This window comes from Magnolia sinica, chromosome 3 (assembly GCF_029962835.1).
Source record: "Magnolia sinica isolate HGM2019 chromosome 3, MsV1, whole genome shotgun sequence".
Taxonomy (NCBI): domain Eukaryota; kingdom Viridiplantae; phylum Streptophyta; class Magnoliopsida; order Magnoliales; family Magnoliaceae; genus Magnolia; species Magnolia sinica.
The window spans coordinates 99,815,319-99,887,407 of record NC_080575.1 but is presented as its reverse complement, the minus strand read 5'-3'; the positions used below and the strand labels follow the sequence as shown (position 1 = coordinate 99,887,407).

At 39.0% G+C, this 72,089-nt stretch overlaps 3 protein-coding genes across 6 annotated transcripts; 2 read left to right on the top strand and 1 right to left on the bottom strand.

Annotated features, from left to right (window-relative positions):
- Window positions 1-13,447: 13,447 nt before the first annotated feature.
- LOC131240393 (NAC domain-containing protein 21/22-like) lies at window positions 13,448-21,374 on the top strand. 2 transcript variants are annotated; one of them, XM_058238589.1, is made up of 3 exons: window positions 13,448-13,751; window positions 19,501-19,766; window positions 20,816-21,371. In XM_058238589.1, the coding sequence occupies exons 1-3, from the start codon at window positions 13,583-13,585 to the stop codon at window positions 21,251-21,253; spliced, it is 873 nt and encodes a 290-aa protein (XP_058094572.1). In that variant the 5' UTR covers window positions 13,448-13,582; the 3' UTR covers window positions 21,254-21,371. The 2 variants fall into 2 exon arrangements, with proteins under 2 accessions (XP_058094572.1, XP_058094573.1); XM_058238590.1 differs by lacking the exon at window positions 13,448-13,751 and adding an exon at window positions 14,036-14,400 and having other exon boundaries at window positions 20,816-21,374.
- A 12,421-nt stretch (window positions 21,375-33,795) lies between these two features.
- On the top strand, window positions 33,796-48,115 carry LOC131240392 (putative lysine-specific demethylase JMJ16). 3 transcript variants are annotated; one of them, XM_058238588.1, is made up of 13 exons: window positions 33,796-33,892; window positions 36,727-36,866; window positions 37,025-37,312; window positions 37,851-37,922; window positions 38,118-38,195; window positions 38,340-38,867; window positions 38,963-39,190; window positions 39,981-40,142; window positions 40,823-41,191; window positions 41,279-42,887; window positions 43,049-43,152; window positions 44,608-44,805; window positions 47,504-48,115. In XM_058238588.1, the coding sequence occupies exons 3-13, from the start codon at window positions 37,139-37,141 to the stop codon at window positions 47,819-47,821; spliced, it is 3,840 nt and encodes a 1,279-aa protein (XP_058094571.1). In that variant the 5' UTR covers window positions 33,796-33,892; window positions 36,727-36,866; window positions 37,025-37,138; the 3' UTR covers window positions 47,822-48,115. The 3 variants fall into 3 exon arrangements, with proteins under 3 accessions (XP_058094571.1, XP_058094569.1, XP_058094570.1); XM_058238586.1 differs by lacking the exon at window positions 33,796-33,892 and adding an exon at window positions 33,901-34,053; XM_058238587.1 differs by lacking the exon at window positions 33,796-33,892 and adding an exon at window positions 34,238-34,606.
- A 2,970-nt stretch (window positions 48,116-51,085) lies between these two features.
- LOC131240391 (probable arabinose 5-phosphate isomerase) lies at window positions 51,086-55,253 on the bottom strand. The gene is made up of 3 exons (XM_058238585.1): window positions 54,478-55,253; window positions 52,213-52,436; window positions 51,086-51,400 (listed from the first exon to the last, which is right to left on the bottom strand). Exons 1-3 carry the CDS (start codon window positions 55,186-55,188, stop codon window positions 51,244-51,246), a joined length of 1,092 nt encoding a protein of 363 aa, XP_058094568.1. The 5' UTR covers window positions 55,189-55,253; the 3' UTR covers window positions 51,086-51,243.
- Between the last annotated feature and the right edge of the window lie 16,836 nt (window positions 55,254-72,089).

The window sequence follows — 72,089 nt, the reverse complement described above, 5'->3', positions numbered from 1 at the left end:
TTGGCTCGAATTGGTCCGATCTGCTGACCGAGTCGAGTCGAGCTGGACATGATGGCTCGATCACCGAGCCGAGTCAAACATGAGCTCAGTGTGCCTACTGACCAAGCCGAGTTGAGCTGAGGCCAGCTCGACTTGGTTTGACTCGGTGTACACCCCTACATATAAGTGTAACCACTGGTTGATATGAATGAAAAACTATCTAATTAGCCAAAATTTAAGAAGAATGGTCAAATTATACCAATGTGAAATAGACGATATAGTTCCACTGATATTAAAGAAGAATGATGCATACAAATTGAAAATGAATCAAAAATCTATTTAGGCCAATGTCAAAGATGAAAAGTCATGATTATTGTCAATTAAATATCAATCATCAACCAATCAAGTTATTATTTTATTATGATTATTTTTATTTAAATCATTTAAAGTGTGATCTATTATATAAATGGTTACGTTGAGTTACACATTAGCCATGTATACAATTTTTTTAGTGCATGTACACAATCCATAATGTTCTCTTCAAGTACAAAGCTTTGCCATGAATTGTTCTCTGTTTGGCATCTATATATATATATATATATATATAACAAAGCTACTTTGGATCCAACCTCTGGAAATCAACGAATGTGACCACAGCGATGGAATTGATGTATCCTATAGCTACATGTCATGATGTAGTTTAGCATGCCTATTCAAATTATCCCTATATTTTTAATTTCTGCGCATGTGTGTATAAGGATTCCCAAATATGCACCTCCATGTGTGGTGGTATGCAATATAGTTACAAGATTCATGGTTCGAAATGCGAGTGCATGCCCCATAAATTAGATGAGTCCACTTATGAAGAGGTGGACGGTTTATGAGTTTTCTTCTATCCATAGTAAGGAAGTTAGCATGCACACGAAGCCTACATATATTTGTAATATTTATTTAAGCTCATCTCTACTATATATTAACAAGAATAGTATTGGACCAATTTCTCCCATAGACTTATAATTTTAAAAGGAAAATGAAATGTGTCAAGGACAACTTATTCTTTCAATTTATTCATTTAAGTAGCAATCTGCAATATCTACTCTCTTTCTTTCTTTCTTTCTTTCTTTTTTTTTTTTTTTCCCGCACACACTCGTACTATATTGGTTTTTCACCAAAATACGTACTTGATCCGATGACCTCATGTTGAAACTCTTGTGAGTCTGCCACCAAGGCATGAGTAAGAGCCCCCGCATCTCCTCTTTGCATGTAGCTTATGTCAATGACGCCATGGTATTAACGACCCTATGCAACAAAAAAATTTATGTATTCCAAGTAATGATTGTGTGACATTCATTCCATTCATATGTTGTACGTTGGCTCATGATAAGATAACAACTTAGATAATTAGAAATAAATCTACAACTCAAGTGGACCATAACACCAAAAAAAAGAGAGTAGAGATAAGTTTCACACCACATACATACGCACTTCTCTTTTGCTCTCTTTACATGTATCATGCACCTTATATGATTTCACACTTTATAACTCATCTTTCCTTCTTATCTATCTCTAACTTTCACATACATTGCATCTATTTGAAAGGAGAGAAATCACAGTAACCAGAGGTAAACACACCATTATGGCTTTGACAAGGCGTTTGAAAGAGAGTGTAATACCCCTAGGGAACACACCATCATGACTTTGACAATGCGTTTGAAAGAGAATGTTGCTGTCTATATTTTCAGGCTTTTTTCCTAACACCGTCTCATCCATCTACAAAAGGCCTGAAAATTGAATGGATAGGATCGCGAAGATGAGATTTGTGGAAATCCATGATGGGTCCAAATAGACCAACGGTCTAGATTAGAAAACCATGGGGCCCAATTGCACAAACTAAAAATTGGAGCATATTGTTTCAATCCTCTGTGAGGATTATTTATATAATTAGAGTAGACAAGTAAAAAAAATTCATAATGATTATGTTTTTACATCATTTTTCATGTATTTCACTAATTCTATCTGTATTAATTGATTATCGACATTGATGGGTATAAATAGTTTCTTCCTTTAATAATTAGAAATTAAGCAGGATTTGGAACTTGATCTTTACCTACTTCCGGAAGAGACTTTATTAAGTTTGGTTACAATGACAGTTCATGCCTAGGTGAACTATGTACCCAATATCATTTTTGGCATTTTTGCCTAAATCATTGTAGTTATTATTATTATTATCAATTTATATATGATATGATGGTCGATTGGGTCATATGATATTAAGTTAATTTCATGTAGGAGATGACCACCGCTGTAATTTGTAGGGGGAGGTGGTTTGGCTAGCGACCCCAACATCAGCTAGCTAGCTAGTGTCAAAGCTATGTGGGCCCCGTTATGATGTGTTTGTTTTATCCATGCCGTCCACGTATTTTTCCAGCTCATTTTGGGGCATTAGCTCAAAAATGAGTCAGATCCAAATCTTAGGGGGACCACACCAAAGGAAACAGTGGGGATTGAATGGTTACTGTTAAAAGCATTTTAGGGGCCACATGAGTTTTATATCAAATTCATGTTTGTGTTTTCCTTTCATTCAGGCATGTATGACTTTATCAATAGGTTGGATGGAAACTAAGATATGGATTGGGTCCTACCTTGCCCATCTCTAGCCGTGAATGTGGAATTTTGTAAGTAGGCTCACCATAATATATCTATCTATTTATGCACGCGGTCAATCCCTTCTATCATGTCATTTTAAGATATGCTCAAGTGAATCACATCAAAGATGACTTACATTTAATGCTTTGTGAATTTAATGTAACAGTGTGGTAGGCTTGAGCATTAGATCCACCTTTTTTATGAAGATACCTTAAGGGCGTGTTTGGATAGGCCCATCCCACGGGATTAGATTGTAATAGGGTGGATTGCATTCAATGATGGCTGTGTCAGTGGATTGCAGGCAATCCCATGGGATTGCTAAATCCAAGGAATCTACCACCAAGTATGTTTGGCCCGCCTGGTCAATCCCAGGATTACGCCCAGCCAATCCCTTCCAATTTGTTCATCCAAACATGTCCCAGGTAAAAATCACGGGATTAGGTGGGATTAGGAGGGATTGGGTGGATTTCAAGGTAATGATGGTGATGTCAGTGGATTGCTGGCAATCCCATGGGATTGCTCCAATCCAGGCAGAATTTCATCGTTCTTGTTTGGCATGCCCGGCCAATCCCGGGATTACTCCTTCCAATCCCTTCTAATACAATCTAATCCAATCCAGCCTGCCCGGCCAAACAGGCCCTAAAATGATACGAGAAAAGTGGTATGATACGAGGGAAGTGATGGACGACGATAGACCGATACATCACGGTAGGCCTGCTCACATATCTGCCCATTCATGGCACAATCCATGTCCCATTTAGCATGGTTTTCTGTGGTGTGGTTCACGTGAGATTTGGATCCACCTCATGCCTTAAAATGAGCTGAAAAAATGGGTGGACGGCTGGATAGATACACCTTCGTGGGCCCATAGGGCTAGCTGGCTGGTGTGGGGTTCACCAGCCAAATCGCTTCCCTCGTAAGCAACCGTCCGACGTCCCCCATTTGTCGCACTATTGTCTATTGCATGGGCCCAGTGCACCCCTTTTGAAAAAAGGTGAGGAGTGTAGCCATGTGGAAGGCTATAGCCTATATATATATATTATGGTCATAATCGATGGTGGTCCTCACTGAATGTTCCATGGCCCATTAATCACATCCCCACCAACTTTGCAATAAGTAGACTTTGGATTATTGGACGTCACCTAATTAATTCTCTTCACTTCTCTTCATGAAATGAGAGGAATGTATTTTATTTATTTTTATTACGGAGGTGTTCTTTTTTATTTTAGCGACATGGGTTTCATGTCATCCTTGTGGTCCCCAGCATGGATGTGTAGGTTACACGTGCAACGCTGGTTGTGTATTAGGGTTTCTGTTACACGTGTGGGGCCTTGTTCCCACCGTTGGATGAGATACATTTAGAGATCTTGGTCGTTCATTTATGATCTGGGCAAAAAAAATGATGGTCCACTGATGAGAAGATCACTCTCTTGTGAGAAAATAGACCATTGACTAACCGTCCAAGTTCAATGCAGATGTGTGGGGCAGTTGACGAATATGCTACCTTGATTTTTCGTCTATGGCATCTTCACAGTGTGTACACCTAATGAATGGTCCAGATCGTCATAGGCATGAAATCGTAGGGTAGGGACCAGACCTCTCACGGTAGCTGTGAAACTGGCCCCACTTTCTATGGATATCAACGAGCCTGTGATATGCAGTTTACTCCGATTTTCAGTTTGGGCAAGTGGGGCCTCGATCTGGTGATCCAGACCGTCGACGTGAGGGGCTGCATGCTGCTTGGACCATTAATCATGGAAGAGAAATGCTGATATGGTCTGCATCCAACCGAATAAAGGCCGAATGAAAATGATGGCTAGGATTCTTTAATCAGGGAGACTTTTGGGGCATTGACGGATTGTCCACAGACAGTGGGGGCTAGCAGAGCAATGGTCTGGATTATACAACTGAGGAAATGCACATATACCCTCGTTTTCAATTTCTACGAAGGGGCCCATATTTCAGTGATCCAGACCGTTGGTTTTGTTCGAACCACCGTAGATGGATAACTCTGGAAAAAAGCTTCTCCATGGGACATTCTAGCGTGAAATTTGGAGACCAGCACGTAAGCTGTGAAGGATGAGAATATATCAAAGGTCCAGATTAAAATATTCCAAGATAGGTAGCTAGAATTGTTTCATCTTGGAGGCTCAACTGCATGATCCATCGACAGTGGGTCTCATCATATCAACGGTCAGTGATCTGTCTCATCATATCAACGGTCTAGATCACTGAAAAATGGGCCCAATCGCATAAAATAAAAACCTGAGGATAGTAATTATATCATCACTGTTTCTCCTAGCATGGCCTACCTGAGATTTGGATCTACTTTATTTTTTATCTAATGCTGTAAAATGATCTGAAAAAATGGATGAACGGCGTGGATATATAATATATACATAAGGTGGGCCCCATGGTAAGGGACGCACCGCATTGGGTGAGGCCGGGGCCGCACCTAATCGCTTCCTACTTTTACGAAGTCATTTATACTCTTGCAGCTTATGACGCTTGATACGCTAGCGCTCAGACATTGTTCACATGCCATACATTAAATAAAATTAAACTAACTAAATTGTGAAATCCAATGTAGCAAAGTTACAATCCAAAAAGTCCAAAAATGATATTACTCAAACAATTTTAATATCGGGTTAGTTAATATTTGTTTGTTGAAATGAGACACATTTGGATATTTTTCAATCTTAACAGTCCAATTAGTATCTACCAATCCAATAGTCAGCTAAAAATAAATAAATAATTTTGACTCTTAATACAGCTAAACTGGGACTCATAATTTGAAAAGTTAAATTTGAAGGAATCCTAATACGGTAGTTGGTGTCTTACGTGAAGCGATTTGATTGGACCACATATCGCTGTCAAATATAATTGAGATTTGATTGGACTATGTGTCACTGTCTAATATGGCCATTCGAGCAGGACCTAACAATTTTTGCTTTGCGTGGGATCCATCTCTAACAATGGTATGTGGCCGAATCAAATTTAGCCACGTCACAACATCGATTAGTTTTATTGCTTTGGGGTTGTCAAGCAATCCATGTCAGCATGTAAATTAACTTATATGCCAGGTATGCTGCTTCTAAGAGCTTGCACATCAAAATTGACCAAGATTGGATGGCTGGGATCTTCTACTGAGAGAGGGTTTTTTGTAATCATCACCACATTAATGGCCAAGATAGAAATGATTAGAGATGATTCCTTTAACCCTGCTGCGGACCAATCAAAACATTGCATCGGCTGGAGGGATGAAACCCAGAATGAAAAAAAGTCAAAATTCGTACATGCAAATCTCGTGAGTGGCTAATAAGGTCATGTGGGTATAGGCATGTTTTCATTGGGCCGTGTTGGGAGTTAGAGGTAATTCTCCTCCTTTTTTCCCCGTAGCTTTGACTAATCAAGCAGTTGGTGCGGTCAGCAAGTGGAATTTTAGGACATGGTAGCACATCAACAGTTCGGATCATAGAAACATTCCCGCCCCCCTTCTCTCTCTCTCTCTCTCTCTCTCTCTCTCTCTCTCTCTGGATCATAGAAACATTCCCCCCCTTCTTCTCTCTCTCTCTCTCTCTCTCTCTCTCTCTCTATATATATATATATATATATATATTTATTTATTTATTTATTCTTGGATATGGATAACCTGCATCTGGAGGCTGTAGAGGATTTTTTTTACAGCCCTAAGCTCTGTGGGGTCCACCTAGTTCTAAGTGCCGTGTTCATCTCCATCCATTTTGCCAGCTCATTGAAAGATAGAGCCCAAACACATGGCATATCCAAAGCTCAAGTGGACCATACCAAAAAATAAAATAAAATAAAATAGGGATGTCCATCATTGAAACCTTTCCTAAGTCCTACCATGATGTTTATATGCCATCCAACCCGTTAAGAAGGTGACTCCAGCCTCAATGTTGGAGAGAAAAAAAAACAATTATTTGCTTAATCTTATTGAAAACTTTAACGGTCCCAAACAAGTTTTTTATAATGTTATTTCAATCCTCATTCTTTCCTATATTGTGATTAATTTACTTGGACTTTATATCTGCCTCATACTTTAAAATGAGATGATATAGCATATAGAAATAGAGAATAAAACACATACATAACAGTGGGGCGTATAAAGCTTATGGCTGCAGGCAATCCACGACCTATTAACCCCCGAACTTGCCACGTTAGCAATGTCCCGAAAGCTTTAAAGTGACACGTAGCACAACTAATCATTGATGGGTCCATTCAATCAAATCTCCCCAGTATGACCACAGACAATAATTAATCCAGACAATCCATCTAATCACATTGATGGGGCCAGACCATGGTTTAAATTCAAATAATTTAATGAATGTAAAATTTACGGGTTTTGGTTCCTTGGCTTTGATGTGTATGGAATGTCATGTATGAGTAAGACAATGCTTGTGGACAACCAATTCCTGATTTTTCAAGGCATCAGCCCAACCCTACTGAGCTTCTTTAGATCCAAATTCCACATCGTACACAATCATCGCCCGTGGGCCATGGGAATGAGATGGCATGAGAGTGACGGCTCATGATTCACCGTCTATGTCATTGTCTAAATGACTAAAATGCCCTTCCCATTCTAATTGAAAAGAAAATCTTTGATACTTTGCAGAGTATGATTGACGATACACATGCGCTTAAAAATTAAGTAGAAATTGCCCGCATCGAATGCTAGAAACTCAAATTAAGCTGTCCAAATTATGGGTCCTAGTTTAAATATTTCACAAGTAGAAATTTACCCTTATTTGATTATCTAGCCATTAGATTGGTAGACATTTATTGGATGGTTAAAAATAAAAAATAAAAAATAAAAATCCATTGGTCCTATGAATCAGCGGGTAGGATTGCTCATCAAATCTGATTTTGGTACCATTAAGTTATATTTATGTATAGCTTCTTTCGAGAAATAAAACTGACTAATTCTAAGGCAAAGGGTCGAGAAACTCAATGCTACTTTTCTGGAACACATTGGAACTGGGCCTTTTTTTTTGGACTAAGATGGACGATCCACAATCTAGTTGGCTTAAATTTGGATTAATATATGCCACGTACATGAGTATCCAATAACTCTCCTTAATGGAATTGTTCTTTTATTACTATTCCCCAACTTCTAAGGAAAAGGTGGTTTGGTGGTAGTCTTTGTCACTTTCTACCTTTTAACTTACCAGTAACCTGCTTTTTCGTACATGTGAATGTGGAACCAATCATCAAGTGGGCCACACACCTTGGGTGGGCCGCATCATAAAAGTAACAAAAATTTGACTACTCCAGACCAATCTATGGGAGGACTTTCTCCTCCAATCCAAGGGTAGGAGTATGCACTCGATGAGAATTTGTGATATGGCCCACCTAAGCTACGACCCACTGATGATTGGTTCAGATAGGCACACGCTTCCCATTGATAGTTAAGGAAGTCACTGAGAGTTAAGACATAAGAAAGTGATGAGCTTTCCAAGTTTTAATTATAGAAAGTTCTCAGAGTATATGATTACGTGTGTATAACCGGTTGACTATCCAAACCGTTTATCTGTTAGCCATGGATGGATCATACTAAGAAATCATGCCAATCTGACAATCCTAGCCAAATATTTAATGGGTTTTGATGATTGAAAAAAAATAAATAAATTAAATCCATCCAACGGTTGACAATTTCCCATCAACCTTGAAAGTGGGCCATGCATGTAGAGATATGTATATCCTTTAAAAACAGGCTATTGGTTGGTCCACTTGTAAGGTGGGCCACAATTACCAGAACAAAGATTTGGTTATATCAACTTATTTTTAATATCACGTCACACTTATTGAGTAGACCACCTTTATGCTTGGGCAATGATATCTAGCTCGTGAGTTCCACCTAATGGATGGCTTGGATTTGGATATTTCTCTGGTCTGTTACACTGGCCTATGTGATGGCGTTTGCATCAGCTGACTTGCAAAAGCGTGTGGACTTACCAAAGCTCTCCTTTACCTTATATGGTAAGTCTAATAAAATGAAAGTTCTTCTCCATGCATGCAATTCCACCACCTTGTAATCTTATATTACAAAAGAAATAAAAGGAATGAGTTATCTACAACTGACAGCGAACTTCCCGTTGTGCATGTTATGTATGGATTATATCTCGGAAATATATCAGATCAGAAGATCCCAGCCGTCCAATCTTTGGCTCTTTTCCCCTTGAATATGGGTTTGATGCATTTCATCTGCACTGTACATATTTTCATCCCAACAAACAAATCGCTAGTCGGGTGAGAAGATTTTTTGGGTGTGGTCCATTAGTGATGAGAAACAAGTTCAATGGCTTGGATCACCAAACAATGGGTCCCATAAATAAGAACTGCATGCACAATTGGAAAATTTTGGATTATTGCTAAGTTGGATTAGTAAGTTCGTAAAACTTTTGCCAAACAAACATAAAATCTATTTTAGTAAAAATGATCAAAATGATTTAAGAAGAGAGCAATTATTCAGAAAAGGCTAAAAGAAGGTTACGATGAATAACGGATGAAGTTCTAAAAAATAATGAATGAGCTTGAATAGCTAAATTTGTTTTTCATGCTTGATGATGACGATTGGACGACTAAGATAGCTCTTGATGTGATTTTTTATTCTGTCGCATGTCTGCTAGAAATAGAACCTGTGTCACGATTGATTAGAATTCACGCGTGCATCTAGTGTAGGGTCCACACTATGTGGATATGATGCACGACACAGATGTGAGTGTATTGTTGGCATTGGAGGCGGTTTGGCTGGTGACCCTAATGCTAGCCAGATAGCTGGTGTCAAAGTTCCATGGGCCCCCACCTTGATGTATGTGTTTTTTTTCAACAATCCATTTTGATAGCTCATTTTAGAGAATGAGCTTAAAATTGAGGTAGATCTAAGGGGTCATTTGGCCAGGTGGATTTGAGGGGATTTTGAATCCCCTTGTTGTTTGGCACCGTAAGGTCATTGGGTTTCAAATCTAGGGGTTTCAAATCCCCTCTAAGAGGAAGTTCGAAATCCATAGTGAGAACTTGGATTACATCTAAAATCCTTCTAAGAGTTGCATGTGTAACATGTATGTCACTGGACTATTATTTTATTGGACACATGACCTACTAATAATGTCCCAAAACAATTAGGTTATCAATTGAATCATTATAATTACTTTAATGTGATAATCAGCACCTCCCAAACATTGTCTATGTAAATCAATGGTTAAAAATCATTGGTTAGTCACTTGGACATGATTTTTTGCTTGTGGCCCACAGAAGACTTGAAATTTCATTTTTTTCGGGCAAAACATATATTTCAACGGGCTTATTACAACTATTGTGTTAAACATTATATACGCTCACTAATTAGAGATATTAAAATTGATTTAGTAATTAAATTCAAGCCTAGTAAATATACCATGCATAGTTACTTTTGGATTAAAGTTGATTCCCAATCTAGGTTGGGAAACACAATAGGAGAATTCCAAATCCAGACTCTCAAACAGGCCCTAAAGTTCAAGTGGACAACACGGAAAAAAGTGATGTTTGAGTGATGATATTTGTGTTTTCTCTTTATCCACGTCCATGTAACCTGGTGAACAGTTTGGATGACAAATAAACATTATTGTAGGCCCTGTAAAGGTTTCAATGATAAATGCTACCATTCCCATTAGTTTTTAAAGTGTGGTCCACTTGAGCTTTGGATATGCTTCAATTTTGGGTTTATGGTTTATAATGAGTTAGCAAAATATAAAAAAACACACATCATAGTACGGCTTATATAGCTTTGACACCAGCTAGCTAGCTGGTGTTGAGGTCACCACCCAAACCATCCGTCGACATTAACCTTTAAAGTGGGACTCCGTACATGGTGGATATGGACGGTCTATACGAATTGTAGATGAAGACAGCTTGGATAAATTGCTTGATCATCTGGTGTGGCCCACTCAGATGGAATTTGAAATGGGTCATTAGAAAAAGAAAACAATAAGGGTACATTGATTGGTGGAAGTAACTTGAAATGGGTGTATGGAGCCGTGACTCTTCCCACAATGGGCCACCTAACATTATCCCCCACACAACAAAAAAAAAAACCCCAATATTTCACAATCAAAGATTGCAATAATTGGAGTTTTTAGCTCTTTTTTGGACAGCCATGATTTGGTGCCAGGTCCCGCAAATACACACCAATACAAGGGTTTTTGGCCCACCTCATCTAGGGTGACAAAGGATACGTTCTCTCATACCTACATTGCCAAAACTAACCTTTGTGATTTTGTTTTCAAGCTGATAGTTTCTCAACCAAGATGTGTATTTTCGTCTTTTCGATACCAGACAAAAGGGTCGCTTTTCAGCTTGCCTTGTCGCCGGTAAAAACGGTGAACCGTTGAAATTATGGTAATATGACGAAAATATCCCCATTTACTTGAAAAGAATATCAGTTGGTATTTGTCAATTTTAGAACTTACAAGGTTGATTTTGTCTTTTACCTTTGGGGTGAAGTTTAGTTCATGTCAACCTCAAGGTGAGATCGAAGCTCCATTATTACAGATATTTGCTCCATTACGTCCTGACGTGTTTTTATATGATACGTCGTCTGACCTATAATTATCAGATTCAGGGCCAGGTTCGTAGATCCAAACCATTGGTATGTTAAAAAAGAGATCTGATGCTGGTTTCTTTAAAAAAAAAAATCAATAATGAAATATAAAAACTTCTGAAGCATGGCCCACAAAACAACCGCTAAGAAGATTGTTCATTATCTATATTCAAAATATTAAATAATAAAAGTATGGAATTCCCATATTTGTGGTGAGGTCCATCATTTAAACGGTTTGGATCATTGCAAAATAACCTGAATCCAATAGTTTTTTTTTGAGATATACAATTACAATACATCCCGACTGATTGCAGCAAACATCAACATTGTAACGGTCTTTCATATCGTTATCTGATATTCATGCACCAAGAGACAATAATTATTGCATTCATCTTAATATGCTTCAAAGAGTATTTATTTCTTGTGTTTATCATAAAATTCATGTGAATCCAAAGGCAATCACACGTGCAAATCTAGAACACATGTCCAAGATCAGATCTTTCCATCAGGTGGGGTACATTGTTAAGATCTTCTGTCCTAAAAATCAGTCCATTCCACACCTTGAACAATCCACATACAGAAAAGAAAAAAAAATGCACAAATGGATTATGTACATTTTACATTGTGGCCCACATGATGGGTGAAATGTTTGGATTACCTGAGTGGGAAGATCTAATCAATACATCCAATCAGATGGAAAGCTCAGATCTTGTGCTGGCACGTGTGTTTGCATGTGGATGGTCATAGCTCCATACACATGTGGAAATAGAAACCTTCTATTAATCAAAAACCTACTAATGATGGTTCTTATTTTCTTCCACATAATTCAAATTTTCTCCTCATTCCTGTCTTCCCTTCCTTCTCTTACCCCATTATTTCTCTGACTCTAATGACCGTTTAAACACAAACTCTGATAGCATTCACATTTACATGCAGTGGCTGCACTTGTGCCGACGTGCCACATGATTACTGCTTCTGAGCTGTCCGAAATGTGGACCCCACCATGAAGATCACATTCCTCGTGTGGATGTGTACATACAGAGAAAGTCTCAAGTCCAATCGATCGGACCATAAGTTGTGGTCCACCAGAGGATAACTTCTAAAATATTGAGTGAATATGACATCCAAACCTTCTAATTGGTTAGGCCCACCATTTGGAACATATATTACAAAAATCAGCCACATCCGATTATTATATGGGCCATACCAAAGAAAAAAAAAAATATATCCATTAATAAACAACAAAATATAAGTGTGGTCCAGTCAATAAGTAGATGCGGACGATTTTTGCTCAGATATACTCACCGTGGATCTGATTTATTGGATGTATTAGATGTTTCAACCACATGAAAGATTGGAGGCTGGACCGAAAGTTGTGGTCCAACAAGTTGGACTTGAGACCTCAATGTATCCACCAATCAGCGGTTAGTATTGTTCAATCAATCCGATTTACGACTGTGATCCAACGATGGTGGGTTCCACAATTTAGTATGTTTTACGCAATTTATTGAATGACACGTGTAAAGTTTTTGATCGACTGTCATTGGCTGGATGAGTTCGTACTTCGTATAATTCCTACGCGTGTAAAAGCCGAGGAGATCTCAAGACAAGCTGATTGGAGCACCAGCTACAGTCCACCTAGAGAATAAATATCAAAATATTAGTAAATTCAGAGATCCAATCCGTCTAATAGGTTAGGGACACCATATTGATTATAATTATACAAAAATAAGTCATATCGACCCATATATAGACCACACTTGTACTTTATGTTAATCAATGGGTATAATTTTTTTAATGGTGTGGCCCATCAGATGAGCAGATAATGATGATTTTTTCACTTGTTAATCCTTATGGTGGAACCAACCTAGTTTCCATATTACACGAACATAACGGATTTGAAATTATTAACTACGTGGACCTTAAATTGTGGTCCAACCAGTTGGACGGACGTGAGAGCTTCTCTTAACTTTTGGCGCTTCTGAAATGAATTTTACGAGTAGCTTTCTTGTGACCAAAGGCTTCTGATTACATAAGCATAAGCTCCTCATATCTATCTTGCCACATAATATGACCCGTTCACCTAACATATTGTGTTCAAAATACCAAAGGGGGCCCCACATAACCTTATAATCTGACCCGTACACCCGAAATATTGGGATTCAACAGTAAGCAGGCACCAATCACAACCTAACTAGGAACCCCTTCTATATATAATATTCCAACTTTCAAACCCCAACATGAGAATTTAAGCCTTAAAGCAAACTGTTTTATATCCTTAAAATCCAACAATCCAACAATTCTTTCAAAACTCAAACTCCAACTTCCATTTCTCTTCTCCCACCCAAAAAAGAATACATGGGTTTGAGAGGCATAGAGGCTACACTTCCACCAGGGTTTAGGTTCTATCCTAGTGATGAAGAGTTGGTTTGCCACTATTTATATAAAAAGGTTGCTAATGAGAGGCTCTCTCATGGGACCTTGGTGGAGGTAGACTTGCATACATGTGAGCCATGGCAGCTACCAGGTGAGTGTCCTATCTTCACATGCTTATATGTGTATGTTCATGCACATGTATATCTTGTATGCATGTATGTATGTTTATGTGTCAGTCCGCATGTGCATTTGTATGTACAATACATACATATCTTCTTCTTCTTCTTCTTTAATTAGGAATAAATTCTTAATTTTAATTGCGTTTTAATTTATTTATAAAAATAAATATTCTTTCCGCGATATTAAGTTGTAAGTTGTAAGGCATGCGTGCCCCTTACATATTAGGCTGGTTAGGGTTTTTTTTTTTTTTGTCTTAAAATATAAACTATGCTTAATTTGTCAAGGAATGAATTAGGTATGTGCTGGTGTTCCAAAATTCTATCTTGTTGTATTATTTCATTTGATTTTGTTTCGTTTGTTGCTATAATGTGGTCTGCTCGCATTAATTGCTCTCCAACTCTAGAAATTGGTACACCTGCCTTTACCGACTTCATAGTGTGTTTTGGAATGTATGAGGAACTCTCTCATGTTGTCGTAGTAGAGAAATTCCAAGGTAGTACTTGAAAGGAAGAAAGCTTTGATTAGGGTTGAAGGATCTTGAAAGAGGAAGAGAGCATGACTCAAGAAAGACTTCATGAGGGATCCAAAGATTTGTCCACTTACAGATGGTAGGGCCTTCGGTAAAAATCATGATTTGCAAAACTTAATTAAGTAAAAAGCATCGGCAAAAATGATTGGTAAATCTGACTAAAAAACCACAGGACAAGGCTTCAATGATGACCATGACAATGACAATGACGACACGACAATGACCATGACTATGACAATATGGTTTACTTTTTTCATAAGGTAGTAATTTTGTATTTAATAGCATTTACTAAAGATTGTTATTTTCAAGTTGAGATAGATCTTGATATGATATCTAGTTTTTTTTTTTTTTAAAAGCTCATATATCAAGAAAGTAGGTCTTTGATGGGAGAATCATGATAAGATACTCTAGCAGGGTGATGAATGGCATGTAGGCACTCACTAATTACTTAGAAATTGTGTACGTGGCATAAAAGTAGTGTTGGGTATATTGGTATCATTTCATGTATCAATGATATAGGATACGAAAACATGCATTGATATCGCTAATATTGTCATTAATATCTAAAAAATATTATTTAGGGAAGGAAACATAGATAAAAATGTAAGTAATTTCAATGAAACTTTAAGGGATATTAAAAGGCACGTGTTTATATATTTAAGAATCAAAATATTATAAAAAGAAATTATACATGATAATTAAGTTTTCATTCATGTGCACATACATACATGCATACATTAATTATGATATGCATAAATGTATGTTTCATGCGTACATACATACATCATTCATCATCCACCTATTCAACCATCTCATCCATCAATCCATCTATATATGTACATACATAGATACATTATCCATTATGCATACATATTAATTACATGCATGTTTAAATGCATTTATACACATTTATCAATGTACACATCCACAATACATACATACATACATACATACATACATACATACATACATACATACATACATACATACATACATACATACATACATACATACATACATACATATATATATATATATATATATATATATATATATATATATATATATATATATATAGCTCATGGATTTATTTATACATGCATACATAATTATGAGATGACATAAATTTTTTAAAAAGTAAATAATTTTTTTTAAATTTTCATAATTTTTAAATCATTGAAAAGTACTTTTTTTAAAAAATACTAAGAATGCAATAAATAACTAATTAACATCCATTCATAAATACTTTTTAAGAACTTCACGAAACAATATTAATAATTTTTAAATAAAATAGTTTTTTAGCATATTTTCATAATTTTAAATAGTTGAAATTTCTTTCAAAATATGGAAAATCTTCAGGTGAATTGATAAATCGAGCACCTCTCATCAATGTATAAATATTTTACTTTTTAAATACCAACTTTAGAGAAGAAAATGGAGAAAATTAGAATTTTCTTAACTTTTTCAATTTTTACCTTCTCAATGTTAAAATGTTTAACTCAAATGCATGTTAATGCATGAAAATCCTGCATAGACATGAATTTGTAGTAAAATCCATACTAAGATATAAGAATAAAAATGTTTATTTCAAAATTTTATCACCTTTTGAGTTCTAGCCAACTCTCCTTTTGAGCACCAATTATTTTTCTCAAATCTAAGATTTGGTACACCAAAAATGTAGAAAAGTAGTCAAAATCTACCTCATATTCAAATCTCCCAAAAATTTTGACATATATATTTTTTCTATTTTTTCTTTTCTGTCCTCTATTTCACATGAATTTCAATGATTTTTTTCTCAAACCTAACTGTATCAGTGTCAATAATGCCAATATCACCGACACCTGATAATATATGTGTTGGATATGTGGTGATAATATGGATGATGATGATATTTCGCCGATATTTCGATAATATGGTGACATTTCAATGATACATTATCAATATTTGAAATTTTTCGATGTTATCGCCACTCTTATGATACTGATATTATTGTCATTTGTACCAATAATATCTGCTTTAATTGGGAATACTACGTATAGGTAATTCAAATTAAACTGTCCAAATTATAGGTTCTAATTATATGATATATACCAATATTATTGTAGATTGTATCGATCAATAATATCGGCTTTAATTGGAACACTGGCGGTGTATGTAATTCAAATTAAACTGTCCAATTATTGGGTTCTAATTTAGATTATCATAAATAAAATTACACTTATTGAATTTTCTGACTATCCTAATTGTGGATATTTATTAGACGGTCAAAAATGAAAAATATCCCACTATCCAATCTTAATTAATGAACGTATCAGAGGTTAGGATTGTTCAACCAATCCCATTTTGGGACAGTGAGTAAGCAACATTATGTTTTAGAATTTAGTCGGTCTAACTTCAATTAATGAATGCCACGTGTACAACTTCAGAGTGGCTGTCTATCAAGTGCTGTACACTGCCTGAGTATCATATAACTAGTTTAAGTATTAAATAATCAACTGTCCAGTATAAATACCTAAATCCACTTCTTTTAATTAAAAGAATGAGCTTCGCTAATCCCACACGTGCATCCGCACGTGGCTACACCTTCCAGAGTCTTGCATCTGGTGGGCCCCTCTGTGTGAATTACCTGACCAAAATAATCCGACGACGGTTGCGTGGTGACCCTGCCACCATGGAGAGCTGAGGTGGCAGGACTCTGTAGGGCCCACCTTGATGTATGTGTTTTATCCATTTTGTCAGCTCATTACAGGTATGAGCCCAAAATTGAAGTATATCCAAACCTCAAGTGGACCACACCACAAGAAAATGTGGGGATTGATCGCCTACCGTTGAAAAATTCTTAGGGGCCACAGAAATTTCGGATCAAGCTGATGTTCTTGTTTTGCCTTCATCCAGGACTGTGTGACCTTATGAAAAGGTTGGATGGTAAATAAACATTACTGTGGGCCCTACAAAGGTTTCAACGGTGGATGTTATTATCCTCACCGTTTCCTATGGTGTGGTCCACTTGAGCTTTGGAGATGCTTCAATTATGGGATCATGCCTTAAAATGAGCTGTCAAAACAGATAAACGGCTGGACAAAACACATACATCACGGTGGGCCCCACAATAATGAGGACGAGCAATTCATTAGGTGCGGACAATTGCACGGCGGAAGTTGACGGTTAGGAAATAGAAGGAGCAGGCAATTATATATGCTTGCACGATGAGAATATCAGAAGGTTTTCTTATTCGGGACATAAGCATGGTGGGCCACGGATGTATAGTTTAGATGTTCCACACGTGCAAGTTTGACACGTGTGGCTGCATGAGGGCTTAGCAAAACTCTCCAAGGATGATATTGTCCTAGTTATTCTGAAATATGTTTGATACTCAGACGGAGCAGTTGATACTCAGGCACTGAGATACTATACATGTCGCAAACGATAACTCAAACTAAACCATCCATACTGTGGGTCCTACTATAGATAGGCCATCGTTCCGAATTCAGATCGGTTTATCCTAATAACTGATTACCGGCCATTTGTTTGTTGCATTGGACGGTTAGTTTACTGTTTCTTGATGATGCAGTTAGAAATCAAATCATTTTTTATATTTTATTTTTGGTTTATGAACCATGTAAGTTAGCTCCACAATTTGGACAGTTTAATTTGAGTTACTTTCATGCCACATGTACAATTTCTTAAGACCTGTATATCAACTATTGTAGTCTTTCAGAGTATCAATGTTTTTCCGGACGCATGCATGCATCTTGCTTGGTAAAAATAAGACGTGATTCCAAACAACATGACTTGAAAATTGTCTCTATGCCCCTACTAGTTTGTGATTAAGATCCATGTGTGCCCCATCTTGAATAGGGGATGGCCAGAAAATACTCAAGATTGATTTTGTCAATTACCTACGTATGTATGGTTAAAAAAATAAAATAAATAGCCAAATATTGAATTGCCAGGAACTTATATTCAGATCCTAGTCAGCCCAACTAAGGCCACCTGGTTCAAGTTGGGTTGCACCAAGGCTCTTCCAAAATTATAAGAACCCATGTGATGTGATGAACCGTGGCCTTTTGTGGGAAAAATTCGTTTTTTTAATCATTGAGCTACTTAGGCTTTGTATGGTTGCCACCTAAAAATAAATTCATCTCATTTTAATAAATAATAATCATGTATTAGAGATTTTAGTAAGAAATAAAAATAATATTCTTGTTAACCGATAATTTATATACTTTCCAAGCCTTCAATCAATATCATGAAAAACAGACAACCATGATTAAGCAGAGAAACAAAATAATTTTGATTATCATCTTGAAACATTTACTATATAATCTCATTTCATATTGTTTATATTCTAAGAAAGCACTTTGGTTTGATGATTTTAACCATGTAATCTATTGTTTATAAACAACCAAGGGCTGCGGTTGGATATCGGCATGATTTTTGCACCATAGCTTGATTTAATTAGTACTACTTAATGAACTGTCCAGATCAATGATTGACCATCCCTCATGTCATTCAAAAGGCTGGGGATGTTGGAGCTGTCTCATAAAAGTGTGGATGTTAACAAAACATTATATATAATTACAAGCTAAAATGAGATAAAATCATTTTTAGGTGGCATCCAAATAGTGCCTTAAAATCTATATTTACTTTGTTCCTAAAATAATATATATTTTTAATTTAATTTTTCAAAAACAAAAAAATCTCAATAAAATTCATCCCTACCTCATATCCCTCCTTTTTCTCTTGGATGAAAGGCATTGAAAAATCTAATTGGCAACAAGACCTAATAAGTGAATGATTATATACATTGACAATAAATCCATCCTATAATCCAATCGTTGAGATTGGCTGTCTCCTTACCAAGATAGGGTGGGGCCTGACCCTTGAAGAAGTAAATAGGCCTCATCATTCCTTTAAACACTAGCCATGTTCCCACATTGACTCAGCAGAGTCAGCTATGGAATTTGGATACTTTAGGTGTTCAATGACTCATGTCATGAGTCATTAAACTGTGAAAACAAGGGAGGAATAAGCCATGCATTGATGTAACCAATATATATATATATATATATATATATATATATATATATATATATATATATATATATATATATAAGAAACCAGTTTTACTTTTTTTGTTGTTTTGAATCTTTATATGGTAATGAAATAATTTGACTCGGCATGGGATCAGATGTGGCTAAGCTTGGTGCCAATGAGTGGTACTTCTTCAGTTTTCGGGACCGGAAATACGCTACTGGCATGCGTGCAAATCGAGCAACTATCTCTGGTTATTGGAAAGCTACAGGAAAAGATCGCCCGATTTTCAACCCCAACACGCAAGTGATCATAGGCATGAGGAAGACTTTAGTTTTCTATCGCGAAAGAGCTCCGAACGGGATAAAGACGGGTTGGGTCATGCACGAATTTCGTATAGAGAGCAACCAAACTGCTCCTAAGGTTTGTACTACTACTTTCATCTCCTTAAATGCATGACGCTTCTTCAAACATGTGAGCTCATGGTGCACGCCACCGAGAGTCCGCGGGCACACATGTCCCATGATTTAAATATGGTGGTCTTTATCTCAACATGTTTTCAAAATTCTATAAAAATGTTTTGAATTTACCATCTATGGACGGAGGAAATTTGTGTGCACCAAAATTAGGCTTCTATGGACATAACTTTGGTTCGTTAATAGAGAAATGATCACATACAATTGTTGTTTATGAACTTTTGCATACAAACATTTATTTACTACCAACATGTCATGTGTAAAATTCAACTCATGCAGAAGGTGACCCACACCACGATGATCATCTGGTATGAAAATCACGTCGATGCATTCCAATTTCTGCTCCAATTTTCTTCAAGTACAGATAGGTTCCATAGTTCATAACTTTCTGTGGCCAGTCCCAGATATAGATCTATAGTGGATTGAACCAAGACAATAATAACTGAAGCTTGTGACAGGTCACACCAATGCAATGAGTCATGACATCTACTAGCCATTACGTGCTGGCCCACCTTTTGCATTGATTGGATATTCTATACATGTGGCACATTATTAATGAAGGAGAATGATTGAATGTGAGAGTTCATGCATGCTACGTGGTAGAGTGTTGGCCCACCTTTTTTGTTTTTTGTAGTTTAAAGAATTAGCCTTGGAAATTGATTGTTATGATTATGTTTTTCTTATAAAATGAGTATGTTAATCTCTGTTAAAAAACTAATTCATGATTATTTTCATGAAAAACGAGACGTCTTTTCTTGAAAATCAACCTTAAATGAGATTATTAGATGTAAGACTAAATGTGGAATAACGGATCGTCTATAATAAAGTTCATGTCCAATTGAAATACATGAATGCATAATAGAGTCTAAGCACACCACTCTATTACGTATCTGAATTGATCATAACTATAGTGGGGCCCACCTGTATGCTCAATCTAAATATTCTAACCCTAAAATAGCTAGTCTTTGACTTTTCAAACTTTTGTTTCATTGACAGGAGGATTGGGTTTTATGTAGAGTTTTCCACAAGAACAAAGGAGGGCCATCCACCAAATTTAGACTTGAATTTGAGCAAGACAACATTGGCAGCTCTTCTCCAAATTTGGGGACATCTCTTCCAAATACTATTCAGCAAAGCATGCAAAATGGGTATGATCAAATGATCTCATTCTCCAATATCCCTTCCCAAGAGGTAGACAACAGCCCTCCAAATACAATGCTAAATTTGGCTTTGTGGCGCTATAATTTTCTTGGGTTCCCACAAGATGTGGACAACACACCTATAGTTAGCAGCATGAATACTAATGGTGGAGATGATGAGTATGGATTTTTATTGGATATGGCATTGGAGGGCCATGGTTTGGGGATTGGTGGGCCTCTAAACCTAGATCAAAGGAGGTTGGAGGATGAAAAGAAAAAGGATCGTCTTCTTTAGATTGGCTTTTGGATGTGTCATTGTGATGTGTAATTTGGAAATTGTGATTTTTTTTTTTTTTGGGGGGTTTTGGGATTAGATAAAAAATGTCTTTATTTGTTGGGATGATATTTTTTAATATATGTATATAGATATAATGTATAAATATCACAAACTACTATGAAGTTTAAATATTCTTTCTTTAGAGTATATGTGTAGTGCCCCATTACTGGGGCCCATGGTTAGGTGATCCAATGGATGGACCATGCCTTGAAGCCTTCCGATTGCGGCGATCCTAAACCTTTGATCAGTGTCCTGAAACTAGATGATCGGTGATGATCCACATGCAATGGTGGAAGGGCCAAGGATAGGACTTGGGATTTTCCTAACTTGGGAAATTTTGGGCATGGTTCATTTGGTGGGCCCATCAGGTCAATGGTTTAAAGACTGATTGATGGGCCTTGTATGTAGAAACCAACGGCCCAATTTTATCCATATCCATGAGCCTGAGATCATGCAATTCCTTCTTCATGCACACATCAACGTACCACATGCATGGGGATGGCATCTTGGGGGGTCAGCCCAACAGGTTTCGGGTCCGGGCCCGGGTCCATCTCGGATCTGATTGACTGAGAGAGAGTATAGAGCCAGGACATTTATGCCTTTAAATGGTAGGCTTGGGCCTGAAATTGAAGGCCTGGGCCCAGGCTTGATTTTCATGACATTCCTGGTACATGTGCCAGCATTCCACAAGCGTATGAGATCTGGGCCACTCGTTAGTTGGGGCCCACAATGAAGTTGCCCATGATTAATAGTAATGTTGGTACGTTTGTCGGGCCCTTTTCAAACATCTTGCACAATGACGGGTCTACGGTTTAGTAATCCGGAGACTTGCCCGTTGCATCCAGCTGTGGATGGTTTGTGCCTGAAAATCTCCCATATTAGATCTTAGCCATTGATCTTCTTGCAAAATTTTCAGTTGAATGTGGTCTGTTGCTTAATTTCTTTTCTCAACCGCCCATTTATGAGGCACAAATCCAAAGGTTGGGATCGTTTCTATTTATACTTGATCTGACTGTGATAGATCTTACAGCCAGTAAGCCAACACGTGGTGGCAACTCTATATAAACGATCAAGATTAAATTCTTACGGCTGATGCAATCAATAAGAGGAGATAGTGAAGTACAAGAAAAGTTGTTGCCACGAGAAACATTAGTAAAAGCTGTTACATTACATATGTCAAAATGAGAGATATGATTGGCATTGCGCATTTAAATGTAAGTTGATAATGTGAAGATCACCAAGTATCTTTCAAAATAGAAATATAATCAACTATGCCTATTAAACAATTAATTGAGTAGAGTAAGATTTTGTAATCTAATCTTTAGTTAAAAGTATAAACTGGCCATCTAAGGTCACTCTTTTTTAGCTCATCGGCCGACGATTATCTTATGGCCATCCTATCACAAATTGCTTCATTATGTGCAATCGTTAGTTAAATAATCAGCCGGTTTTATCAGATCTGGTCTTAATTTATCTATTTAGCTCTTGGATTTACAAAGCTTTCAGTTTCATTAAAGCCACAATTAGCTCTAGAATAAACGACACATGCGTTCTGATCAAGCAAACAGTCTCATCAACAATATCTTTGCGATATTGATGATTAAACTAAAACTTACTATTTATAGTAAAAATGGAATTAAAATAGGGAAACAACCGCTGATTGGATGGTATTTTGAAAATCCAGCTTGCACAACCTCGCATATCAGGGTTGGGTGGCTAAAGTAGCTTGTCCTCCCCAAAATCATATATTTTAGGTTCGATAACTCATTTGGTTTGCGTGACACGTCTGTTTGAAGTTCTAACAGTCCGGATCATCTCCGTCTGTGATCAGGCCTTTTCTAGTTCATCTTGGCCATGAAATTATCTGCAACCCACTCTACATCATGCTTGGATGTCTTGACCCGTTGAATGTTGGTCATTGTTGCTATTTACAAGTAATAGAGAGGATGGTTAGTTTCATCTGATCAGTGTTCCTTAAGCATCACTGTAGTCAAAAGTGGCCCATCAAATAGACGTTTGAAGTTGATGGTTGGACCTATTTTTTTCTACTTGATCTTGACCATTGTTGCCTGCTGATGGTGGTATGGAATGAATGGATGTTCCAGATTGGTAATTGGATTGTGCCACGTATCACATGCAGCTAGTTGTATCACAGACATACCATACAACAAGTTGTATTAGATCCTTTGCCAATCAACAGTTATGGGATTCTGTGCCCTAGGCACAGAGATATTCCTGTGCTCCTAAACCTGTGTGGGACCCACAGAGCTGCCCTTGACAAATCCACTCCGTCTATTAGTTTTTAAGACCACAATAGGATATGAACCTAAAAATCAGGCAGAACGAGACTATGGGAATGGAAATGTCTGTTGTTGAAACCTTCCTAGAATTGACCATGATATTTATATACCATCCAAACCGTTTGTAGGGATACTACCACTCAGATAAATTGTAGGAAAAAATATCATTACGATACAAAACTTCCGTGGCCTCCACAAAGTTTCCAATTATGGGCGTTCAATTCTGACTCTTTTGTGTGGTATGGCCAACATGAGTTTTGGATCTATCTAATTTTTAGTCCCTGTCCTATTGTAGTCTTGCCAAACTCTGATGGACGGAGTAGATTTGTCACGGGCATCTATGGGAGCATGGGGCATAGACTAGAGCTGTACACAAACCAAGTAACTCATTTAACTTGCTTGGTTTGGCTTGGATAAGCTAAACTCAGCTGGATTCGAAGCTGTGTTTGAGGTGAGTGGAGTTGAATTTTTGAGCTTGAAAGGATTTCGAGTCAGGTTCAAGCTAACCTATGTTTGAGTCGACATTACCTGAAGCTTGGCTTGACTTGGTTCAGCGTGACTCAACTAGAGTTATAACTTAATTATATAATTATGTAATATATATAATGAAAAGAAGGCATGTTCGGGAAAAAAAATGCTCGACTAAAAAGTTTGAATTTGAACTTGGCTCAAAAGCTTGAGCTTAATCAAATTGTTGACTGGACCAAGCTGAGCTAGCTAGTTAAGACCGAGGACCAAGCTAAACGGAACTCGAGCTGGGATAATATGCTAGTCAAACTAAGCTGAGTTGTGCAAAGCTTGACTCAATTTGGCTCGTGTACAACTCTAGCACTAGCAAACTGCATCCCTAGACAAGGATCGAAGACCTGTCTTAGTCAGTTGAGACTCGTCCTCAATGACTTGACTCGCTCATACACACCGCAGTGGATTAGGTGAGACCCTGGATCGACCAAGGTGGGTGGAACCCCTGACTGTGGGGATCAGATGTATGTGTCTTAAATCCAAACCATCCAACCATTTTGAAAGCTCATTTTACATCATGATACAAAAAATGAAGCTGACTTAAATTTAGGTGGACCATACCAGAGGAAACAGTCGTGTTTGAATCCCCACCATTAAAAACTTCATGGATTACACCGGAACATTCATTTGCCATCCAACCTATTGATAAGGTCACAAACACCTAAATGAAGAGACCACATAAATATCATCTTGATCCAAAGCTTTTGTGGCCCACAAGAGGTTTAAAATGATCAGTCATCATTGTTTGCCGTACTAAGGTCCATCCGGTATATGGAAGTGCTTCATTTTTTGGATCATGCCCTAAAAATGACTTCTCAATACAGATGGACAATGTAGTCACTTACGTCAAAGTGGGCCCTATAGTCAAGGGTCCTACTCACCTCAATGGATTCAGGGCCTCACCTACACATGACATGCTTGCACATGTGGGTAAGGTGGCAAATGGTGCGGCCCTAGTGGGCACATGTCCGTCCATCCCATGAACTAAGGGCCGGAGCTTAGGCCCAGAGCAGCGCATGAATGTAGGAATCAAGTCAAGGTGGGCCAGGCCTACAAAAAAACAAATGCTAACACCACCAATGGGGTCAGCTCATGTGGGGAGCGATTAGTAATGGGCCATAAAATGAAGGGCTGGATTAAACTAGGCCAATCCAAACTGGCAAACAAATTGGTTGACTTGGGCCACATTGTACAAGCCCAGCTCCATTAACACAGCGTAAGCATCTTGGGCATATTTAGATTTCACATGGTGAGGGCTGTCAACCGATTGGGCCTTAGATCGGCTTCGGCCTAGGGCTGAAAGTCAAGCAGGTTCAACCCGACCGACCTGTGACCTACTTGATGCTGGGTTGGGCTTGCGCAAAATATATCGGTAGGGGTGTACATCGAGTCGAACTGAGTTGAGCTGGCATCGGCTCGAATTGACTCAGCCACTAGTTGACCTCAGCTCGAACTCAGCTCGGCCCAGTCCTCGAGCCTGACTGGCTAGCTTGGCTCGATTCGGTCAGCAGCTCGGGCCAGTTCAAGCTAAGATCGAGAAGAGTTCGCCATTGTAGCATTTTCACAAACACCTTGACTGCACCTTCAAAATCTTATTGTATTTGAGAGAACGACAATTGTTTTACAGGTATTTTATCAAACACCTTCTAAGCAACATAAAAATCAAGAAAAAAAGGATGTTGGTTTCATATACATACCTTCCTTGCCACCAACCACACTTCTTTAAGTCATTTCATCAAACACTTAGTGAGCAACATCAATATCAAAGTAACCAAGTCACCGAATTGGTTTGATGTGAGTTCGAGTCGAGTTGGGTTCGATCCGAGTCGAGTCGAGCTGGGGCCAGCTTGAACTCTGCTCGAACTCATTTTCGAGCTAAAAAAATCAGCTCGCCTCGGCTTCAAACTGAGTGGAATCGAGATTTTTCGAGTTGAGTCGAGCGAGCTAACCGAGCTAGCTCGATTCGTGTACACTTCTATATATCAAGTTTAATTTCGGGCTTGGGCTATACAAAGACCAAGCTAATAAAACTTAGGTTGGACTCGGGTTGCTTGACCCAACTCGAATCCGAACCCGATCGATATATAAGTTACTTATAAATTACAATTGAGTGTGGATCGTCCATATAGAAGGCACAAAAAATTCCAGTGCTGCCAAGTCTCATTGGTCCACGTCATTTCTGATGACTCAAGCTAACAAGACATGTCAGACTTGTCTTTCCCAAATAAATTGTGTGCTACTCAACATGACTTTTAAAGTACTTGTCCAATATCTTTGCAATATTGATAATTAAACTAAAACTTACTATTTATAGCAAAAATGAAATTAAAATAGGGAAACAACCGCTGATCGGATGGTATTTCGCAAATCCAGCTTGCACAACCTCACATATTAGGGTTGGATGGTTAAAGTAGCTCATCCTCCCTAAAATCATATATTTTACGTTCGATAACTCATTCCGGTTTGCGAGATATGTTTGTTTGAAGTTCTAATAGTTCGGATCATCTCCGACTGCAATCAGGCCTTTTCTGTTCTATCTTGGCCATGAAATTATTTGCGACCCACTCTACATCATGCTTGGATGTCTTGACCCGTTGAATGTTGGTCATTGTTGCTATTTACAAGTAATAGAGAGGATGGTTAGTTTCATCTGATCAATGTTTCTTAAGCATCACTGTAGTCAAAAGTGGCCCATCAAATAGACGTTTGAAGTTGATGATTGGACCTATTTTTTTCTACTTGATCTTGACCATTGTTGCCTGCTGATGGTGGTATGGAATGAATGGACGTTCTAGATTGGTAATTAGATTGTCCCACATATCACATGCAGCTAGTTGCATCACAAACATACTATACAACAAGTTGTATTAGATCCTTTGCCAATCAACAGTTATGGGATTCTATGCCCTAGGCATAGAGATATTCCTGTGCTCCTAAACCTGTGTTGGGCCCATAGAGCTGCCCTTGACAAATCCACTCCGTCTATCAGTTTTTAAGACCACAATAGGATATGAACCTAAAAATGAGGCAGAACGAGACTATGGGAATGGAAATGTCTGTTGTCGAAACCTTCCTAGAATTGACCATGATATTTATATACCATCCAAACCATTTGTAGGGTTAATACCACTCAGATAAATTGTAGGAAAAAATATCATTATGATACAAAACTTCCGTGGCCTCCACAAAGTTTCCAATTATGGGCGTTCAATTCTGACTCTTTTGTGTGGTATGGCCAACATGAGTTTTGGATCTATCTAATTTTTAGTCCCCATCCTATTGTAGTCTTGCAAAACTCTGGTGGATGGAGTGGATTTGTCACGGGCAACTTTGAGAGGCTCAAACAACTTTTGACAACAGGAGGCATAGACTAGAGTTGTACACAAACCAAGTAACTCAGTTAACTTGCTTGGTTTGGCTTGGATAAGCTAAACTCAGCTGGATTCGAAGCTGTGTTTGAGGTGAGTGGAGTTGAATTTTTGAGCTTGAAAGGATTTCGAGTCAGGCTCAAGCTAACCTATGTTTGAGTCGACATTACCTGAAGCTTGCTTGACTTGGCTCGGCGCGACTCAACTAGAGTTATAACTTAATTATATAATTATATAATATATATAATGAAAAGAAGGCATGTTCGAAAAAAAATAAAAAAAAATGCTTGACTGGAAAGTTTGAATTTGAACTTGACTCGAAAGCTTGAGCTTAACCAAATTACTGGCCGAACCGAGCTGAGCTAGCTAGTTAAGACCGAGGACCAAGCTAAACCGAACTCGAGCTGGGATAATATGCTGGTCAAACTAAGCTGAGTTGTGCAAAGCTTGACTCGATTTGGCTTGTGTACAACTCTAACACAAGCAAACTGCGTCCCTAGACAAGGATCAAAGACCTGTCTTAGTTAGCTGAGACTCGTCCTCAATGACTTGACTTGCTCATACACACTACAATGGATTAGGTGAGACCCTGGATCGACTAAGGTGGGTGGAACCCCTGATTGTGGGGATCCGATGTATGTGTCTTAAATCCAAACCATCCAACCATTTTGAAAGCTCATTTTATAGTAGGATCCAAAAAATGAGGCTGACTCAAATCTAGGTGGACCATACCAGAGGTCTAGGTGGACCATACCAGAGGAAATAGTCGTGATTAAATCCCTACCATTAAAAACTTCATGGATTACACCAGAACATTCATTTGCCATCCAACCTATTGACAAGGTCACAAACACCTAAATGAAGAGACCACATAAATATCATCTTGATCGAGAGCTTTTGTGGCCCACAAGAGGTTTAAAATGATCAGTCACCATTGTTTGCCGTGCTAAGGTCCATCCGGTACATGGAGGTGCTTCATTTTTTGGGTCATGCCCTAAAAATGAGCTTTCAATATTGATGGACAATGTAGTCACATACATCCAAGTGGGCCCTACAGTCAAGGGTCCTACTCACCTCAGTGATCCGGGGCCTCACCTACGCATGACATGTTGGCACATGTGGGTAAGGTGGCAAATGGTGCGGCCCTAGTGGGCGCATGTCCGTCCAGCCCATGAACTAAGGGTTGGAGCTTAGGCCTAGAGCAGCGCATGAGTGTAGGAATCAAGTCAAGGTGGGCCAGGCCTACAAAAAAAACAAATGCTAACATTACCAATGGGGTCAGCTCATGTGGGGAGCGATTAGTAATGGGCCATAAAATGAAGGGCTGGATTAAACTATGCCAATCCAAACTGGCAAACAAATTGGTTGGCTTGGGCCACATTGTACAAGCCCAGCTCCGTTGACACAGCTTAAGCATCTTGGGCATATTTTAGATTTCACATGGTGAGGGTTGTCAACCAACTGGGCCTTAGATCGGCTTCGGCCTAGGGCTGAAAGTCAGGCGGGTTCAACCCGACCGACCTGTGACCTACTTGATATTGGGTTGGGCTTGGGCAGAATATATCGGTAGGGGTGTACATCGAGTCGAACCGAGTTGAGCTGGCATTAGCTTGACTTGACTCAACCACTAGCTGACCTCAACTCGAACTCAGCTCGGCCTAGTCCTCGAGCCTGATTGGCCAGCTCGGCTCGGTTCGGTCAGCAGCTAGGGCCAGTTCGAGCCGAGTTCGCCATTACAACATTTATGCAAACACCTTGACTGCACCTTCAAAATCTCATTGTATTTGAGAGAACAACAATGGTTTTACAGGTATTTTATCAAACACCTTCTAAGCAACATAAAAATCAAGAAAAAAGAATGTTGGTTTCATATACATACCTTTCTGCCACCAGCCACACTTCTTTGAGTCATTTCATCAAACACTTGGTGAGCAACATCAATATCAAAAGTAACCAAGTCACCGAACTGGTTCAATCCGAGTTCAAGTCGAGTTGGGTTCGATCTGAGTCGAGTCGAGCTGGGGCCAGCTCAAACTCGACTCGAATTCATTTTCGAGCTCAAAAAATCAGCTCGACTCGGCTTCAAACCGAGTGGAATCGAACTTTTTCGAGTCGAGTCGAGTGAGCTAACTGAGCTAGCTCGGTTCGTGTACACTTCTATATATCAGGCTTAATTTCGGGCTTGGGCTATACAAACACCAAGCTGATAAAACTTAGGTTGGGGTTGGGTTGCCCGATCCAGCCTGAATCTGAACCCGATCGATATATAAGTTACGTATAAATTACAATTGAGTGTGGATCGTCCATATTGAAGGCACGGAAAATTCCAGTGTTACTAGGTTTCATTGGTCTACATCATTTATGATGACTCAAGCTAACAAGACATGTCACATTTGTCTTTCCCAAATAAATTGTGTGCTACTCAACATGGCTTTTAAAGTAGTTGTCCTGTATCTTAGCTTGTTTATTTATGAAAAATGAAAATCTTTACCATAAATAATTTCATGTATAATTAATAAAATCATATATATATATATATATATATATATATATATATATATATATATATATAAAAGACGTTAATAGACTAATGTACTAATGAAAATATTATCTTGTATCCACCCGGCTAACCTGGCCGAGCTCGCTTGGGTTGATAATTTCCAACCTGAGGTTGGGTTGGGGTTAAGGTACAGGAAACTTGGGTTAAGCTGGGGATGAGCACCAACCTAAACCCCACCTGCCCAGCCTGCAGATTTTGAGCTACTTGGTTCTGGGCCTGTTGGGTCGAGGTTATTAGAATTGTGATTTTCTGGGCCCGGCCGCCCATTCCCAGCCTTTTGATATGAAGGCCGGCCGTGCTTCGGGAGTTATTTCATACTCTGCGGGGTCTGATGCTTGATACGCAGGCACTTGGAAATAGTATACTTGGCAAATACTATCTCATTCTGAGCCGACTAAACTGTGGGACCTATAGTCAGAAAGTTACACTCCAAAAATATGATTGGCTGAACAATTTTAACCTCTGATTCGTGGACACTTGTCTCTTGAAATAAGACAATTGTATTTTTCATTTTTATCCGTCCAATAAGTGTTGACCAATATGATATTTGCACAATCAAATAAGCTTATTTTTTGGTTTTTGTTACATCTATACAGTACACATAATTCGTACGGTTTAATTTGAATTTTTATAGGACAAAATTTGAGTAATTTCTAAGTGCCTGCGTATCATCTTTCATACTCTGCCAGAGTATCAGAGTTTTTCTCCTGAGCTTCTGCTGAAAATATGTGCCCAGAACTAGTGCTCGTGCTCGTCAGCACATGTGCGAACGTAGGAGGAGTGTGCGAGATCCAAGCCGTTGATCGGGTGGCTCTTCTTCTCTAGATGCAATGATATAAAGATAAGAATTGTTTTCTCGTCTGGTGGGCCACTCACGTATGCTGAACTTGTTTTGTTGATCTAGTTTAACTTACCATAATTCTTTTAAAAGAGCGGATTGGGTGAGACCCCGGCCTCACCCGAGACGGTGCGGCCCTTACTATGGGGCCCACCTTGATGGATATGTTATGTATCCACTCCGTCCATTCGTTTTTTCAGATCATTTTACTTATACAAAAAATAAAGAAGATCCAATTATCAGGTGGACCATACCATAAGAAACAGTGGGGATTAACCGTCCTATCATTAAAAACTTCTCAGGGGGCACCTTAATGTTTCTGTAGTGTTTATTTACCATCCAATCTGTTGATAAGGTCACATAAGCCTGGATGAAGGAAAAAAACAAATATCAGCTTGATCTAAAACTAATGCATACCATTAATGGTCAATCAACACTGTTTCCAATGATATGGTCCAGCTGAATATTGGATCGGTTTCTTTTTAGGATAATGTAATAAAATGATCTGAAAAAAATGATGAACGGCGTGGATACATAATACATTCATCAAGGTGGGCCCCACCGTAACCCAACGGTAGGGGCCGCTTGGGTGAGGCTCGGGTCTCACCTAATCCGCTCTCTTCTTTCATACATCATACATGTGAGGCCACGTGGCATGCAGATAGAGGCATGTATATATGGTGGGGCCGACCTAAAGGAAGGCTTAGATTAGCCATGTTGGCAGTTGCGAGCCACGAGTACATTTGTTTGTGGGCCACTTATAGCCAGGATAGCAGGAAAGCTCCCCTGCCGTACACCTCGAATCCTGACCACCCAAAATAACGGTGCTGGCAGCGGCTCTGTGGGGCTCTATGTGATGTATGTGTTTTATCCATGCCGTCTATTCATTTGGAAATATCATTTTAGTGTACCAAGAAAAAAAATGAGGCAGATCCAATGATCAAGTGGACCACAAAGTGATTATTGAACGACCACCGTTAAAAAATTCTTTGTAGCCGCAGAAGTTTTGATCAAGCTAATATTTGGGTTTTCCCACATATACGTGATCTTACGAACAGGTCGGATGGTAAATAAACATCACGGTGGACCCTAGGAAGTTTTCAACAGAGGCCATCATTATCACCATTGCTTCCGGTGGTGTGGTCCACTTGAGCATCGGATCTCCCTTATGTTTCTAATCATGCCATAAAATGATTTTAAAAAATGAATGAACGGCGTGGATAAAACATAGACATCACGGTGGGCCCCACACCGTCAATTGGTGGACAACTAGTGGGCCCCATGGCTTAAACGGTCCAGAGTCGATCAGAATGTCCACTAACATGAAGTCAGGATGTCCAGGGAATGTGATTTTGAGTAGGTGAACAATCCATGGCCCACTATTTGGGCGGTTGGAATTGACGTAAATGCCACGTGGACGGCAGGAGCCTCATCTCGATTTTTTTAATCTAACCCCCCTGTGAAGTTCCATAACTACACTGAACTCCCTACCTAAAAAAAAATTACAAAGACATCCTTTTATAAAATGCGTAATTACAAAGACAAAAAAAATTTCACCTTCCCAAAATACCCATGCTTAAAAACTGAACCGGTCGGGTGATCCCCAGCATTAAATTTTGATTGTTAAATCTGCACCGTTCATCGTTTCTCCCTTATAACCGTGCATTTCATGGATACTAGTTTTTCCTAAGAAATCTCATTGACTTCTGCTCAATAGAGACCATTACCTGAATGCCCAGATTATAAAATTTGCAAGTTGTGTTAATGGTTCTAGTGCCTGTGTATCATCCAGCATGCTTCGGCAGAGTATGATAACGCAAATATCTTTTTCTTTGCCGAGCTGGTTGAGCTGTGCTAAGTGGACACGCGTGTACGCGTGTACAAGGTATACCATCTAGAGGCCGCCACGTTTGCCCGTGTGGCATATACGTGTAACATCCGAGCCGTCCATCATATTAGCTTGACCATTTAGAAGTAATATTCGAAAAAATAAGTTTTTCCAATCTTCAAGTGGGCCAAAATATTAGAAAATTCTGATGGTTTAGAAAACTAGGACAATTTTTTCTAGCCATACATTTATTTTATAAAATGTGGTCCAATTTAATGGTATAAAAATCTGAGTCCTATCTTATAAAATCTAAGAAGTGGGACTTATCTATTGGATGGACGAGATCTAGACTAAAAATCTATGCTGGTAAATATCGTGGTGTGGACAGAAGATGCGTGACACGCGCGACTGGGCTAATAAAGCTTTATTAAACATCTGGACTGGAATGGTGGAATCCCCTCCTACACCTGTTTTAAAGCAGAGCTACAAAATCTGCGGGACCACCTTGTTGCATACGTATCATCCAAACCGTCCACCAGGTTCCTTTATCTATTATAGCTCATGAAAAATAAATATAATTCAGATCCACAAATCAGATGGACCACACCACATGTATAATTTATGAGTGCCGGCGGATCAAGCGTCATAAGCTTACCGAATATCACACACGTGAAATTTTATACCGCTGCGCGCAAAGAGACGACTCAATAGGAAATTCTCAACATGTGTGCGGAAATTTCGATACGAACTAAAGATCATTTACATCCATCTTTCCGGGCCCACTGCGAAGATATCCATTCTAAAAAAATCAGGATACTCTTCTTCTTATATCTTCCATATAGAAATAAAAATGGTCGGATTAGAAAAAAGTGACCAAAAATCAACATCCAACATAAATCGGTTTCCAGTTATTCTATCCTAATAGTGAAATCTCACAGATGAATGGTTCAGATCAATCGAAATTATAAGAAAATTGCAAATATCCCGAGAATCCCTTCGTAATATCTCCTCCTGCGAATCGCCTTACTATTTCTCTAATACTTATTTAATTTTATCATATGGGTTTCTTTATAACAAGGTGGTCTCCTAATCCTATTAGAATTTTTATTTTTAGAAAAATTAAAGAAAAATCAACCATAATTCACCCCTTTTGATTTGTACAAGTGTACCCTTTTACAAAGGTAAGATCCAACACCCCAAATATCCCTCCCCCACAAACCCCCCAAAAAAAAAATAAATTGAAATTTTCTATAAAATTCCCAATTCAACAGATCTATTGTCCCATGGAAGAAATTCTCTTCTATTTGTGCATACAAAAGCATGAAACATGTGCCCTTTTGAGGTGCACTTTTTTTTTTTTTTTCTTTTTAAATTATTATTATTTTAAATTTACCTTCTTTGATTGACCTGATTTTGTTTCTAGGGTTAGGGTTTGTAATTTTTTTGGGGTAATCCCAATATGCTATGGTAATTGGGTTTTATTCAATTTCCCGTATTTGTTTGTCTGTTTATTTATTTATTTCATTCTGCTTGTCTGGTGATTTGAGTTCTTGAAATTGGTTGAGGGTTGTGGTTTGTGACATTGGTGGTTTTGTTGCCTATCCATGGTTTTGTGGGTACCCACCAAAACCACAAAACCGGTTTTGCTGTAAACTAGTGGTTTTTGGTGGGAGCCATGTTTTAAAAACTGGTTAGGTTTAGATCTCCATGAATTGGGTATTTTTTTTTTCCAAATACCTTGTTAGCGTTTGATCTGGAAGAATTGGGTTCTTGGCTTAGAAAAAGAAAAGGTAAAAACTTTTTTGGGATCTTTTTATTTTTTAAAAAAATCTCATCAATTTTTCTGGCTTTATGTATATTCAAGTTGAAGGAATAACTGTACTGTTCAAGAATATGTAAGTTTAGCTTGATGGATATTGCTACTTTTCTTTTCTTTTTTCTTGTTTGGTATGAATTTTTTGTTGATGGAGTTGAGGTTTTGGTTTTAGTTTGAAATATGGGTAGTAAGAATTTTGGGTGTGGATGTTGATATTTTACCTAATTTGACGTTTGCAATGGATCTTGTGATGTTTAGAAGGATATGGTGTTCTGAGGAGAAGTTCATTGATGAACCGATAAACCGTTTGATTTATTGCAAGGAAATATGATGTGGGTTGGAGGAAATTTGGGGTTGATGTTAGTTTTTGTTGATTGTTTGTGTTCAGTTCATATCTTTAATCTAGTGGTGTTTAGAAGGTTGAAGAAATATTATATGCGTGTCGTTTGGCAGAACTTAGATTTGGATATTGATATTTTGGTTCATGTGATATCTAAGTGGATTTTTGCTGGCCGTTTTGGTGTCCCTCACTAAGTTGTCTTGGTTGCGTGATTTTCCCACCAAATTAATATCAGTGACTTGGGTCTGACCTGAGACGCATACGACTGAAAAGAACAAATCCCACAAAATTCAATTTCTGTTAATATCTTGTGATGATTATCCATTCGGCTAAGCTATTCCACCAACAGTTTCACTTATGTCCAAATGCACGGTTAGTATGTTGGCAAATTGGTTACTCTTGGGATTTCCTGTGAAAAAAATATGATATGGGTAGGGGGAATATTTCAAGGAAATATTATATTGAAGTTTGGATGAAATGTTCATATATTGATCAGTTAGCAGTTTATTCAGAGTGGATCTTTACTACCTGGCAATTTGTGGAAGGTTACAGTTTTATTTGAGTTTGTTGATTAGTCTGATGTCTGTTTGGACTTATTACAGGAAATGTGATATAGGCTGAGAGTTTTTGTTTTTGTTTTTTTTTTTCCTTGTGTTGTTGATGCCAGTATTGCTGATACTTTACAGTAGCAAGGCATCCTTAATAGCTAGCTGTTTCTAGATGGTTTTTGTAATCAGGTTCATTTGATGAAATGAATCATTTCAAGGTTTATTTTATTATGAACGAATATGATATGGATTTGGATGTAGTGAAATTTGGATTCGTGTTGATATTGTTGTTAATTGTGGTCAATTTTCATCCTGGAGGGAATCAGCAATCTGTAGAAGGTTGTGGCACCATGAGGGGAATTTCAATGATGAAATTGATTGGTCTTGGAATGCTTTTATCACAAAATATGACATGGGTAGGCATATTCTTGTGTAGTTGTTAGTATTTTTCAATAAATTTGCATTGTGGGTCTTTGTTGGAAGTTCGAAGAAATGGAGGCAGGATAAAATTCAGGGGCTGTTGCTGGTGGACCATTCATGGAAGCTGGAATTCTTCCCCGTTTGAGGGAAACCAGTTGAAGAACACTGAAAAGGGCTAGGAAATTAGTGGTTTATATCGTATGGACCTTTTTGAGGTGTCTTGGGAGACAAATAAAGAAGAGAAGGAAATAGGGGACTTCATTAGATTTCATAAGTTATTTAGAAATTGCCTTTTAAAGTGAAGGGGAGAATGATTTTGAGGTCTCTTGCCTAGATGGCACAACAAGGTGAAGGAGCACCTGTGGATCATGATGGTACACAGCTTCTATAGAGAAATCCATGTAAGGCGATTTCTAGTTTGGTGCATGAGGTTGGAGGTTTGAAGACCTTTGGGTTTATTGCTTTGAGCAAATCTCAAGAAATTAGAAGATTCAATAGTAGATTTACAGCTGCATATTCACAGGAATTGGTGTTGCTTTGAAGCTCAGATGATTGAGTTGTTAGTATGATCAGTTGTAGGGCATAGGTCTCAAAAAGATTTATTTGTTTTTAGAATTGTTTATTTTTTTGTGTGGAGCCAGGTTTAGGAATGATATTTTGCTATATAATTGAGACTATTCCAAAGAAGGAATATATTCCCTGTTTGCTCGAGTATCATCTCGCATGTTTTCTACTGTTTATTCATGATGAACTTTATAATGATCTTTTTCGTTTTGATAGTTTGTTTGTTCATGAATATTTGGATTTTTCCTGTTGAATATCTCTTTGTAAATTAGATTCATGCTGATGATTAGAAAGTAATGTTCTGATCCTTTTTGGTTTCTAATGCAGATAAACTCTACAATATAGTGTTTCAGATATCGAGTCACCATGTCAAGCAGTCTTACCATCAAAGATAACTTCAGTCATCTTTGAACTCTGGTTCAGATGCAATGTCGATAGACTATCTGTAGCTTCCAGATAGTTCTATGGTGAGATTTGATAATTTGTAGTGTATATTATATCTTCACAAAATTTCCAAGTTAGATTTCTTCATTCTATTGTTATGAGGGAATGATTCATCTCATGATCTCTACTGTCATGATTCCATCTATTCAACATGTAACATAATGCATATTTTGCTTCTCAGTGTCGATGGGGGCAGAATGCATAATTAAAGCAGCCCATCAGAGATAGTTTAGCTCCACCAGTTTTTGTTTTGCTGACGTCATTTCCTTGGAGGAGGATCCACGATAATTTTAAAATGAGTTGCATGGCTCCTATGTATTCTTCGGATTTGCACCAGACGAAGATGGATGGTGAGTGCTGCATTGGTGATGGTGTGAAGCTTGCGAAATCCCTTAGGCGTAGACCAGGGATAAATTACAACCAGTCTGATAATAGCTCTGAGGAATCAGACATAGAACGGTTTGATCAAGTCAGTAACTATGTTTTTTCTCTGAATTATTATTTTGGTCAGTTTATGCTTGTAGAATGCTCATCTTTTTATGCCGGACATTTCTTTGCTAGAGGTGCTTGCTGTTGGGGCTATAAACAGGTCTGGTCAGTCCTGCTCCAGAAGGGACGGTATTATCAGTCTGATCCAAGGACCTGGACCCATATCTAATCTGTTAGACGCCAAATGTGGTGGGGTCAAATTTGTGTCTGAGTTGGGCTAGGTCACCAGGTCATTAGGTTGACCCAACCAAGTAGGATTCTGCTTTCTACGGCTACAAATGGGTCAGATCTGAGTCAAATCAGGGTCGACCTGGATCTGGCTGATTATTACTGGATCCTAGGACCTGGACATGAATCTGACCCTATGGACTCCAAATGTGAGGTCCAAACCCTGGTCTGAGATGGATTAGGTTTGCTGAATCATGGACCCGACCTTACCTATTGACAGTTCCACTTCTTTTTCTTGAATTGATTCATTTACATATACCAGTGTCTGATGGTATGCTGTTTTATTGCAGGATACCTCTTCAATACCTTGCCTACCAAAAGGGGTTATTCGTGGATGCTTAGAATGTGTCAACTGCCAAAAGGTTAATCAGTTGATTATAATGTTTGGGCTTCTCCTGATTTTCTGATGTTTAAGTCCTTTGATATCATATTATGATAATCGGTTTCTTCTGTTTCCTCAAGTCTTTGCATATCGATGCAAGATCTTGATATTTGGGTTGTTATGTTTTCTACTTCTTTACAATTCTTGATATCTTTAACCTATGGCTTTGAAAAAGGTCACAGCAAGGTGGCATCCAGAAGACGCTTGCAGGCCTGACATTGACAATGCTCCTGTGTTTTACCCAAATGAAGAGGTCTTCATTTTCACATTTATGAGAACTTTTGCTTTTGAATTGATCACAGTTGTCACTGTCCCACAATTGCTGTTGATGCATGACAGCTTTAGATGTGATTTGGGAATTGCGACTGCTGAAAGGTGTATTTGAACTTGTCTCCAGGAGTTTAAAGATGCTCTCAAGTACATTGCAAGTATTCGCCCGAGGGCAGAGCCATATGGAATTTGCCGCATTGTTCCTCCAAATTCCTGGAATCCACCATGCCCTCTCAAGGAAAAGACCACATGGGAAAATTCCAAGTTTGCTACTCGTATCCAACAAGTTGAAAAGCTTCAAAATCGGGTTTCGATGAGAAAGAAGGCTAGATGCTGTAACAATATGAAGAAGAGCAAGCGCTTGAGAACGGAAGTTGAGTGTGGTGCTGCTAATGGAGATGCTGTGAAAACTAATGAACTTGGATGCTATAATGACACCGAGAAGCTGTTTGGGTTTGAACCTGGTTTGGAGTTCACTCTGGAAGCATTTCAGAAGTACGCTGATGATTTCAAGGAGCAATATTTTGGCATGAAGGATGCCAATGTGGGGCCAAGATCTAATCAGGACGAGCATCAGAAGCAGCCAGAACCATCAGTAGAGAATATTGAAGGTGAATATTGGCGGATAGTTGAGAAGCCGACCGAAGAGATTGAGGTATGAATGATTGGAAAGTGATAATCCGTTCCAAAGAATTAGTTTACTTTTCTTTTAAGATGTTGCTTATGTTATGCTGTTGCTCTTCTGTGCAGGTGCTTTATGGGGCTGATATTGAAACTGGAGATTTTGGTAGTGGGTTTCCAAAAGCTTCCCCTGTGGTGATGGATTCTGGTCCGGCGGACCAATATGTGAAGTCGGGTTGGAACTTGAATAATATCTCCAGGCTCCCAGGCTCTATGCTCTCTTTTGAAAGTGAGGACATTTCTGGTGTTGTAATGCCGTGGTTGTATGTGGGGATGTGCTTTTCTTCATTCTGTTGGGTAAGCTCTAGTAGGCTTTGTTAAGTAGGCCATCATGATTCCTAGAGGAACGAGTTTGTTCCATACTATTAATGCACTTGTAGAATGTAGATATTATATGATGCTTGACCAAAGGAAAATATTTTTTTTCTTGTTCGACCCTGCAACGTTAAAGGGGAAGGTACCTCTCATAAAAAAAAAGAAAGAGAAAAAAAGAAGAAAAAAACCCTTATGGGGAAGGCTCACCTTAAGCGAAATCTAAGATGCTCATCTGGTTCGCCCCCTTATTCAATGGACCATGACTCAATATCTGCCCTATGAGATGATCATAGCCGTCTGTTGAACATGTTTAATGACAACCAATGGTCCACATTTAATGGGACCAATTGGACAACTGGGATCATCAGGTGGGGAGATTTTTTAGGTACCTCTCTTCCACCTTGGGCTCACCATATGAATGATTTGGATCATCAAGATTTAGGCCCCGCATTTATTGTTTGTTGGGTTGAGCAGATGCCAGATCGAACATGCATCTATAGAATTATCTTTTGATTGAATATCAGTTTTGGCATGCTGTCGTTTGCCACTGGTACAGAGTCATATTGCTCTCTATTACCCCATTTCGGGTTGTTTTGGGCCAATACAGCTGTGCCATTCATGGATGAAAACCGGTACTTATCTGGTGATACATGCTGGTTTCGGATGATACTTTAACCCTTGGTTCTCAGGCTCTAAATTTGCATCCTTGTTGCTTTTCTCGTTGTGGATTTTTTTGTTTTTATTTTTATTTTTCTATTATTGTGGCTGGCAGCATGTCGAGGATCACCACTTCTATTCTCTGAATTACTTGCATTGGGGGGCTCCAAAAATATGGTATGGGGTCTCAGGAAAAGATGCTTGGAGGCTGGAAGCGGTTATGAAAAAGCACCTACCAGATTTGTTTGAAGAACAGCCTGACTTGCTTCATAAGCTTGTAACCTCTCTCTCTCTCTCTCTCTCTCTCTCTCTCTCTCTCTCTCTCAATAGTATAAAGCTCATAGATAACATCCAGCTCAGCTGCAATCAACTTCTATTCTACATCAATTACCTACCCATCGAACAAGGATACTCCATTTTTCGATGAAGTGCCATGTTTTAGATACATGTATCAAATGCATTTCACATGTATCTGACATAGCAACAAATGAAAGATATATCCACATTTTTGTAGCTGTCCATGAGAAAGGCTTCTTGCAACCATGCATATGTTAACGCCAAAACTAAATGAGCAAAAACAACATGTGTGCAAGATCTCATGGGAATGTGTGCTAAACCCAAAATTAGTCAGGCTTTAGTTGTCAAGAAATAAACCTGCTCATCAGGTGGGCCACACATGTATGAAAATGGACACTAAAAATGACAACTGATAGTCCATGCATCAGTGACTATGGCCCATTAACAAGTTAGGAGTGCGTGATTTTGGGCTAGGACACGTTCATTGTTGGGCCCATGACATGAACAATCTGTATTGCACAAATGTGTGGCACTTTAGCATGTGTAGGGTGCTTTGCAGATGCATGACTGCAAATAAGCATATTTCTAGAAGGGTAAATATTTGGTTATATCAACAGAGACAATCTTGTTATCTATTGTGAACTTATTATTTGTGTACAGGTCACGCAATTGTCGCCTTCTATATTGAAGTCTGAGGGAGTACCAGTTTATCGGTGTGTTCAAAACCGTGGGGAGTTTGTACTCACCTTTCCCCGGTCGTATCATTCAGGATTCAATTGTGGCTTTAATTGTGCTGAGGCTGTCAACCTAGCTCCTGTCGACTGGTTACCTCATGGACAAAATGCCATAGAGCGGTACCGTGAGCAGGGGCGTAAAACAACTGTATCCCACGACAAGTTGTTGCTAGGGGCAGCAAGGGAAGCGGTAAGGGCACACTGGGAACTTCAATTACTGAAGAAGAACACCTCAGAGAACTTGCGATGGAAAGATGTCTGCGGAACGGATGGGATTTTAGCAAAGGCACTCAAGGTAAACAATCTGCATGGATCGTTATTTTATGGGCTAATTTCAAAGTAAGATCTTATTGCCTTTGACTCTAGTTTCTCTCTTGCATAGACACGTGTTGACATGGAGCGTGTACGAAGGTCACACCATTCCAGCCCTTCACAGTCGCGGAAAATGGATGTTAACTTTGATGCAACCACTGAACGGGAATGCGCCATATGTCTGTATGATTTGCACCTCTCAGCAGTGGGTTGTCGATGTTCTCCCGACAGGTACGCATGCTTGAGCCATGCAAAGCAGATGTGTTCATGTCCTTGGGGTTTTCGGTTTTTCCTCTTCCGTTATGAGATCGACGAGCTGAATATCTTGGTCGAAGCTTTGGGAGGAAAATTAAGTGCAATATACAGATGGGCACAATTTGATCTTGGACTGGCTTTGAGTTCCTATGTCGCCAAAGATAAATCGAAAGAACCCCAGCTTGTCTGTAGACTGTCCATGGTAGTTACAAAACAAAATAACAAGGTATCGCTAGATGCAATCACTTCAACAGCTGCTGCTGAGAATCGCACATCCATTTCAGAACTGATCACTCTTGAAGAACCAAAAGGGAGAGAACATAGAACACTTAATGCGGTTGATTCAAGTGCTACTATAACAGGTCCTGTTCAACCACACGGAGGAATAAATCCATCACCGTCTGTGTCTGCTTCTAATAATGTGCCTACAGTATATAAGAAAGAGATGCTAGATCTAAATGGGCCATGTGTACAGCACATGTCTTTACCTAAGATAGAAGCAGAAGATCACAGCATTCAGTTTGGCGCAGCGCGCTTGGTTTCTAATTCCAATTCATTGAGCTTTCCAGTTTGTCAGACTTCTCGAGGAGATGTGCCATTCTCCGAACAGAACTCGAAGGTGCCTTCTATCTGTGATCCCAAGGGTAAGCAATCAAGCAACTCGAATACGGTGCAACCCAAAATGAATGGATTTTCACCATCACGAGATGGTGATATTGTATTTATTGGTGATGGAGGTGAAGACTTGGGTGCTTCGATATCCTTTGTGACGAGTTCTGAAGTTCCCTCAAGGCTCACAAATTGTGATGATAAGGTGGCTCCCTGCAATTATAAAAAGGATAAGGTGTTGAATACGCCTGACACTAATGCGTCGGTAATGAGTGAAAGGGATGTTAAGTTGCTACCAGTTATGGAGAAAGAAGATTGTCTCTCATATTCAGCGGGTGCAAATGTTGGAGACCATGTTAAAGATGATGCACGCATGGAGTATAACTTCATGATGCCAAACAACACATTGGCGAGATCCTTTCCTGAAAACCTTTCTTGCGATATAAATTCTATTGGGACACCTTCAGAAAAATACGTTCAGGGTTTTTGGTCTACGAGAAAACCGTGCGACAGTAATACTGCAAATGTCACGAGTCATCCTCAGCATCCCAAGCTGTTTGGCGCTGAAAAACCAAATAATGAGGGTGAAGATGAAAAGTTAGTATTGGATTCCAGTTCAAAGCTTAGTGACAGAGCACAATCTGGTATGGAAAACCCACCTTGCGCACCGAATAATCTGGATCGATATTATCGCCAGAAGGGTCCTCGCATGGCGAAGGTGGTGCGGAGAATCAACTGCACTGTCGAGCCTCTAGAATATGGAGTCGTGGTTCCTGGAAAGTCGTGGTCTAACGGCAAGTCCATATTCCCGAAGGGTATGTTGTGTAAGTTCAATTTTCTTCTTGGATTGCTTTTCGAGGCATGCTTCCTTCCAAGAAGACAGGAATCATCTGTACTGACTTTTCATGAATGCTTCTCTCATTCTAATTGTGAATGCTTTTCCTTTTTTTTTTTTTTATAAACTTTATACTTGCAGGATTTAGAAGTCGAGTTAGGTACTACAGTGTTGTAGATCCGGCAACGATGTGTTACTACATCTCTGAAATCCTGGACGCAGGACTGCCTGGCCCAATATTCATGGTAATTGAGCTTTCTTCTCTATGGAGCTCATGTAATAAGTGCAATCATTTGTTGCTTGCTCTGATTTCTTTCCTTTTCTGTTTTGGATTGTGTTTGCAATTGATCATTTCTTTCTGATTAGGGGAAACCTAGCTTGAGTACAGCACAGCTGGTGCCTTGACTCAAATTGTACAGTAGCACAAGGCCCATGATCCAGACTGTTTGTCGGGTGGCTTGTTTCATGAATAGGCTAGTCAGAAATTGTTTATTGATTGAATGATCTGCTGATACCAATTTTCCCAGCAGTGACAAACAAATGGATGGTGGGAAATAGTATTGGCAATGGTCAGCATTCAATGCTAAAATGTCCACCAATTGGATAGGTAGGATTCTGTGATTGGTGTGTTTTGTTGACATCTTCAATGGCACCCATCCAAAGAAAGGTCTGGATCATGGACTGCTGTGCCACATGCCGCAATTTTAGTGCAGTTGGCCAGATAATAAATTGGTGAGAATGAAAGGCACACAGGGTAGATTCTTACTTATGATAGTGAATGGTGTTACTCTATCAGTACCAGAGGATGGCATTTTTGAACAATTTAGAAGCTTCCCTATGCAATAGGCCACTTCATATGTGTATCTGGTATCCTTTCTCCATAGAATATTTCGTATATAGCATCAGATTATCAATGGTGTTGCTTCTCTTTACTGTTCAAAAAGAAAAAGAAAAAGGCTTTGCCTCTCTTTCTCCCTCTCTCCCTCTCCCCATTGGCTTTATAACTTCTAAATTTTAAGACATCCCACGAATTGTTAAAATGGCTTTTGCTTCTACTAACTTCCAATGAAGTTGCATGGACATAGTATTTCCTTGGTGTTTATGAAACAGGCGATGGTCCCCGAGGTGCTGCTTATATATTGTGGCTACATCTTTGGCTATCGCATGCATAAATTTTTTTTTAAAATTAATTAATTAATTAATTTATTTTTTATTGCATGCATAATTTTATGTGGCACCATAACAAGAAATGCCTCTGAATGCTATGATCTATGGATATCCAATGTGAAATGTTAGAATATGGGTAGTTTGGTGGTACTTTTTATTTTATTAAAAGAATTACTATAATCTTATAAATCATGGGTGAACACAATGACTTATTTTGTGTTGGTCCTCTCATTTTGAGTTTCAATACTTATAAGGCATGCTAAAAGTTGAGCATTTGAATTTTTCATTTTTGAAAATTTACATTTTATTTTCTAAAATTTGGTGGATATAACGAAACATCTAATACCAATCATGGGCGAACACGATGACTTTTTTGGTTCTGGCCCACTTGTTTTGAGTTTCAATACTTATAGTGCATACTAAACGTTGAGCATTTGAAAATTTCATTTTGGAAAATTTACATAAAAATAAAATAAAATTGGTGCATATACTGAAACATCTAATACCCATTCGTCCTGGTTTTATTTTTTCAGGTTAGGGTAGATCAATGCCCAGGTGAAGTATTCATGCACATCTCTATAGCCAAATGCTGGGATATGGTGAGAGAGAGGGTGAATCATGAAATAAGGAAGCAACTTAACTTGGGGAGAATAAGCCTCCCCCCTTTGCAGGCCCCAGGCTGCATTGATGGCCTTGAAATGTTCGGATTTTCTTCGCCAGCGATCATTCAGGTAAATCTACTGCAAAACCTGCCTCTTCATATTAGTGAGAATGCAGATGAGTTGTATGGCTGTGGTCATGGGACCCTGAGGTTTCTACTTTCTTTTTCATCATGATCTTAACAACCTTGTATCAACTATTTGGGGTCATCATTATGAAGCCTGCTTTGCCAATTATTCCAGTCTAAGGTCCCTATGCTCAGTGAGTGATTGAGCCGCCATATCTTGTTTCACCACCTCAATCCTGGCCATTCTAGCTCTTCGTCCTCTTTTAGGTGATTGAAACCTAATCACAGTTCCTCTTGTTATAGGTGCTCTCTTGATCTTTGTTTCTCTGGATTGAACCATCTCAATCTCCTCTCCATCTTAACTTCAATGGGATTAGTTCTAGATTTATTTGAAGCAGCTAGGGAAGAACCATGATGTGACATGATGAGGTAGAGATCTCACAAGACAAGCTAAGATCCAAGGCAGTTGTTTTATGTTTTTGTTTTTTTAGGAGTCCAAGGGAACACATTCAACATGCCACAAAGAAAAGGAAAAGACTTTCATAAACTCGCCCCAGTGGGGTTAGAGGCCCGAAGGGGCTGTTTATAGTCTAGTATCATGGATTTGCTGACATCTTAGCAATCTTGCCCATGTGGTAGTTGTGCAACACCCCAAGTTACTCGGGATAGCTTAACTCCCACTTGCACCATCATGCACTAGGGCTGCAACTTGGGTTCAGGTCAGCCCCAACCCAAGTTTGGGTTGGGTTGCGTCGGGCTGTCAAGGTCCTCTGATTGGGTTCGGGTTGGAAGATACCAACCCTTTTTGAATTTGGATTGGTTTCGGGTTTAGCAAATTCTGGTCATGTTGGGAATAATCTCATGTTTGGTTGGGATGGGATCAGGTGAGGTGGGCTCTGGTCAAGTATAGAGGACTTCGGGATGGGCACCTCGGGTTGGAATTTGGGTTAGGTCGGGGTGCAGGTTGAGTCCTCTTGAGGTCTGGTTAGGCTTAAGTTAATCCTCAACCCAACTCAGACCAAGTTGCACCCCTACTAAGCACTAGATGACAAGGACTCGGTGATAATGCAAGAGTAAATGGGAGGTGGAATGGGAAAGGTTGTATTGCAATATATGAAGAAAATTAAAACTGGTGAGACTCAAATGAGGGGGACTTCCCTATCTATAGTCTGAGGAATTTTCCAGAAACCCTAGGACTTTTAACGAGAATGCAAGAGTGGGGGTGTCAACGGGCCGGGTTGGGGTTGGACCAAGCTTTGTCCAAGCCTGGTCTGCATTGTTCCACCTAAGCTGAAACCTGGCCGGGGCCTGTGATGGGCAAAAATAGAGGGAGGGAGGTGAATTTATGCACAAAATGAGCTAGAATTACCTAATTACCTATATCAGCCTCCATGCAAAAATAAAAAAATAAAAAATGACGGCAACAATGATAGAAATGTCAACAACAATGATAAAAAAAAAAAAAAAAAAAAAAAAAAAAAAAATAATTAAAAAAAAATGATAGAAATGTCACTTTTTGTAGGTAGGCCAGGATTGAACTGTGGTGACCTTGGTTTTTGATGCGAAATTATAAGGTCCTGAGCATCAGCATGATACTTCCAAAAAAAAAAAAAATGCTTAGAATTTTGTACACGTGGAGCCCATGCTCCATGTTAAAAGACCCTAATTCACCTGCATTAAGGGCCCATTTGGATACCACCAAATAATTTCTTTTTCTACTTACAGCAGTAGATAAGTAACTTATTTGAGATTAGGAAGTTTGGTTTATGATCAATTATAAGTAGCTTTTAAAGGTTACTTAATCACTTCAGTTTAATAAGTAGAAATCAAGATAAATAAGTAACTTTTAAAGGCATGAGTAGCTTATCTTAAGTAACTTACGATCCAAACGCCCCTTAAAAGTCCCCAATTCTTCAATTCATAGGCGATAAATAAACGATTAAGAAAAAGAAATCAGCAATGGTCCGCAAGGAACATAAATATTTCGGGCCATCCGTGTACGGAAAGCTGAGCATCAGTGAACTGTATGTTTTCTGAACAAAGCTCGAGCAAATCCCCTTTTTTGGTTGGCATGCTGTGATCAATGTTGCGACCTGTAGCAAGTGATTGTTTTCTGGAATATAGCCATACTACCCTCACATGTCAATCCTACAAACCTCTTATCCGTTCTCATTCAACCATGGGCCTGTAGTGTTGGAAATTCCATGTCACAAATGTTGCCAGTGCACGTGTAGGAATTTTCTAAATTCCTTCTAGAAAGTGTTTTATGAAAACCTGAATGATGGAATCGTTTAAAAATGGCAAAAACACCCGAATGCTCAGTTCATTATAAAACCATTGCTTAAAGAACATCTTCAATATATTTATGAAGCTTAAAGCCGTAGAGGAGGCCTCGGGTATTTCAGTGTTGAGACAAGGAAGCTACTTTCATCACATTTTTTTTCCCATTTCGTCTGCCAGGTCGAGCTTTTGCATGTTTGGACACCACCTGATTCTTGGCGGAATTGAACCAACTTGGCGTGTTTCTAGATTACATGATCTAGATTTTCAAACCCCGGCCATGTGCCATGTCAATGTTCTCAGTTTCCCATTTATGTCATCCCTAGATTTATCAAACCGAGAGGAACTGCATTTATAATTGGAATGGATCCTCTCTCTCTGGACCCAAAATGATTCTTCTGCTCTTTTCTTGATTCTTACAGGCCATTGAGGCTATTGATCAGAACCGCGTCTGTTCAGACTACTGGAAATCCAGGCCCAAGACAGAGGCCCCACACCATTTTCCCCCTGGAAATTTTGCTGGGGAGAACAACTGCAGGAATGAGGACGAACCAAATGATGAAGAGGCTAATAATGCAGAAGAGAACCAATTGGCAACTAGGGTCAAAACCGTGGTCCTTAGAGGCCTATTCAAGAAGGCGAGGCCTGAAGAGTTGCACTCATTGCATGACATGGTTAGCACTAATCGAGAAGTGTTGATACATCATTTGGAAGAAGAGATTCAGAATCGCCAGAAATAAAAATAAATAAATAAATCCAGTCATAAGAGGCGTTTCTTGGACAGATTTTTAGCCGTTGACTATTTATAATTGCCTCATCGACATGGTCGCCTTGATTTCTCTCTCATGCTCTTTCCCATTCTCCAAAGAATTTTTGTAGCTGTTCAAGTTACATGCTGGAATATCCAATTGGATCTTCCTTTTGATGATTTTTTTATTTTTATTTTTATTATCTCCCAGATAATTTCTTTGTAAAATGATGTGAACCATGCAATTTGAGAATCAAAGGAAACAGAAATATATCCATTGCTCCCATTTTTTTTAAAAATAAAAAATAAAGTGCATTGGCTAATCTTATCTTTGGCTCTGTATCCGTAATGTTAGATGATATGCTGGACTCTTATGCTAGTTTGTGGGGTGTACTAACAAGCTAACAAAAAAAATAATAATAATAATAAAAATAAATAAATAAATAAAAATTGTGGGGTCCAACTGTGAATTGTGCATGTCCAAAATCAGGTTGACTTTTTTTTAATATATATATATATATATATATAAGGAAGCAATCCAAATTAAGAAGAAGAAGAAGAGCAGTGCACCCAAATGCAAGAATCCAAAGCGGCAGCCAGCAACCCAAAGAGGAGTTTAATCGGATCCAACGAATAGATGTGGATGGATTCACATCAGGAATCTTCCACATGTGGGATGATAAACTGTTAGGACTGTTTCAACGGCCGGCCAAACAAAAGCGGCAACTCGGATTCGGTAGTGATCCCTGAGTACCCACTTCAGTGCTGGAAAAGCTGTGGGGCCCACGATGATGTATGTGTCCGTTTTGACAGCTCAGGCAGATCCACAGGAAATAGTGGTGATTGAATGCCTGCATTAAAAACTTCCTAGGTCCCACTGTAATGTTTATTTGCCATCCAACCTGTTGATTAGGTCACATAAACATGGATGAAGGGAAATCACAAACATCAGCTTCATCCAAAACTTTTGTGGCCCCAAGAAATTTTTAGTGGTGGGCGTTCAATCACCACTTTCCTATGGTGTGGTTCACCTGAGATTTGGATCTGCCTCATTTTTGAGCTCATGCCCTAAAAGGAGTTGGCAAAATGGATGGGCACTTGGATTTTTTAAAAAAAACCCCCTTAAATCATGGTGGGGCCCACGGCTATTCTAGCACCGAAGTGGGTACTGGAGGGGTCGCCTACTGAATGGGAGCCCCGGAGCTTACCTTGGGTTATTGTAGAATATTGGATTCCCATAATGAAGGCACTTGTTTGGATAGAAACTGGAATCCTCATATTCACTAGATAACAGTTAAATCATTTCTTATGGTTAATTGATTATCGTGGAATCCAGGCTCTCCTGTAGCTCTTCTTGTCTGTGAAAGAATTTACATTTTTCCATGCAGAATGGATTCCATGTATTCCAAACTTAGAAGCCTCATCATTAGAACCAACACCACTGACAGGAGAGGTGCTAGCAAAAATTGAATGCTTGTATATTCTTCCCCTTCCATGTTTGGATAGACGGAATCAAAAGTGTGGAAATGGAACAAATAAAGATTATGTTAATATATTATTTCCATTCACACTGTGTAAAAATGATTCCATTTAAATGGGTCATGTTTGTTTCCCAAGTGAAAATTTCAATCTTTTTTCTCAAGGAATGTATATCCAGATTAGAATGAAAATGTTACTACATAATTCATATTTTGGATTGATATCTGCATATCAAACCAAGGGTAAACCTTTTCCGTTTCCTTTGAACTCTCTTGAATTCATCTAAACTGCTCATGGAAGGAATGATCCAAACCAATACATCCCTAAATTGTTTTGGAGGTAATCTTGGTAATTTTGTTGCAATCAGCCAAGCATCTTCCTACAACCGGTCGGTGTCGCCTTTGTGGACCACAAACTTGAAGCCTTCTAAGAGCGCCTTCCCCTGGATTTTAAACAATCACCCATCCATGTTATGCCTTTCCACACTTCCTCAATCTTTATTTGGTAAGCCATAGTTTCAACCATTGCTGCTAGTCATGTCGTGCTTTTCACTTATGGGTCATTTGAATGCTTGTAATTACATGTAATTAAATTACTAGGGGTGTTTGGATGGGTATATAAGTCAGGAATTAGATTGCAGGCTGAATCCGAATTGTAATATGAAACATGAGAAAAAGTCATGTTTCAAATTACTGGTAAAGGGAATTTAGGCAAGGAGAGTTGCAAATCATCTTTCAACGACTACAAGTACCCAAATACCCAAAACAAAAGAAGAAGAAGACTTCCATTCCCTTTTCTGAGATCAATTCAAAGCAATTAAGTTAAATTTTTTTAAAGTAGGCTACCTGATTAATGAGGCCTTGCATAGCACTAATTTGTCATTGACGAGAGACCGACAAAGTAGGTCCCACTTGGAAAACCTTTAAGCAGACTGCACTCCTTGGCTTTGCAGAATAATCTGGTAAGACACTCCGGATTGTGCTTAGATTCCAGGGAATGCCATCTTTACAAAAGGAGTGAGGGCACACGTCTCCAGTATCCCACCATCCAGCAATGGTGAGTGGGAATCTTTACATGCATTTCAAACTGGACTATTGCACATTCAAATTGTGAAATGTTTATGGATTCTCACCATCTTTAAATGGTCAGAAGCAATGTGTGCACCGACCATGGGGAGGCATTGATGTCGTGCTCCACATTTAAAAAAAAAAAATCATTTACAAAAGTAAATCATCCCACTTGCGATATAACATGATCTCTGGTCATAGGGCTCGTTTGGGTGCAACTTCCGCAAAAAGGGACTCCCCTGCAGACCCCTTCTGCTGGTCGACTGACTAGCGCAATTCAGCGTCCTTTTAGCACCAACTTCGACAAGTGGGACATCAGATGGGGTTTGCAAAGTGCATCCAAATGCAGATGCTTAAGCGGGGTATAGCTCAAAATGGCATTTTGGTGTCAAAAGTCCCATTTGAGGGTGCGCCGAAAGGGGTCCTTCACACTCAGCCATAGCTTGCCTACCAAGAAGATGCGTTTTCAGGAGATTTGAGTTGACAAGATCATCTCTCTGTGGGCATGTTCAGAGGCTGAGGCACTGCTTGGAATGTTCACTAAATGCAGATGGGACCAGGCACCAGCAATTACAAATGAGAAGGGACGATTGCAGGTAAGCCTCATCATCATCACATTCCCATTTCGAGACAGATTTTTCAGATTTGAGCTTTTCATCATTTGGGTCGCATGCATTCAGTAATTATTGGGACAAGATGCACTCAGACAGTAACCGAGATGAATATGAACCTTTATTCCTCATAGGGTGATCAGGTTCACAACCGAACAAAAAGGAAAAGGATCCAAACACTTCATTAGACGATCTAGAATTACAATAAATATAAAGAATGGAAGTACAAAAGAATACAGAGTAGGCAGCGATACCGTCTACAAGCCTGCTGAAACCAGTCCGTGCAAGGTGATGATCCCAATCACTACATTTTTGTTGTTGACAACTGGGAGGAATTGCACTGGTGATGGTGGTGACTCCATCTTATGCATGGCTTCCACTGCCATGGCGTCTGGTCCAATAGTTCTTGGTTTCCTGGTGAAGTCAAAGGGCATAAATACATGGCTCAGTTAGATATTAAAGCAATTGTCAAAGCGGTAGATATATGCTTGATACCATTAGACAAAAGCAATAATTCAATAGTATTACTCAGCATAGAAATAATGAATGTTTAGGGCCTGCCTGGATGCACCCTCAAAAGGGTGTTTGGCACCTAACCAGCATTTTGAGCAAAAACCCAGTTCCCATTGTGCATTTGAATACACTTTCACAAGCCACTCTCATCCCCCACTCAGCAAAATAGTCGCTAAAAAGCTGACTTGACAAAAACCAATCAAATTGGTTTTCATCAAGACAACTAAAGAAACAGGCATGAAAATCCCTTTCGCAGAAGTGCATCCAAACGGGCCCTCACATGGTTTGGGAAACTGAATTTTTGTAACCGAAAAAAAAATAATTGCCCCAAGAAGAACAGTTTCCAATCCACCTAATTCCTCTCAAAATAACCAAAAATCACAGGTAGACATGCAGGCCAACACAACACTGTAACAAGCTGACGATGTTTGGCCAAAACAACACAGTTCCCAACAATTTATATAAACAGTGACCTCTAATATGCAATTGATGTTAACTAGAATGAGATGAACTCATCTGTAAGTGGCACCCAAACATGCACTTAGTTTTTGATCTGCCCAATTTTCCTTAGTTTTTGATCTCACTAATTTTCCCCAACCAATTTCAAAACAAAAACAGAAGACCGGCCCATGGAAAAAAAAAAGAGGCAAGGATTAGAAGAAAAGATAGGAGGAATCTATTTGTTGCATTCATTTGATAATCCAATCTATTACCTGTTGCACATCTCGCCCACAGTCAGTTTGAAGATTCCTTCTCCACTGGCCTTGAGTGTGCGCCGCAAGTCACCATCTGTGAACGTCCCGACTAGATGATACTCATCATCGATGACCAAAAGACAGCCACATCCTTTGCTTGTTAGCTCAACAAGCTGATCCATTATCAGATCTCCTTCCTTACAAACAGGAAGCTCCTCTTGCTTCTTCATAACATCCTTCACCTGTGTAGAAGAATAATTTCCACAAACCACATCTTCAGAAGCTTTATTTCTCGAATAGGTTACAAGCATAATTTAGAAGCACATTGCCAATCTCTAAAATAGACACTTTTAACATGTTGCTAAAAATATGAAAATTGCAGGCAATGTTGGCAGATGGTTGCTTGAGAAGCTTCTCCCAAATCAGGTATGTGATTACTTATGAAACACAACAAGTTCTCATATGCTTGTGTGAAAAAACCATGGTTAGACACGTCCAAAACAAGGATATGCAGAACAGCTCAGAGATCAATGACAATATACAGATATCAAAACAACACAGATCTGAACTGGAATAGAAAGTTCAGAGCAACAATGCATGGCAAGTATCTGGAAACTGAGTTCTTCCGGAAGACAGCAGACAAACTCATTTGTCGTCTTCGACCCTATTCCTGAAAAAAGAAAAGAAAAGAAGAACAACAAAACTAAACCTGCACAACTGCACTCAAAAAATCATGCAAGAAAAGAAGCAGAGGTGCAAATATAAAGTCATGATGGAGCTAAAACAATCCTAAGAATCTTCAATTACATCCAATTCATATGGGAAAGAAACATCCCTTTATTTACATTAAGCCAATCAAAGCACTACTGATCCAGTTCTGACCAACCACCAAAATACCAGAAAACAATGTTCAAATAACAGGAAAGAGACGCCTGTACAATTGTACCTCCTCTATCAAAGGATTAAGAAACACAGGAGAACAAAAAAAAGAAGAAGCAATTGATGGCAAAAGAAACACATCTAGTTCCAAACTCATGATTAATGCTAACAACCCAAATCAGAATTGCCAATCTAAGTAACAGATAAGAGATTGACATTGTTCCTAATTCACGATGAATAAGGAGTTACAAACAAGCCATATTTGAAATCTTGAGTTATCCCTCAATGATCAGATAAGAACAAGAAATCAAAGTGAAAGAAACCTATCTAGTTCCCAATTCATGATTGTGACTAAAAACCTTAATCAGAATTACCACACTAACGATCAGATAATAATAATCAATCAGACTTAGGATGAATAACCTTCAATGATCAGATAACGACAATCAATCAAATAACCACTCTAATGATCTAACAGCTATAACCAATCAACAAAAAATCTATCTTAATTTCAAGTTGTGATTAAAAATCACTATCAGATCTGAATTACCTCTCAATGTCAATCATCAGTAAAGTGAAGGCGAAAGTGCCTACGGTTCTTAAATTTCCAACTAAAGACAAACCAGATCCTTAAATTTCTAACTAAAGACACCAGATCCTTAAATTTCCAACTAAAGACAAAACAGTTCCGACATTCAAATTAATAAGAAAATAAACCGATTCCTTCCATCTAGTTCAAGACTAGGAATTCATCTCAGATACAAACTACCAGAAACAAAATGGGACTCACCATTCCATCATTGACCTGAATGTTGATGGCTCGTATCCAAGACACCACGAGCAATCAGAAAATAGCATCAAAGCCACGAGACAGGAGACCCATTTTGTTCTCGTTCCATGATGAAATCAAAAAAGAAAAGAAATGGGAAAAAATATTCTATTAAAAGTAACAAACAAAAAAAAATAAAAATCAAAAGAAATCCTATTTCATCTCAATTCTCAATCAGATGCCCAGATCTGGAACAAAAAAAAAAAAAAAACCACAGAAAACTGACCAATGAAAATTTAACATCGTTTTGACATTGAGCATCCAAACAAAACTAAAATTTGATTATAGAAAACCTAAAAATTCAATTCAATCCTAGCCACACTGATTAAGACCAAGATCCAGAAAACCATGAAAAAATTTCACTAAAATGACATAACCACCCATTGAATTTCAAGTTTTCAACAAGATCACAACCATAAAACCACCCGCATTCCTACATCCAAAAAGAAAAAAAGAAAATCAAAAGCCCCACAAAATCCAATTCAATTAAAACGGAAAACAACACCACGAATTGACATCTCATCCGAACCAAAGAAGGAAAGAAACAAAAAAGAAAAGAAAGACCACGAACAAACCTTAAAAATCAAGCTCTTCCCGATCCTCCCGGCGGGGTGATTGGCCGCATACTCCTCCTTGGTGAGGTTCCTGGCTTCCATCATCGCAATTGCCACCGTGTCCCCAAACACCATCTGAATCGCAGTGGACGTGACCGGCGCGAGGTCAAACGGGCACAATTCCCGCTCCAACGGCAAATGCACGTTCATGTCGCAGACCTTCTCCAGCAGGCAGCCCTTACCGGACGTGACCGAGATGAGGAATGCGCCCTTAGCCCGCGCGCACGGCACCAGCCGTAGAAGTTCGTCGGTGTTTCCCGACTTGCTGAAAAGGACGACGACGTCGTCGGAGGAGAGGACGCCAATGTCGCCGTGGAGAGCGTCGACAGGGGAGAGGAATGCGGAGCGGATGCCGAGGGAAACTAGGGTTTGAGAGATCTTGCGGGCGACGAAACCCGACTTACCGACGCCGGAGAAGTAGAGTGTCCCGCAGGAGTTGAGAAGCTTCTGTGTGAAAGCTAGGGTTTGGGAGAGGTCGAGATTCTGGAAGAAGAAGTTGAGATATTTCTGTTGGGATTGGAAGAGAGTCAGTAGATCTGACGGGTTTACCAAGGTGAGGTGCGGCGTAGGGGCGTTGGACGGGGTCGTTTCGGTCAGACGCGGTGTATTGGTGTCTGAAGGGAGCTTGGGAGAGGTGGGAGAAGGGTCGGAGGACGGAGGGAGGGAACCCATTTTCTTCCTTTTCACTCTTTTTTTTTTCCTTCTGTTTAGACCGACAGAGACCGACGGAGAAAGATGTGAATGAGAGCTGAGCTGATTTCTAGTGACGCGCCTTCGGTGGATCCCCACACGTTCGACGACGCGGTTTGGCCAGGAGACGGATTGGCTACTGCTACCTTGTCACCAGCCAATGGCTGATGGTCGGTGATATGTGGGCCCTACCATGATGTATTTGTTTCATCCATGCTGTCCATCTATTTTTATAGATAATTTTACAGAACAATCCCAAAAATGAGGTATATCCCAATCTCAAGTGGAACACATTATAGGAAGCAGTGTTGAATGAACGATCAACCATTAAAAACTTTTTAAGGGCAATAAAAGTTTTGGACCAAACTGATCTTTGTTTTTTTTTTTCCTTCGGTCTCTGTATGACCTAATAAATAGATTGGATGTCAAATAAACAGTACAGTGGGCATTAGGAGAATTTTAATGGTGGATATTCAATCATTATTTTTTGTCCGTGGAACGGTCCACCTTAGATTTATATTCCTCTCATTTTTACAATCAAGCTCTAAAATGAAATGTAAAAATGGATGATACACATACATCATGTTAGGACCACAGAAAACTGACCACTAGCCACGGGCTGGTGGCAGGGGAGTAGCCAATCCTTCCAAGGACAGGCCACTGGACAGGTGGCTAGTGGTCGGTGCTACGTGAGCTACACCATGATCTATGTGTTTTATACACACCGATCATTATTTTTAAACGTCATTTTAATAATTTATCTCGTAAATGAGATTGATAAAAAATCTCAGGTAGTGATGGAACGTATACCATTAAAGCCTCTTATGGTCCGCTGTAACTTTTATTTAACATACAACATACAACATGTATATCAGTTCATAAAGACCCGGATGAAGGCAAAAACTAAATATTAGCTTGGTACAAAACTTTCAATCAACACCATGTGACACACTTGAGATTTTGATTTACCTCAGTATTGGGTTAATAACATAAAATTATTTGGAAAAGGTATGGATGACATGGATGAGACACACACCATGTTGAGGTTCACAGAGCACCAGAGCACCAACTACTGGCTATTGGCTAGTGGCAAGTAGGGGTGTACATCCAGTTGAACCAAGTCGAGCTGGCTCCGCACGGCCACTAGTTGACCTCAGCTCGACTCGGCTCGGCCACTAGTTGACCTCAGCTCGAACTCGGCTCGGCTCGGTTCGATCAGCAGCTCGGGCCAATTCAAACTGAGTTCGAGCCAAGATTGAGCCAAGTTCGCCATTGCAACATTTTCACAAACACTCGAACTGCACCTTCAAAATCCCACTGTATTTGATACAGCAGCAATGGTTTTTATAGATATTTTATCAAACAACTTCTAAGCAACATAAAAATCAAGAAAAAAAAGGTGTTGGTTTCATATACATGCCTTCCTTGCTACCAGCCACACTTCTTTAAGTCATTTCATCAAATACTTAGTGAGCAACATCAATATCAAAGTAATCGAGTCACCAAACCAATTTGATCTGAGTTTGATTCGAGTTGAGTTCGATCCGAGACGAGTCAAGCTGGGCCAGCTCAAACTTAACTCGAGCTCATTTTTTAGCTAAAAAAATCAGCTCGACTTGCCTCAAACTCGGCTTTAAATCGAGTGGAATTGAGCTTTTTTGAGCCGAGTCGAGTGATCTAACCGAGCTATCTCGGTTAGCATACCTCTAGTGCAGGTGAGTAGCCCGTCCGTTTTCGGAAGCGGATTGCGTCCTACCTTGCCGGGACAATAATCCGTTTAGGTGGGGCTCTGTGGACACCACCTTGATGTAAGATTTTTATCTACTCTGTCCATCCATGTTTTTGGATATTTTTATGGTTTAAAACCAAAAATTAAGTGGATCCAATGCTTAGATGGACCACAAAGTGAGGGTTTAACGTCCACCGTTAAAAACTTCCTGGGGCTGCATAAGTTTAGGATTAAGTTGATATTTGTGTTTTCACTTCATACAGGTATACATGACCTTATGTGTAGGTTGGATGGTAAAAAATACATTACCATGGCCCTTAGAAAGGTTTCAACGGGGGATTCATTATCAATGCTGCTTCCTTTGGTGTGGTCCACTGAAACTGTGGACGTACATAATTTTCAAGGATCATGGCGTAAAATTAATGTGAAAAAAGGAATAAACGGCGTAGATAAAGTATTTACATCAGGTGGTTCCCACATAGCCCCTGCCCGGACGGATTATCGTCCGGACAGGGACAGGGACAGGGTAGGACGCAATCAGTTTCCCGTACTATCTATCTAGAGAGGAAAGGGATTGAGCGCCCCCCAACCATGATATATTTGTTTCATCCATTCTGTCCAGACATTTTTTCAGATTATTTTTATGGTATGAGACCAAAAATGAAGTTGATCCAAATGTCAAGTAGACCGCACAGTGTTAATTGAACGACTACAATGAAAAACTTAAAGGGGTGCAAAAGTTTTAGATCAAGCTGATGTATATTTTTTCCCTTCATCCAAAGTATGTATGACCTAATCAACAGGTTAGATGTAAAATAACCATTGCAGTGGGCCCTAGGAGGCTTTTAATGGTGGAAGTTCAATCACTACTGTTTTCCTATGGTGTAGCCCACGTGATATTTAGATCTACAGCATTTTTTGACCTAAAGCCATAAAATTATCTTTCAAACTGGATGGATAGAGTGGATAAAATACATACATCATGATGGGTCCACGTAGCACCGACTACTAGCCACCTGCCTGCTGGCTGCGTAAGTAGCCAAACCGCGTCCAGCTAGGGACGGAAGCGGATCCACCGATGTGGCTGGAGTGCTTAGGTCACCAATTTGTGGGTCCAATCATGAGGTATGAGTTATATTCAAACCATCCGTCCACTCGGTGAGCTAGTCATAAGGCTTGACCAGGAAAATAAGAAAGATTCAAAAATCAAGTGGACCACACTGTATAAAGCGGGGGAGGATTAAATGCCTGCCATTGAAACTTTTTGGGGTCTCAGAAATTTTGGATTAATTTGTTATTTGTTTTTTCTCTTCATCCAAGTCTTTCTGACCTTAAGAACACATCGGGCCGAAAGCAATGGTGGGCCCTACAAATTCTTTAATGGTGAAAGTCATTGTCCCACGCTTATTTGTGGTGTGGTCCACTTAAGCTTCATAAATTACTCATTTTTGTGACTAAGATCTAAAATTATCTCACTATATATATATAGAGAGAGAGAGAGAGAGAGAGAGAGGTTCTATATGGTCGAGCTCACGGGGACTCCCAATGAAGTCGAGCTGTGTGGGCCCCACTACCATATGGCAAAAGGTTCTGTATGGTCGAGCTCATGGGAACTCCCAATGAAGTTGAGCTGTGTGGGCCCTATTATGATGATGTCGAATATCTACCCCATCAATCAGATGCACCATTCCATAGTGGGCCTAGGACTTAAAAATCAAGTCAATCAGTGACTTTCGTGGGCCACACCACATACAAAAGTTGAGAGGGGTTAGCCTCCATTAAAACATTCATAATCATTTTTTGGGCCCATTGAGATGTGCTTCACAAATCCAGCCCATCCATTATGTGTCTCCCACTTGGATGAGGGGTCGGACCAAGTTTCAGACACATCCAAATTTCAGGTACACCTCACCAAGTACTTTTATACCTTTTACGCATGTCTTCACATGATTTTAGATGTTATGGCTCACCTGAATTCTGTATACAGCTGATTTTTGGGATATCCCATAATTTAAAAGGGACCCATCAAATGCAATGTATTGATGTTTGACATGCATTATGGTGGGGCCCACACAGCTCAACCTCATGGTGAGTTCCCCTGAGCTCGACCGTATAGAACCTTTTTTCAATATATATATATATATATATATATATATATATTTTGTGCGGCTCATGTAACTTTGATCTCTTTTGAACCGGTTATACAACTGCAGCTCGAGGAGTGGCAGCTCCCGTCTTTGCAAGTACTCGCACCAGCTAGGTTGCTAGTGTGTGGTACACCAGCCGATCAAAATGTGGATGTACGGTGTACCACACCCCACTGACCTCTTGTGTATGTGGTGCCTGAAGAGGAACGTGTCACCTCTTGTACAAACGGTTGGAAGGAAATCAAAGTTACATGGGCCTCATAATAATGTATTTATTATATACACACTCTTGGTCCATTTAGATAAATAATTTCAGTGCAACCCAAAAATTTGAGTTATATCCAAATCTTAGAGTAGAACACACCTAACTAGCAGTGAGAATATAATATTTATTTTCCATTCAATATGCTCATAAGGTCACATAGACATGGATGAAGAGTAAAAACAAATATCAAATTGATCCAAAACTTCTGCGACCTCCAAGAAAGTTTCAATGGTAGACGTTCAATCCACACTGCTTTTTGTAGTGTGGTCCACTTGATCTTTGGATCTGTCTTGTTTTTAAGCTAAAGCCTTAAAATGAGCTTGCCAAATGAAAGGATGGTTTTGATACAACACATACCTCATGTTGGGGTCCACAGAACTTGGTGACATCAACACACTAGAGATCGGTGGTGTGTTGTACACCAGCAATTCGCTTCTAGAGAGGGACGGTCATATCAGAGTTTGTGGGTTCACCGTGATTTATATGCTTTATCCATGCCATCCATTTATTTTGATAGATCATTTTAGTCAATGATTCCAAAAGGAGACAGATTGAAGGTTCCGGTGAACCACACAACATGAATCAGTGTTGAAAACTTCCTAGGGCCACCAATGAAGGGAAAACATAGATATCACCTTTATCCAAAACTTCCGTGGCCCTCAAAATTTTTTCAATGGTAAGCTTTAAATCCTCTTTTCATGTAGTGTTTGTTCACAACCCCAAGTGTAGGGTCACGATGTAGTAATAATCTCGGTAAGACCGAGGTCGAATCCATAGGGACTGAACCTTGTACATATTCTGAAAGTAACTAGAACTAGAATTAGTAGAAGATGTATTCTAAATCTGGAGAATTTAAGAGAATAATTGTAAACTATTTAACTAAAACTTTGTAAAATTTAGAGGTGGGAATTTAGGGTTTCCAAGGATCCACTTGTAGAGATCAGAAAGATCTATGCTTAATTCACTAACACAACTGGAATTAGAGTCTCGTCTTCATCCAATTGGAAGATATTTCATTAAAAAACAAATCTGAACTTCATTTGATCCAGTTTTCAATGAATGATAGGTATGAGAACTAGAAGTGATTCCATCACAAAACCATGCCTATGAGACAAAGCAAACAACGGAACTTTACTAATTCACAACCAATCTGAGAGAATCATGAAGATTAGAAGGATTTCATCATCCAACCATGTCCATGAGACGATGGTGAACAACAGGGCTCCCAAGTTCACAATTCCTATAATGAAAAGAACATATTCAAAGCTATTGTAGATCTATTGTAATTTAAGTTACAACAAACCATTAAAAACTAAAAGTATTTTTTATAATCAAACTAAAATAAAAAGTAGTTCAACTTAAATATGATTCAAAGCTATAGAGAAGATCCCATCACGCTACAAGCTTCACCTCTTAGCCCTAGCTAAGAAGTTTAGCCAATCATAAACATGATTAACTAAAATCTCTTAACAAAAACACAAATAAAACAATGAAGGAAAAGGGAGAAGAAAACTCTGGCCGTCCACACTCCTCTCTCTCTCTCTCTCTCTTCCCACGTCTGATGCCTCCTCACGTCCGTCTCTGTAAGGCTCGTATCTTAGATCGTACTATTCCGTAGGCTTCCGCGGACCTTGTGAGGCCCGTATCCTAGCCCGTACTGTTCCGTAGGCTTCCACGGTCCTCTCGGTCGAATTCCGGTGACCTGCGACACGTAGACAGTAGTTGCACATGATCCTAAGTCGTATCCCGTAGATCTGAGTCGGCTCAATCCGAGACTTGTACTATTGCGACCGCACCATCGCAGCGGTTCCGACGCCGTGTCTTGCACACCGATCCGATACCCTGACCAGGAGATGTGGGCCCGCGTTCAGTTCGAGGAAAATACCGCGCGTTTGCAATCCCAAGAGAATCTTTAAAACATGTCCCATCAATCAATCACTTAATCAATCAATCAATCACCTCATGTCAAGTACAAGAGCAACCCCAAAGTCAACTCTCCCTCACCCTCTTTCTTACACACCCATACATGTCAAGTACAACTATCACCTCACATCCATCACCTGTCTCTTACAACCACTCCTCTCTCTCTCTCTATCTCTCTCTCTGAACACACTTTCCAAGCAACACCAAGGTGGTGGACGTCCAAGCTATTCCAAGAGAGAAAAAGTGAGTTATGTGTGACCCACTTCCCACCCCAAGATCCATCATCCTAGCCTTTCATTTCTCATCACCCTCCATCAAAGTGAGATACAAGGAGCTCGGCATTCCATCGGATCAAGAAGATCAAACTGTAGGTGTTTCATAGGCATAGATTTTATATTTTTATAATGGGCCAAGTGGGGCCTACCGATTGATGATATGGATCTCACTTTGGACCCTAGATGTGGCCGATGATCCCCTTTGATTATCATGATCATTCCATGATGGGGCCATTCTCCATGGACCCCATCATGATGTTTACTTTTCTAGATTTAAAGAGGTCATCTAGACCTTCCATTTTGGTGGAGAAGTAATCTCCACCGTTGATTTTTGATTTGGTGGGCCCACATGCATTGGGACCTACTTGATGTACGATTGAAAGCATGGAATAGAGGGCCCATAGTGTCGAGGTCCCTCCATCATCATGTGTGTGTCTCTCTCTCTCCTTCCTTTATTTTGTGGCCCACATGATGAGTGTATGTGATATCTAGACCGTCCATCAAATGGACCCTATGGCCATCCAAACCATGTGGGCCCTACCTTATGGATGTTGGGAAAACACAAATATTAGAGTGATTCAGATTAAGTGGGTCACGTCCACGTGGGACCCACCTTGATGAAGAATATCCACACTGTTCGTCCAACGTGGACATGACTTGGTGGAGTGTGAACGGACAGTGGGTTGTACTCCCAGCAGAAGAAAAAAAATATATTTATAATATCAGTTTGATTCAAAGCTTTGGGGTGGGTTACTCATGCAGGCCCCACCTTGATGTATGAATTCAATCCACGCCGTCCATCCTATTTCCCAACTCATTTTAGGCATTGAGCCGAAAAATGAAGTCAATCCGATTTTCTGGCGGGCCATAGCATAGAAAATAGTGGTTTTCACCGTTAAAATTCACTCTGATGTTTCTATACACCGAAACATGCTCAATATTGGGCTTGTTGGATCTGTTATGGGTTGTAGAAACCAATGGCTGGGTCAGATTCCCCTGATGCGGGCCCCACCTTGGAAAATCCGTGAGAAAACATATTTTCAAAAAAAAAAAGGAAATGAAGCAGCAGGCGCTGCTGTTGCAGCGTTCACAGCATCGTCCTGCGCTGTGGAGCGCTGGAGCAAGGGACGTGGGTCCCATGCGTAGGCCCCATCGTGATATGCATTGAACATCAACGCCGTGCATTGGACGAGCCCCTTTTGGACAGTGGCCCCCTCCCAAAATCAGCCATATGTGGAGCTCAGGTGGCCCACACGGCAGGGAAACAGTGTGATTGAACATTTGCCATTGAAACCCTTTTTTGGGTAACAGAAGTTTTGGATCATAATGAAATTTATTTTTCCTCTTCAATCCGGGTATGTATGACCTTACCAATAGATTGGGTGGAAAATAGACGTTATGGTGGGCCCCACGTGGGACTCACTGATGTATGTATTGTATCCACTCCTTTCAATAGTGTGGACCCCCACCATGAGGTATGTGCTTTATTTATGCTGTCCATCCTTATGGGATCCACCATGAGGCATGTGTTGCATCCAAACTGTCCAACCATTTTGAAAGCTCATCTTAAGGCTTGAGACTAAAAAAATAAGACAGATCTATAGTTCAAGTAGACCCCACCATTTAAAATAGTGGGGACAGTGACATTCACTGTTCAAAACTTCTAAGGGCCACAGTGGTTTCCAATTAAGCTGATGTTTTGTCTTCACTTCATCTACCTCTATGGGTGTACATGAAGCCCATTTGATTCAGCTCATTTGAATTAGCCCATTTGATGAGGCCCGATGTAATGTATTTGGGGCCCAGGGTTGAGGCCCATTGTGATGTATTAGGGCCCGTGGGTTGAGGCCCATTATGATGTATTTGGAGCTCATGGGTAGAGGCCCATTGTGATATATTTGAGGCCCATGGGACGTGGCCCATTGTGATATATTTCTAGCCCATTTGGTAAGGCCATTGTGATGTATTCCCGGCCCATATGATGAGGCCCATTGTGATGTATTAGGGCCCGTGGGTTGAGGCCCATTGTGATGTATTTGGAGCTCATGGGTAGAGGTCCATTGTGATGTATTCCCGGCCCATATGATGAGGCCCATTGTGATGTATTAGGGCCCGTGGGTTGAGGCCCATTGTGATGTATTTGGAGCTCATGGGTAGAGGCCCATTGTGATATATTTGAGGCCCATGGGACGTGGCCCATTGTGATATATTTCTGGCCCATTTGGTAAGGCCCATTGTGATGTATTCCCGACCCATATGATGAGGCCCATTGTGATGTATTTCTAACCCATTTGGTAAGACCCATGGTTGAGGCCCAGTGGGATGTATGTATGACCCGTTAAGTTGTGTATGAATCCCTTGTATGGGCCACTCCTTAGGAGCAATGTTGGTTAAATGGCCACATTGTTGGGCAAGGATGGTTTAATGTCTACATTGTGACCTTCCCTTAGACCTTGTTTGGCCGATTTCGATTGTCGAGGCTGATTATCAGTGCCGATTATCAATACCGATTATCGATATCGATCATGAGTATGTAACGGCATAACATCATGATACCTACACCTTGGAGGCCACCTTGTGTATATATTGGGCCCCATAAGGAAGTCCAGTTTATTGCACGATGGAGAGGGTAAGGAAGCCCACTTATTGGACTTAGGCTCGAATCTACCCTCAGTGGGGGATATTGTGATGCTCCATCACTGTGATCATACGTAGGCAGGCGCACATGGGCAGACACTGAGTGGGTGGGGCACGAGGACCTGAGCGAGCTACTAGTGATTAGCAGACTACTGTGCTGGCAGGCTACTGTGCACATAGTGAAGGAAAAACTTTATCCCACATCGGAAGCATCGTTCGATGTTGCAGTGGCCATAGGTTGGATTCTTTCCTTAACTATCGTGACACATTTTAAATTAGTGAGCTTATTTTGATATTTGGACTAGATCCGCCGTCCATCTGTGGACCCCCATCATTTGTATGCATGTTGTGATGGATGATTGATTAGAGCATATGTCATTGGGCTGAGATGTTTATGGGACTCCTTGTGAGATGTGAAAAGGCCAAGCTATATGTCCTAGAGGGGGGGTGAATAGGACAATGCCAAATAAAAACTTATAACAGCGGAATAATAAAGAAAATGATAGCCAAATTAAATAATAATGCAGGAAAGAAAAACAACCTCAAAATTCAGATCTTGAGAGGTTGATACAAACGTTATTCTAAGGACAACCTTACACCAAAAACAGAGTTTATGGTAGGACAACCTTATTTCTAGAAAGGTCTTTGTATCAAGTCTCAAATCGAAGAGGAATACAAAAACAAATATGAACTGAATTGAAATAACTTGTAATTAAAGATGTATTGTTCTAGGGACAGCCATACACCATAAAAATGGCAGGGCAACCTTGCTGGAACAACTTTCAAAATGAAATTGAAAAACAAGCTTATAAAGGAATAGCAGAAAGTAAATTCTAAGCTATTACAACATTCTCACAAAGCTTGAAATAATTACAACATTCACCACCATACATACATCCCACAAAAAGAATAAAAATAATTAAAAGAATAAATCAATCAACCACAACTCAAAGGATTTATAGTGGTTCGCCTGTGTTTTCACCAACTGTTATCCAACAGCCACACAAAAAGCTACTCCACTCCTAATATCCTCACACAGGTGATATTAGCGTTCACTAAAGATAGGTTTTCCCAGGTTCACCCAAAACCCTTACAATTGTGTCTTTGTATGTGGGCTTACACAATTAAAAAACCCCACTTCTGAGTTTTCTGGCTTTCCTCGGATAACCAATATAACAAGATTTTTCCGCAAATCTTGAAAGAAACCAAAATATTAGAAAGGAATTTACAATATGTAAAATACGTGAATATCTCTTCGATGTAGGCCGGTAGAACCAAATCAAAGTAGATGATTGAATGTCCAAGTTCAATGTCCAAGACTCGATTACAATGGTTCTAGTTCTAATAGATTTTAAATTAAACCAAACAGGGCTTGCCTTAATTGATTTTGATTCCAAAGAAAGGGAATAACAATTCCTCTTTTCAAATCGGATTGGAATATAAGAAACAAAATCAATTAAAATAAAGCTAAGGAAAGAAGATATTAAATAAGCACACTTAGCTTAAATGGAGCACAAAATTATCTCTCAAGTTCGACGAAGATTGGCTTGAATACTATAATTAAATCGATGATTTCTTCGAGATTCGTGCACTATTTATAAGTGAAAAGATCAGGTCTTCGACGGCCAGAGTGCTCTTCGACTAGTCGAAGCTCTAAGATATTTGAAAAATCCAATGATATGCTCGACCGTTCTACGAGTGGTCGTAGCCCTCCTACGATTGGTCGTAGGTCACCTACGAGTCGTAGGTTTCCTTCGACGGTCGTCCTGCAAAGGTTCGTTGGACTTCGAGTCGTAGATTCTACGACGGTCGAAGATGCAAACACTGCTCCTACGATCGGTCGAATGCATTCCGTGACTAGTCGAAGGCTAATGATTTTATCCAATTTGTAACAAACTTACGATCGATCCAGGAAATGTTTAGATAGGTCGAAGCAGTGATAGGACTAGTCGAGCAGAATGACTAGTCGAAGAACATACCAATCACATGTAAAATAACATTCGACTTATGTATCCAAAATGACCTACTTCTAAGGTCATCCTATGGTCAAACAAACCTCAATCATGAAGTATGGACATAGAAACAAGAGACCATGAAGAATGAGCCTTGAAGTCTTGATGTAGACTAAACCTTGAAGTAGCTCAATCATGAAATTGGCTTGAGTTTCAGATTGAGTCTTGATTTCAGCTTGACTTTCAACTTGAGTCTTTAGTTCAGCTTGATTCTCAACTTGAGTCATTACTTGTACTTTCTTTTCGGCTTGAGTCTTGAGAGCAGTTCTTGCATTCAAGAGTCTTGTCTTGTGATCAGTTCTTTCATTCAAGATCTTGAGTCTTGTACTTGAGAGCTTTGCTTGATGTTAGCTTAGCTTGTTCATGTATGTTGATCCTTGAGAGAGCTTCACTTATGCAAGTTATATATAACAGAGTATAATAGTGATTTTGGCACTACAAATTTGACAACACATAGGGATAGAAACTATAGCACTTACAATCTCCCCCTTTGTCAAATTAGTGACAAAACACATAACCATAATAAACAAAAGGATAACAACTGGTTAATACCGGATAACAACTGGTTAATACCTGCAAATCAATATTCAATATTCAACATTCAACCAGTCATTATCATTCAACAAGATCAAACATATATTCTCCTTGACACCCCACTCCCCCTGAGTAACATAACCAATGCTACTCCTCTCATAATCACATTAACAACAAACCATTCTCCCCCTTTTTGTCACAATATGACAAAGGAGAACTAAATAAAGGAATGAGAGTAAATATGAGGAAGTAAGAGAGTCAGAGAGTTACTCAAGATAGCATCACAGATATCCAGCATAAATATTACATTAAGAACAAATATCCAGCATAAAATCTAACTCAAACTCAATCAAACAAGAGCAAAGTAATAAAGTTATTACATACCAAAAGTCTCATAGAAACTAGTCAGAATTAGAACTTGAAGATGGAGCAGGAATAGAAGGATCAAGTTGGTGCATGCCTTTGTTCAAGCGCCTTAGATATTTGCGCATGTATTTGAATTGCAAATCATGAGCAACATACATGTTCTCCAACTTAACATTAATATTCTCAACTTTATCTTCTAATGCACTCAGACGTGCATCAACATCAGATGGTACAAAATCTGGATCATTAGCAGAGTCAGAATCCAGTTCCTCAAAAATATCATCCATATTAATATCAACACCAGCTTCTTCAGGACCACCACCACCACCACCTTGTTCAGGAAGCAGATCCAACTTCATCTTATTAATATTTGTATTGTTGAAGATCAGATGATGGATTGGTGCTTCATCAACAGGCATATCGACTAACATATGAGTAGCCAATACAGTCATAAAGTATGCAAATGGAATGTCACTATGACCAGGATGGAGTCGAAACTGAAGAATGAAATGACAGATTAAGGATGGCAAACAAATCTGAGTACCATTTGAGATAGCATGGATAACACGAACCATAAATGAAGTCAGGTCAGATTTATACTCAAATTGAAGTGAAACCCGTGCTCCACGACTGGTCGTGGGTATCTACGACCGGTCGTAGTACGACTGGTCGTGTATACTCACGACTGGTCGTACAAACCCAAAAATTCAATTTTCTAGCAATTTTTACAATTTTTACAAAAATTGAAATACAATCTAGCAAATATATACAATATTATACAAGAAGGCATAAATTATCAATTTAAAATGCACATGCCAAGATCAAATTTCATCTTTTTAAACCTACTTTTATCAAGAGGTTTTGTGAAAATATCAGCACGTTGATCTTCAGTAGGAATATATTCTAGAGATATAACTTTTTCTTCTACTAATTCCCTTATATAATGAAATCTAATGTCAATGTGCTTGGTACGAGAATGCTGAATAGGATTTTTTGAAATATTTATCGCACTGGAATTATCGCAATGTAATAACATAGAATCCTGTTTAATTCCATAATCATTTAGCATTCGTTGCATCCAGACAAGCTGTGTACATGCATTACCAGCTATAACTACAGCTGTTGAAAGTGAAATAGAATTTTGTTTCTTACTAAACCAGAAACTAGACAATTTCCAATAAAAACAACCACCACCGGTTGATTTTCTATCATCTAGATTACCACCCCAGTCAGAGTACCCAACTAATTGAACATTGGTTTCATGAGGATACCAGAGACCGAGATTTACAATATTTGCGACATATCTAATAATTCGCTGGACCAGGAATCAAGTGAGATTCTTTTGGATCGATTGATATCTTGCGCAAATACCAACACTTAGAGAAATATCGGGTCTACTAGCTTAGATATAACAAACTACCAATCATACTCCGATAAAGTTTTGAGACAACATTTTAACCATTAGAGTATTTTGATAGTTTCATGTTAGTACTCATAGGAGTATCGAAATTCTTGTCATTCTCAAAACCAAATCTATTGATTAGATTCAATGCATACTTAGATTGAGAAATGAATATTCCTTCGATTGTTGCTTTACTTGCAATCCAAGGAAATAGTCAATTCCCCAACCATGCTCATTTCAAACTGTGATTTCATCAAATCTGCAAACTCAGTAGTCAAGTCAGTACAAGTTGATCCATAAATGATATCATCAACATAAATCTGTACCATTAAGATATGATCATTTTGTTTCTTAACAAACAGAGTTTTATCAACAGATCCCATTTGAAAATTATGAGTTAAAAGAAATTTTGTTAGTTTCTCATACCATGCCCTAGGTGCTTGTTTTAATCCATAAAGTGCCTTTTAAGCCGATATACATGATCAGTATTTTTGGAATCTTAAAATCCCCTTGGCTGTTCACCATAGAGGTCGTCATGTTAATCTCAATTTAGAAAAGCTCTTTTTAAATCAATCTGATAGATCTTTTTCTTTTTTAAACTTGCATTTGATTTATATAGTCTTATAGATTCAAGACGTGCTATCGGTGCAAAGGTTTCATCGAAATCAATCCCTTCAATTTGAGTATAACCTTGTACCACCAGCCTAGCCTTGTTTCTAATTATATTTCCACATTCGTCAGACTTATTTTTGAAAATCCATTTTGTTCCAATGATGTGTTTATTTTTAGGTCTTGGTACGAGATACCAAACATCATTTCTTATGAATTGGTTGAGTTCATCTTGCATCGCAACAATCCAGCTCTCATCAGTAAGCGCTTCTTTTACGTTAGATGGTTCAATTTGGGATGTAAAACATACATAATTACATATATCCTCAAGTTGTCTACGTGCGAACACCGGTGAGAGGGTTTCCAAGAATTTGTGTGGTAGAATGATCTTTAAAAGTCCTCAACTCAGAATCAGTTTGATTTGATGAAGAATCAGGTTTATCAATGAATAGTACTTCATCATTATCTGAAATAGAAGTTGGTGTGTTTAAATGATCATCAATGACAACAATAATGGATTCTTGAATCACACCATTCCTTTTGTTCAGGACCCTATAAGCTCGTCTGTTTAAAGAGTATCCTAGAAAAATACCTTCATCACTCTTCGTATCGAACTTTCCCAAATTTTCACGATCCCGTAAATTATAGCACTTGCTGCCAAAAACTCGAACGTATTTAACAGTAGGCTTTTTATTGAACCACAATTCGTAAGCCGCTTTATTATTATCTTTTCTAGTGTAGACTTGGTTAATAATATAGCAGGCGGTAGATCGCTTCACCCAAAGATTTTTAGAGAGCTTCATGCTATTCAACATGACATTAGCCATTTCTTGAAGCACCCTATTCTTCCTTTCTACAATTCCATTTTGTTGTGGAGTTTTGGGAGCAGAGAATTCATGTAATATTCCTTGGTCGGCACAGAACTTCTCAAAATTGCTATTCTCAAATTCCGATCCATGATCACTACGAATTTTACTGATTTGAGAAGATTTTTCAGTTTGAATCCTTTTGAGAACTTTTCTTACTTCTTCAAGGGTTTCAGATTTATCCCTTAAGAAGACTACCCAAGTGAATCTGGTAAAGTCATCAACTATTACCAAGATGTACTTTTTCCCACCTCGACTTTCTGTTCTGGTAGGTCCTATCAGATCCATGTGGAGAAGTTCGAGTGGTCTTGATGTGGTATTTGAATTCACCTTTTTGTGTGAGTTCTTTGTTTGTTTGCCTATCTGGCACTCACCACATATTTTATCTAATTTCTGAAGTTTGGGTAAACCTCTTACAAGTTCTTGTTTGCTCAATCGATATAAATTTCGATAATGTACATGTCCAAGACGTTTGTGCCATAAGTCGGTCTCGTCTGTATGGACCATGTAACATGTTTGATTAGATGAGCTGGATTCACTAATAATATAGCAATTTTCAGACGTTCTACGTCCAGTTAATATTACAGAACCCTTATTATTTAATATCTCACAGCTTTGATTAGAAAACCGAACATTATGGTTATTATCACATATTTGTGATATACTAAGCAAGTTGTGCTATTGGCCTTCAACATATAAAACATTTTTAAACACAGGAAGATTAAAAAGTTGAACCGTACCTTGGCCTATTATCTTGCAGTTGCTACCATCACCAAATGTGACTGACCCATCAGTCATATCTTTCAGATCGGTGAATAAAGCTTTGTCACCTGTCATATGCCTGGAGCATCCACTGTCTAGGTACCACTTTGAATGACTTGTTGCTTTGAAAGCGGTGTGAGCAACCAAGCAGGTGACTTTAGGAATCCATTTCATAATTGTTTTGGGTTTAGGAACATAGTTGGTCTTCTTTTGTGTATACTTGTAGGAATGACCTATAGAGTTAGATTTTAATAGCTCCTTGAGTAAATCAACTATCTTTTCAGCTAGTGGATTTCGATTCTGATTAAAGTTGACATGGCTGTTTCTAGGTTTTTGAAAAGTTTTTGAATTTTTAGAAAAATCTTGATAAGTACTTTTCCCTTTTGAGTTTGAGGACTCTCCTTTAACAAACATAGGAGGAGTATACTTTTGTTTAGGAGGTTGATTTTTATCATAGCCCAACCCGGATCGATCGCCACATTTTCTTGATCTGGATAACAATTTTTCTAACTTTGGATCACCTTGGGCATATTTCCATGTGTCCTTTAAACTCAGAAGAGAAGAAACTTCAGTTTTAAGTTTCTCAATTTCAGATTTTAAATCAACAATTTGAGAGTTTTTAAATTCCAAATCGTATTTTGATTTTTCAAAATTATCTGAAATTTGTGATTTTTCTAAGACAAGCGATTCAAAACAATTTTTGAGTTTAGAAAACTTTTCTTTTTGAAGTTTAAGTTTGACAGCAATTTTACAACTTTCCTTATATAGGGCATTGTAAGCGTCTTGAAGATCATCTTCATTTTCACATTCACTATTCAGATTTTCTTCACTTGTAGAGTCATTATCTGAAAATGTGAATTTGGCTAGAGTCATAAGAGCTTTGACCTCATTGCCCGACTCAGTTTCAGAATTTCTGATTCAGGAGAACCTTCAGAATCAGATGATTCATCCCATGTAGCCAACATACCCTTCTTCTTGGGTTTGTCCCTTTTAGGACATCTATTTGCTAAGTGCCCATATTCTAGACAGTTGTAACATTGACTATCTTTCAAAGATTTTCGAGATTTGGGTCTAAACTTCTTTTTGTCATTTGATTTTTGAAAATCAACTCTTTTCTTGCTTTTGAAAATCTTATAAAATTTTTTAGCTAAAAGAGCCATGTCATCTTCTGAATCAGAATTTTCTTCTGAACTACATTTAGAAGATTTTAGAGCGATAGATTTACCTTTAGGAGCTTTAAAGTTTAACTCATAGGTTTGTAGAGAACCAACTAGTTCTTCAACCCTCATATTATCCGTATCACGAAGTTCCTGGATTGCGGTTACTTTAGAATTGAACCGTTCAGGAAGTGAGCGT

Coding starts and splice junctions, on each gene's coding strand:
- LOC131240393 (XM_058238589.1), top strand. CDS start 13,583: ATGGGTTTGAGAGGCATAGAGGCTACACTTCCACCAGGGTTTAGGTTC. Junction 13,752..19,500: donor TGAGCCATGGCAGCTACCAG/GTGAGTGTCCTA, acceptor GCATGGGATCAG/ATGTGGCTAAGCTTGGTGCC. Junction 19,767..20,815: donor GCAACCAAACTGCTCCTAAG/GTTTGTACTACT, acceptor TTTCATTGACAG/GAGGATTGGGTTTTATGTAG.
- LOC131240392 (XM_058238588.1), top strand. CDS start 37,139: ATGAGTTGCATGGCTCCTATGTATTCTTCGGATTTGCACCAGACGAAG. Junction 38,196..38,339: donor TGTTTTACCCAAATGAAGAG/GTCTTCATTTTC, acceptor ACTTGTCTCCAG/GAGTTTAAAGATGCTCTCAA. Junction 40,143..40,822: donor CTGACTTGCTTCATAAGCTT/GTAACCTCTCTC, acceptor ATTTGTGTACAG/GTCACGCAATTGTCGCCTTC.
- LOC131240391 (XM_058238585.1), bottom strand. CDS start 55,188: ATGGGTTCCCTCCCTCCGTCCTCCGACCCTTCTCCCACCTCTCCCAAG. Junction 52,437..54,477: donor GGAAGAGCTTGATTTTTAAG/GTTTGTTCGTGG, acceptor TCTTCTACACAG/GTGAAGGATGTTATGAAGAA. Junction 51,401..52,212: donor GTGGGCGAGATGTGCAACAG/GTAATAGATTGG, acceptor TGACTTCACCAG/GAAACCAAGAACTATTGGAC.